The 71787-nt window shown below is 40.1% G+C and overlaps 3 protein-coding genes across 10 annotated transcripts; 2 read left to right on the forward strand and 1 right to left on the reverse strand.

Annotated features, from left to right (window-relative positions):
- Window positions 1-3807: 3807 nt before the first annotated feature.
- On the forward strand, window positions 3808-9874 carry Lamtor5 (late endosomal/lysosomal adaptor, MAPK and MTOR activator 5). Its single transcript, XM_006979510.3, has 4 exons — window positions 3808-4019; window positions 4856-4917; window positions 7543-7660; window positions 9421-9874. Exons 1-4 carry the CDS (start codon window positions 3823-3825, stop codon window positions 9479-9481), a joined length of 438 nt encoding a protein of 145 aa, XP_006979572.1. The 5' UTR covers window positions 3808-3822; the 3' UTR covers window positions 9482-9874.
- A 6089-nt stretch (window positions 9875-15963) lies between these two features.
- Slc16a4 (solute carrier family 16 member 4) lies at window positions 15964-37442 on the forward strand. 3 transcript variants are annotated; one of them, XM_006979507.4, is made up of 9 exons: window positions 15964-16161; window positions 17225-17342; window positions 22264-22396; window positions 22976-23119; window positions 23259-23420; window positions 25198-25716; window positions 27424-27635; window positions 28499-28592; window positions 36394-37442. In XM_006979507.4, the coding sequence occupies exons 2-9, from the start codon at window positions 17256-17258 to the stop codon at window positions 36543-36545; spliced, it is 1503 nt and encodes a 500-aa protein (XP_006979569.1). In that variant the 5' UTR covers window positions 15964-16161; window positions 17225-17255; the 3' UTR covers window positions 36546-37442. The 3 variants fall into 3 exon arrangements, with proteins under 3 accessions (XP_006979569.1, XP_015853647.1, XP_042135616.1); XM_015998161.3 differs by having other exon boundaries at window positions 17248-17342; XM_042279682.2 differs by lacking the exon at window positions 25198-25716 and having other exon boundaries at window positions 17248-17342.
- Rbm15 (RNA binding motif protein 15) lies at window positions 32058-58601 on the reverse strand. Of its 6 annotated transcripts, none has more exons than XR_013052298.1 (4): window positions 53853-58601; window positions 48366-49931; window positions 42334-42487; window positions 32058-41164 (listed from the first exon to the last, which is right to left on the reverse strand). XR_013052298.1 is itself a non-coding variant. In XM_006979506.4 (2 exons), exons 1-2 carry the CDS (start codon window positions 56707-56709, stop codon window positions 49909-49911), a joined length of 2880 nt encoding a protein of 959 aa, XP_006979568.1. In that variant the 5' UTR covers window positions 56710-58601; the 3' UTR covers window positions 32058-49908. The 6 variants fall into 6 exon arrangements, 2 of the variants coding, with proteins under 2 accessions (XP_006979568.1, XP_042135617.1); XR_013052297.1 differs by having other exon boundaries at window positions 32058-41882; XR_013052295.1 differs by having other exon boundaries at window positions 32058-42487.
- Between the last annotated feature and the right edge of the window lie 13186 nt (window positions 58602-71787).

The following is a 71787-nucleotide window of genomic DNA, read 5'->3' on the forward strand; positions in this document are numbered from 1 at the left end:
AAAGGATGCCATCTAGAATCTCCTCTACCAAGGAGATCATGGGGATGGAGGGGATACGTTTGAAGGAACAACGTTTGAAGGGAGGGTGATAGACATATACGACATAAGAGCAGACTCTACATAAGAGCAGACTCTGGCATCTTGAGAGTGGAATGGTACAAAACGTCAGAGCAGGGAGGTGGGGAGAGAGTGTTGTAACGATGCCACAGGAAACCTGTTGCTGTGTGCGAACATAGACATTAAAAATAAAAAGTCTTGCTGGGTGGCTGGGGCACACGCCTTTAATCCCAGCACTCTGGAGGCAGAGGCGGAGGCAGATGGATCTCTGTGAGTTCGAGACCAGCCTGGTTTACAAAATGAATTCCAGCACAGCCAGGGCTGCTACACAGAGAAACCCTGGAGGGGTTGGGGAGGGGGGTCTCCCCAGGAAGCGATTAGCCAGCTTCTGTTTCTCTGTGAGCCTTGTGTGCAAAGATGGAGAAGGCATTCTTTCCACGTCTGCAAAGTAAACACACGAAAAACTCCCACCCAGTGAGGCCAGGGCTCTGATATGGGTATTTAGGATTTTCCCCATCATTCTAGAAATGGCTTCCAGCATTCAAAACTGAGAAACGTCATCAAGTACCCGGAATGCTACGGAAAGTAGACAGCAATCCACAGACACCCTCTGTAAGCACCACCCCAGTTCCCAGCCTCTCCCCTCACCCCACAGCTTTTCTTTTCCTCCACCCACCTGTGCAGGGCCAAAGGGAAACAAAACAGAGGAGACTAGAGCCTGTCCCTTGTCACCGCCCACATACCAAAGACCCTCCCCTTCCTGTTTTCTTCTTTCCCCTTGAAAGGCCTACCTAAAACCTTAAGAAGTGGCTTAATCTGTAGCCTTTCTGAAAATCCGTTAATCATTTATCTGTCTTTGAGATCATCTGAGATACCCTGGAGATACATTCACCAATACCGGAGCCAGTGTTCACTCAAGGCTACTGACTACTTGAAATGTGGTCAGTCTGAACTGCAATGTGGCCAAGTGCAAAATACACTTCATATCTTAAAGATTTAAGACAGGAAAAAAACTATATCTTTTTTAAAAAAAATCAATTAGACGTTGAAATGACTTTTTAGATACACAAAACTGTGTCAAAATTAATTTCTTCTGTTTTCTTTATGTGGATCCCAGGCTATTTAAAACTACAAATGTGACTCACATTATATGTGTTTGGACAGTGATGTGGAGGTTTAGAAAGCCAGAACTGGGCCCAGGGTAGAACTTAGTGGTAGAGTAATTTACCCTAACATCAACAAGGTCTTGGGTAGGCTCCTCAGCACCACAAAACAAAACAGAAAGGCCAAGCTGAGGAATCTCGACCCAGTAACATTTTTAACCCCTTGGGACCGCAGGGAGGCAGAACTGATACTGTTTCCACAGGCATAGAGTTGGCAAGCAGCAGGTTCTCTCATGACCAGGGCAAACTTTGCTTGGAATCATATCACTTACCCTTTTGGTTTTGTTGTTGTTGTTTGGTTAGTTGGCTTTTTGAGACAGGGTTTCTCTGTGTAACAGCCCTGGCTGTCCTGGATCTCACTCTGTAGCCAAGGCTGGCCTCAAACTCACAGAGATCCGCCTGCCTCTGCCTCCCGAGTGCTGGGATTAAAGTCGTGCATCGCCACCACCGGACAATACTTACGTTTTTTTTTTAAACACAAAGTCTTAATGTGAATCTCAGGTGAGCCTGGAACTTAGACCCTTCCTGCCTCAGCCTTGCAAGTGCTGGGCTTACTGGAATACCCTATGGGGTGCAACTCTAACACTATCTTTTAAGGGTATCTTTAAACTGCTCTTCTAAAATTTGGATACCCCACACTGTATTACCCCATAACTCAGGTAATTTCTCCAAAGTATGCACCCCCAAAGTCCAAATTACAACATAAAATTGGAATCCTAAGAAGGTTAAAATTCTAGAAGCAGGAGCTGGGGAGATGGCTCTATTAGCATTCTTACCTTGCAAACACGAAGACCTGGATTTAGTTTCCAGAGCTCATGGATAACTGCCTGGGCATTGTGGCACACACTTGTATTGAGGCAGGTAGACACCAGAAGACCCCTGGGGCTAGCTGGCCAGCTAGGCTAGCCTAATCAAAGTCCCAGACTAGTGATAGACACTGTCTCAAAACACAAGGTTAATGGCACCTGAGGAACAAGACTTGAGGGCTGACCTCTGACCTCTGCCTGCACAGGCACACTACATAGCTGTAAACACATTGATCCCCAACATACACACGCATCAGGACACACAGGAGCATACATACAAACACATAATTCTGGAAGCATATCCAAACATGGTGGCTCACACCTTCATAACAGCATTCTAGCATCAGGAAGACAGAGGCAGAAGAATCACATGTTAGAGGTAAGCCTGACCTGCATTGTTTTGTTTTGTTTTTTCTTCTTCTTTAAATAGAATCAATTGGGCTTCTATTGTGGGTACCAGATTAGAAAAGGGACTGAGTAAATGCCCGAGGTCAGATTTCTGGAGGAAACTTAGTGCCAGGCATACTGCACAGAAGGAGGTAGAGATGAACGGAGAGTGGGGAGCCGTGGATACTCTCTCATATTCAAAGCTTCTGAGTGGAAATCGGCACTATTTTTCTGGAGAATAATATGCATACATATTCTTTAAAATGACCATACCTTTTGACCCAATATTTCTATTTCCAGTAACTAACCGTAAGGAAAAAATGTAAAGGCACCATATCTGGATATAAGAATACTCAACCATCACTGCAATGGCGCTGCGGGGGCGGGATGGGGTTGGGGGACACAATGATGACCCCAGAGCAACTGAACTGGTCACTAATGAACAGTAAATTCACTTTAGGTGTAGCTATAACAACAACTATTACAAACAAAGTAAATGAATACTTACTGTCATGAAAAGGTATTTATAATAAATTCTGTGAAGAAGCCCGGCTACAGAATTCAGAATTGTATATACAGTATGTATGCTGATTTTGCTTTTAAAAAATATTAGAAATAATACATTTGCAAAGACAGTCATATGGAAAAGATATTCTCCAATATATCCGTACGGAACTGCATCTCTGGACAGTAGGGCTGTGGGTGGTTAGTTTATTCTAAAGTTTTTAAACCAGGCACGTTGGCATAATCCCAGTATTTGAGAGCTGAAGGCACAGGGATCAATAGTTCAAGGCCAGCCTCAGATACATTGCAAATTTGAGGGCAATGGTGCTATATGAGATGCTGTCTCCAAAACAACGAAAAGGAAATATAAATTTAAAAAATTAAAGTTACTTTAAAGTAATAATATTTGGTCTTCATTATCACCTAAAACTGAAACCTGCTTTCTCCTAAGACTTTCTAAGCCCTAGTTAGTAGAAGTATTAACGCAAACTAAGTGTAGTGGAGCACGGCAGTAAATTCGAGGACCCAGAATTCCAGTCCAGCCCAGGTGAGCAAAAAAGCTACCAACGTCTTAACATGTTAAGATTCTGACACTTCCCCAGCACCCACTTTGGGGTTTCAACCTGTGCCATCTCTTCCTTTAGAGCCGCGTGTGCACCCCTTCCCAAGGGTCCTGTGTCTTCTTGGTGATTGCCTTACTGCCCAGGTGAGACCCTGTCAAACCTGCGGGGTTACTTTTAAAAAGTCCAACTTTGGCTAGGGCTGGGAGTCCTTGGAACTGAAATCCAAAGGTTAAAAATCACTAAGACCAAGTGCTAGGGCAGGAACAGAGGCCCTGAGGCCCGACTGAAGACCTCCCTGAGGGTGGAGAATAATCTGGAAGCCCGGGTCACGTTGCAGCAGCTATGTCTTTCCGTAAAGAGCGCGGACGCAGCACCGCGCTGAATTTGGTCCCTCTGGAGACGCCGTCCGGGCGCCCGCCTCGCTCACATCACGTGACCGAGTCTTTCCGTGAAGCAGGAAGCGTTTTGCTGCGGGGTCTAGGACTGGGGCCGATAGCGGGCGGGATGGAAGCGACTTTGGAGCAGCATTTGGAGGACACGTGAGTAGTGCGTGCGGCTGGTCCTGCGCTCCGGACCGGGAAGCTGGAGCGGGACCAGCGGCATGGACTGCGAGTGTCCGGGGAAACGTTTGGGGCGCTCGGGGCGGCCAGCGGGGGGCGGCCAGCGGGTGACTTCTGCAGACGTCCGGGCTGCGGGTGACTCCAAATAAAGTTTCCCAGGCTCTGTATGCTTCCTTATGGAGCAAGAGTCTTGCGGGCCCCAGCAAGAGACCCGAATCACCTGTCGCCTCGAAATCGTCCGTAGGGTCCGAGTAGCTCTTCAGAAGTTTGGGAAAGGATGTACCAGATGTGCTAAATTGAGCCCTGCAATGCAAATGCACACGCATATCTTCCCGCGTGTATAACTCATCAATTACTCAGCGCTTATGAAGTAAAGACATCCGTTAAATTTTTCGGCTATCTCTGTAACATTTAAAATTGGCAAGTGTAAAGTGGCTTACAAGGAGGCACCTCCCCCTTTAGGTTCATAATCCCCTCCAGGAGCAATTCCTGTTACTTAAGACTTTTAACAGTTGTTTGAAATGAGTTGCTATCCTAGAGCATGCTTCTACACCAAGGACAAAACCCTATAGACAACTGCAGAGTTTGTGGCACTCTGAAGCCCAGAGGTACCTGGCACAGTCCGTTGTGAGAAAATGATTTCTTAACAGTTCAGTTTTTCTTTTGGAAGGGGGCGATAGTTTTTTTTTTGTTTGTTTTTTAAAGTCAGATTTGAAGCGCTTAATACTTAATGCATAGAAAGCTTATTTGTACTACAATAATTTAAGTATTTCTTCACATCATCTGGCTCGTCTTTCTTGTGTTCCTAAAATTAGAATGAAGAATCCATCCATTGTTGGAGTCCTGTGCACAGATTCACAAGGACTTAATCTGGGCTGTAAGTGTCTCATACCAGCCTCCCTTTGAGGTTCACTGGGAGTTTTACTTTGCTACTATTTTCTAGCTTTATTCCGGTTACCTTTTAAGCATAGAGAATATCTCCAAGTAAGACTAGAAAATTGAAGCCTTTCAGTTTTTTTTTTAAAGGCAGAAATGTTCCTCCCAGTTCTGCAACTGTCCCTACTAAAGTGGTTTTGAGTAATTTTCAAGTGGTCTAGAAAAGGGCTTTAGATAAGAGTAATCATTAATGAATGCATTCCATATGCAGGGACTGTCTGTCGGGCCTTATTATTTCCTTAATTGCTTCAATAACTGAAAAATGGATGAGGCTAGCTGTTAATACAGCCACTCTTAGAGTCAGTAAAGTAGGGACTTCACAGAGTTAGACACATCTGACTTTAACCCCATTCTCCTATTCTGTCTGCTAGCAACATGAGCCCAGAACAGAAAGTTCTGGGGGGGGGGGCTTCACATTTTTCATTGGGTTATTTGATGATGCAACAAATTAAGAATTAAATGTGTTGGGCTCTTAAGTGTCAGACACCATTCTTTTTTCTTACTCTACTTGGCCCTGGCTGTCCTGGAACTCACTATATAGACCAGGCTGGCCTATAACTCACAAATATCCTGCCTCTGTCCCCGAAGTCCTAGGAATAAAAGTGTGCACCACCACACCTGGCTAGACACAGTTCTTAGTATTTTACATTGTACAAATGTGAATATTCCTCAGAAAAGACCTTTGTGGTAGAGAAATTAAAATATAGAGCTTAATTAAGTACTTTGCCCAAGGTTTTACAACTAATGAATGGTTGAGATAGGATTTCTTAGCTGCCTCCAAAGCTTAAATCACTCAGTGTAGAACCAAGATGTGATGTTCAATAAACTGTAGCAATTACAAATAAGAAACAAAGTCCAGAAAGGTAAATAGTACCAGGTGGGGGTGGCGCATGCCTTTAATCTCAGCACTTGAGAGGCAGGTGGATCTCTGAGTTCAAGGCCAGCCTGGTCTGCAAAGCGAGTTCCAGGACAGCCAGGGCTACACAGAGAAATCTTGTCTTGAAAAGCAAAATAAATAAATAAATAAATGAAGAGCTGTAGATGAATTTCTAAATGGTCTTATTAAGTAAAAAACATGGAGCCAGATATATGGGTGAAAGCCTGGAAGAGATCAGGAAAATAGGGAAAGCCACAGCTAACCTCACCTCACCAGCTCTGCAGCTTCCAAATGCGGTGACTTCCTGTTTACCCACACCTATATGCCTTGCTGTTCTGCCATCTGATTTGCTCTCTCCACCCAGCTACAACATTTCCTCTTTCTGCCCAGCTCTGTCACTTCCTGTCTGTCTGTCTGTACAGTCCTCAAGACCTCCATGGATAACTAGTTTTGGAATTTAAGGCGTGTGCCACCACACCTGGCTCTGTTTCCAGTGTGGCCTTGAACACACAGAGATCCTGCCTGCCAAGTGATAGGATTAAAGGCGTATGCTACTGCTGCCTGATTTCTTTGTTTACTTATAATGGCCTTTTTCCTCTGATCTCCATGCAAGCTTTATCTATTAAAGCACAAATAAAATATCACCACAAATAGCTAAAGACTGAAGTTAATTAATGTCAGAAACTAGTAAACCTAGGAATTAGTTTAACTAATGCAGGCCTTTTTAGAGCTCTGAACTTTGCTGGTACAGTAACAGACAGAGGTAATAAGGTTATGTCATCTACAAAAACCAGTCATTTGGAACAAAGGTAAATTGTTTGAAACATTTGCCAGGTCACTAATGGACAATTTTTAAATTCACGTGTGAAAATCTAAAACTGAGTAAGTAAAACCTTCAAGGTATGAGGTTACTATTTGCTGTAGACCTTTAGGCTGCACTTTGACCTGTGGATTTTTTTTATGTAATAATAGTGAATCCAGATTTTCTGCCAGGATGGTTTATTGTCTACTACCTTAGTTTCAGATGTAAGCAACCTCCTGTTGCCTTTATTTCAGGGATCTGTTGTAAGCTTGGTGGTTACACTTAGTATCTAGGACATGATTTAGTTAATAACACAAGCCAAAGCAATAGTCAAGAATCCTTGAGACATTTGAATATAGCCCAGCTAGCTTATGCTGGCAGAAATAATTGCTTACACATCTTCACATATGCTGGCAAGGTGATCTTACAGCAGAACTTTCTGAGTAACAACTTGTTCTTTGAAGTTGAGCTTAGAAAATCAGATTTCCCATAAGGAATTAGTTTCAACAAGTCCCTTATCCACATTGAGACACTCTCACCTTTAAATTTCTTGGTTTCAGCATAATTCCTATAAAATAAATTTATGATCATCAGATTGATTTGAATTCCAGCTTCCTTATATGCTTGAGGTGTTTAGAGATAGTATGGTGATAGGAATAACTGAAAACTGATTTACAACTTTACTGATTTAAGAACAATTGCCAGACTTCCTCGCTGATGTTATCAGCTGAATACCAGGTGGAGAAAATCATTTCATGGCCGTATTTAACCTAAAAGGCCATGAGCTAAGTTTTTTTTTTTTTTCTGAATAATTCAGTAGGAGATACTACACTATAGGTTTATATTCATTTTTAGACACTTAGGTAACAATTTCATCTCTTTTCTAGGTCGTGGTACCCTGTCAGATGAGCATGCTGGAGTGATATCTGTTCTAGCCCAGCAAGCAGCTAAGCTAACCTCTGACCCCACTGATATTCCTGTGGTCTGTTTAGAATCAGATAATGGGTGAGTATATATCACAGCACATCCCTTTCTTTTTGTTTAGAAAAACTTGACTGGGCTTTCCCGTGTCCATCCGTAGTTCCTTAATCAGTGTACTGCGGGGCCAGTGGGCATTCAGGCCCCATGACAGGCCTTCATTAAAATGAGCAATAAGAACTGTCAAGAACTGCCAATTTGCCAAAAACAAATTGGGAAACAGTAGAAACACAAAAAATTATTAGTTGAATAGAATTCTCTAAAATAATATAAATGTTAAAGATATTCCAAGATAAAGGTCTTTATAAAAATGTTAAATGAAGAAAGTTAAGAATCTAAAACTATATGGGCTAGAGAGATGTCAGTGTTTAAGATGAGTGCTTGATCCACAGTCCTGAGTTTAAATTCTAGCACCTCAGCACCATGTAGCAAGCTGGGCATCCCCACAAATACCTTAACCTCAGCTCCAAGTTGAGAGATGGAGGGGCAGAGACAGGAAGATTGCTGAGGCTTACTGACTTCCAGTCTAGCAGAGAAAAGGAGTCCCAGGGTTAGGGACAAGACCCTGCATCAAAGGACTAGGTACATGGTGAGAGAGGACAACACCTTTTGACCTCCATACATGTATAGAGGTATGTGCACACTCACACAGATACAGATAAAATTAACCTTAAAAAATGCATACTATGGCTGGAGAGATGGCTCAGTGGTTAGGAATACTGGCTGCTCTTCCAGAGGACCTGGATTCAATTCCCGGTACACACATGGCAGCTCACAACTGGCTATAATTCCAGTTCCAGGGGATCTAACACCCTTATACAGATGCACCAATGCAAATAAATAAATCATTTTTAAAGATGCATACTCTAATCAGTTTGGGGGATTGGAATGAAGAGGATATTAATATATATAATATTAATATTATATGTGTATATAACCAGGTTAAAATTAGAACTAGGAGCCAGCAAGATGGCTCAGCAAGCAGAGGTGCTTGTAAACAGCCTGAGTTTTTATAAGTAAAAAACCCGAGTTCACTCCCTACAACCCACATGGTCAAAGGAGAACAGACCCCTGAAGTCGGCCTCTGACCTCCATATGCAGTGGTACACATACATACACCAAAAAATAGGTAACATAATAATAAAAATTAGGGCAGATTAAGAGCATATACCGCTCTTCCAGAGGACCTGCATCAGTTTCCACCACCCACATTTGGTGGCTCACAACCACTTGTAACTCTGACTCCAGAGGATCCGATACCTCCTTCTGGCCTTCTCAGGCACCCATGCACATATGGCGCGCGCACACACAAACATACATAAAAAAGAATTGTTTTTAATCTAAAAATAGAACCAGGAGGCTAGACTAATGATTCAAGGCCCTGGATTCTAACTCCAACAATACCAACAAAAACCTCCAGAGAAAAATCAGAACCATGTTGAGTAGTAAGGATAAGGATTAATTTCACTTTTATGTTACCGACTTACCCATAATTCTCAACGGTTTCATGCCCATATATGCTTCTTATTTCTTTTTTTTTTTTTTTTTTTTTTTTTTTTTTGCTTACAGGAAGATTTGTCTCCTAGTTTGAGAGTGTAGTCCCCTTTATGGATGGGAAAAGCATGGCAGAGGTTATGGAAGTACGGATTTGTGGCTGGCATTTCTCAACAGCAGCTGTTCATACTTGCTTTCAGATTATATATATGCTATTGTTTTATATCTTAAACCAAATATCATAAGTCCCATCTATTAGGAATTTGCTGATTATTTTCCTTTTTGCTTTTCAGGAACATTATGATCCAGAAACACGATGGCATCACAGTGGCGGTGCACAAAATGGCCTCTTGACACATCTCGTCAGTTCTCCAGCAGCCTGCCGTAGGGATTCAGTCCTCCCTGTGTTAGTTCACTTGTGAGACTATGAAAGTTCCAGAAGTTAGGCCATTCACCTAATGTCCACTGTGGACTTTGTTATTTATGTGACAGCCAGTTACAAGATGTTAGTTGGAAAGGATTGTGGGTGTTTTGTTTGGGCTTTTGTCATTTTGCTCTTTGGAGACAGTCACTGCAGTCCAGTTTTGCAGCCCATCATTGCCTAGAACTGTGGAGCCCAGGCTGATCTCAAACTCATGGTCTTCCTGCTTCCAACTCCTGCATCCTGTATAGGCATTTGTCACCAAGGTCCAGGTCACTTTGTATATATAGAACTTCGTTGTGGTCAATAAATCCATTTAGAAGAAAGTTTTCTTTTCTGGTTCTTTAAGCGCTTAATGCTCATTTTTCTTTTTTCAGTTATTGAATTGTGATTTTTTTTTCCCCAAAAAGACCGTTATCCCAAACTACCTTTTTCAGAAGTTCCTTGAAATGTCTGTTTTTATACAAGATGCATGGACCAAACATTTCCCTTAACCTAAGTGACATAGCTAATATGTCCTTAATGAGATAATAAACTACTTCTCATTATTATATAATACAGTAGGTACTCTTACCCTCTTTCTGTTTTAAATCATCTTTTAGTGAACACAAAAATGGATTTCCTAATAACACTGTTCTACATGTAATGTGCCCTGTTTTACATTTGTGTAACTAAAGCTGAGGGACTGGCATAGTCACTGTCTGAACAAGGGCCTACATTCTTTTTTGAGGGTGTTCTCTGGAGAACTCGGCTTGGTCTACCATCCAACATCAGGCTTACCAGGAACCAAGAGAGCCTGCACATCTTAAGGGCTCCCATCTCCGCCCCACCTCAGGGGCAGGCCATAGGTAGGCATGTCAGTTACCGGAAGCCTCAATGGGGGTAGTACTTCCAGGTCAAAGCTGGAACAGCTATCCACTGCATGCCCCAGTTTATTTATTTAAATAGTTCCTACTACTCTTTGGCGATTTAATATTTCCCAGTATAAAAATATTCTACAATATTAAAGTGCTGTTTACAGAATAAGGATTTTGGGTAAGACACTTGCAGCCCTTGTGTTAAGTAGAAGGTATATAATTATGTATGTAACATGTATGTAATGTCCTATCTTAGGCAAACAATCTATGTGTTTATCTGCACCACTGCCAAATCTGTTGTGAGAGCATGACCTTTGTCTTACATTCTAATCACCTAGAACAGTTCTTAGTGCACAGTAGGCACTAAATAAGCTCTTGCAGAATACAAGACTATAGGATTTTGTGGTATAAAGTAGGCCTCCAAGAATAGAATGGATGTAATGAGTAAGGGTTTACAGCAAGATGAAAGCAGTAAGAGGCAAGCCAGAAGGAATACTTAGATAACAACAAATGCTTTAGTCTGTTAGGCAGGAGGTAAAAAGTCTAGAAGGCAGCTAACTCAAGAAAATGCCCTAAGAATCCTAGACCTAGCTGCGTGGTGGTGGCTCACACCTGTAATCCCAGCACTTTGCAGGCAGATCTCTGTGAGTTCAAGGCCAGCTTGGTCTACAGAATGAGTTCAAGGACAGCCAGGGATACATAGAGAAACCCTGTCTCAAAAAACAAAAACAAAAAACACCACACAAAACAAAACAAAAAAACAAAACATAATCCTAGACCTAGCAGACATGGGAGGCAAAGACATGACTGCTCTGACTTTAAGGCTAGTCTGGGCTACATGGTTCCAGACTAGCCTGTCTCAAAAAAAAAAAAAAAGAAAAAAGAAAAATCCTGGGGTTCCAAGTTTGTTTGTTTCCAATGAGAAAAACTGTTCTGCTCATTAATCTCCAATTCTAGCCTAAATGTAATGAGCCATTAAAACAATACACACCAGGGTCTTGTATCTCAGGCTAGCTTTAAACACTATTCAGACAAAGATGACCCTGAATTTCTTCCTGCATTACTTCAAAAGTGCTGATATTATAGGTGTGTGCACACAATGCCTGGTTTTTACAATTCAGTCTTTAATGAGGTTTTTGCATACTAGACATAAACTGAGCAATTTATATACATTTAGTTCATTTAATCTTCTGTATTATCCCAGTTTAGAAAAGAATGGGTTCTGTAAAATAATCAATGTGGTACTAAATAAAGGTAGGGGGCGGCAACAGAGCAAACAGAATAGGAACAAGGATTTAATTTTCTAGTCAACATCACAGAACAGAAGATGACTGATTTCAATTTTAGCCACATTAAATTTGACAGGGCACGCTGGTGATAATAATGCTCAGTAACAATGTAAGTACCTCCCATCCACTGCATTTTGAACAAAATTCAAAGTTGATAACATGGCCTGCAAGGTCTAGCTCCTGCTCATAGCTTATGCCATGTATCATGCTACACCTGCTTATCTCATAACTCCTTTCTTTAGCAGTGTCTGTGAAGCAAGCATTTTCTCATTTACTAGTAACCATTTGAGGTAGGAAAAAGTATACCCAATTTATTAATAAAGCAAGACTTGTGTTGGAAGACCTGAAGACTAGATGTCTTGTTACTTTTCTTTCTTTTTTTTTTTTTAAGATTTATTATTTATTATGTATACAGCATGTATGACTGCAGGGCAGAAGAGGGCACCAGATCTCGTTGCAGATGGTTGTGAGCCACCATGTGGTTGCTGGGAATTGAACTCAGGACCTCTGGAAGAGCAGTCAGTGCTCTTAACCTCTGAGCCATCTCTCCAGCCCCATCTTGTTACTTTTCTGTTGCTGAGACAAAACACCATGACCAAAGCAACTTAGAAAAGAAAGCTTTTAATTAAGTTTACAGTTTCAGATCATTAAAAAGAGTCCATGATGGTAGAGCAAAGGCATGGTGGTAGGAACACCTGAGAGATCACATTTTGATCCAAAACAGGAGGCTGAGAAAGGCACACTAGGAATGCCAAGAGTCTTCAAATGTCAAAACTATTCTCAGAGCACATCTTCAGGCAAGCTATGCCTCCTAATCCTTTGCAAACATCTCCACTGACTGGGAGCCACAAACGTATGAGCCTGTGAGGTCATCCATTCTCATTCAAACCACCACACTGGAGATAGGTAATTTTCTACTTTGTTCAGAACTAAAGCCGAAGTATAGTTGCATGGGGTTTCCCAAGCCCATCCCCTATGATGGTTAATTTTGTGTATTAAAACTTGACTATGATATTCAAGATACTTGAGTGTGTCTGCACAAGGCCATTTGAATATGTGTTTGTGGGTCTCCTGTAACCCAGCGAAGCCCTGAACAGACTAAAAATTTTCCATCCTTTCTCTCCATTTGATTCTTTGACTTGGGGCACTGGCCCTTCATCCCCAGACTGTGGAATTTACACCTTAATTCTGTTGTCCTTGTTTGAAATGGAATCCTACCACGACATTTGCTGAGTACAGATGCTGGGCTTCTTAGTCTCTATAGTTATGCGAACTAATTACTTATAGTAAACCGTACTGTTCCCACTTCTATTGCCAACTGTTTCTGGCTCTGGAGAACATCATTTCTTGGGAGATGCCAGGCAAATACAATTCCTCAGTGAGCTGGACAGTGCTATGTCAACTTGGCACAAACTGGGGTCAACTGAGAGGAGGGAACCTCAATTAAGAAAATGCCTTCATAAGGCCAGGTTGTCGGCAGACCTATAAGGCATTTCTTAATTAGTGATTGAGGGGGAGGGCCCAGCCCATTGTGGGTGGTATTATCCCTAAGGTGGTCCTGGGTTCTATAAGAAAGCAGACTGAGTAAGCCATGGGGAGCAAATTAGGGTAAGCAGCACCCTCCATGGCTTTTGCATCAGCTCCTGCCTCCAGGTTCCTGCCCTGTTTGAGTTCCTGTCCTGACTTCCTTTGATAATAAACAGAGATCTGGAAGTGTAAGCCAAATAAACCCTAACTTGTTCCCTAACTTGCTTTTTGATCACTGTGTTTCATTGCAGTAACAGAAACCCTAAGACACTTAGTTCTGCTGACTAACTAGGACTCAAAGGATTCAACATTTCCCTGTAATCATGTTTATTATATTAAAAGGAGAATTTACAAAAGGAAATGATATTTGGGAGAAAATGAAAAAGAAACAAGGCACACTAAGAATTCTCCTTCAGTCGAGTCATATAGAATGAATTTAATTCCTACAGCACAGAATGTGATATTTATGAAACATCTTCAGCCAGAGAAGTTCACTAGACAGTGCCCAGAGGAGGCTGATCACATGAGTATTTTCTATTAACAAATGTCAAACTTCCCGGTTCCCAGGAGTGAAGCATAAGTCTTGATTGTTCCCTATGGGAACAGTGATCCACTCATGCTTTATGAAATAGTAGGAATTCTCCTGAAATCCTAAGTTCCCAAATGCCAGCCAGAGGCCAGCTCTGTAAGCCAACTTAATTTTTTCTTTTAATTATTTTTTTTTTAAGACAGGGTTTCTCTGCATAGCCCTGGTTGTCCTGGAACTCACTCTGTAGACCAGATTGGCCTAGGACTCAGAGATCTGCCTGCCTCTGCCTCCTGATTGCTGTGAGCAATAGCATCTGCCACTATGTCTGGCTTTGTCAAGCCAACTTTTTAAAGGCAAGGACTGAACAAGGACAAGGGAATGTTCAGCTGGATCATTTTCTTAATTTGGTAATGTACTAAATTAAGTCCCAAGGACTGAACACTACTCATAAGTTACCTGACAGTAGAACAATAGTAATAAGAAATTATGGTAAATTCTTACCAAATAACGTGATCACTAAGAGTTAAAAGGTTAGAAGCTGAGAAATTAATCATATGTTTAAAGACTCTGTAAGCTTCATTAAGTCCATGGGTATGGGTGCTGACATGTTAACTAATATCCCAGATACCTTAACAATTCTTTCTTCTGATTAACAAAAATGATTCATGAGTTTTTATTTTGCTTTTCTTTCTTTGGTGGGGGGAGGCAGGGTCTGACTTTAACCTAGGTCTGTTCAAATTCACAGCAGTCCTTGCTTCAGCATCTGAGATTCTAAGTGTGAGCTGCCACACACAGCAGTAAGAAGTATTCTTAATCCTTAACAACAATCTTGCAAAACGGCATTAGCCACATTTTATAGTTTCAGAAACAAATTCAAAGAGGTTAACTTGCTCAGAATTTCAGGACTTACAATGCAGAGTTGAGATTCTAAGCAGACCAGCATAACTCACTGTCTCACTGTCCCTCAACGGTTTCTACTAATGTGTTTATATAAAAGGTATGTCTGAAGGGGCTCATCTCTGAGGACTTCAAAGTCCTCTTGGTCTATAGATGACTGTCCCACTCCATTTCAAATCTGGTCCAGGGCTCCAGAAAGAGCTATCAGTATCAAGCTCAACTTCATCTCTTGTGACTAAATCATAGCTTTGCTTTAAAAGAGTAGCTAGCATGCCACCAAAGACCTTGAAACCAGTTCCATGAATAGTCACTAAAAACATTTTCTTGGGTACATAATTATCACAGAGCTCCCTGAAAATTATTCCTTTTCCTCTGGGTTTTGCCTTCTGAATGTTTATTTGATCTTTACCACCAACACCACATAAATGCATCATCTTTCCATGGTTGCATTTACTGAGCATCCTCCCAAATGAAGCCGTCCTACTCCAAGCACTTTAATTTAAAAAAAAAAAAAAAAAGTATGAGCTGGGCTTTAAGAGGATGAGAAACACCTTGTTTAAAAAACAAAAAGTACAGATTTCCAGATCAAACAACTCATACTTTGGCTTAAAATACACTCTGGTTTAAAAATCTGGAATGTTGGTGTAAGGAGATCAAAGGCACTTTCTTGGTGACTTACTTTTTTTTGTTGTTGTTGTTGAAGGTGGAGCAAAGGAAGGAAATTGGACTGGAATGTTGAATTATTTAGGTAATTTACTAGGACTAAGCCTTAATCATTTCCAAAATGCAGTAAGAAAAAAGTTTCATTTAAATTACTATAAGTACGCATTTTTCATGGAAAGTATCTGAAATTAATCAAGTTCAAAAAAGCAATTAAAATGGGATCTGAAATCCCAAATTAGTAATCATACTATTTAGTCAGTGGGTACAATAGAGCACACAGCAGGCTAAATTTACTAAAGGTTTTTGTGTGTTTGCCACTAGGGACGAAACCCAGGTATCCAAGCTAAGCATGCACTCTATCAGAGAGCAACATCTCCAGCTCCAACATTGCCATCTGTGGCCCAATAAAAAACTCCCCCACTTCTGGAATTTCGTTCCTTTAGAAAGCAGTCTTGAGACTCCCTGGCGAACTTTGGACAAGTGTTTCAAAAATCTGAAGTCTCATCCCCACCCCCACCCCCTCAGGCTTGAGATGTCACTAGCAGGATTTTCTCCTTGGTTTACTCCACTGCTTTTGACCTAGGTGGAAAAGTCTACTTTGTGGGCTGGCTGGAAGGCTGGCCTGAGCTGTTCTCAAGTTACAGCCTTTCCTCCTCCCTCAGGAAGTAAAGTCCACTGGCCAGAGTGCCTAAACCACTCTGCCTGCTGCTGGACTACAATGCCTGCTTGTTTTCACCAAGCAGCGGAATGAAATTCCTTAGGAAAAAAAGTAACATTTTAGGAAAAGTAACTATTTTTCCTCCAAATTTCCTTGTCTATAGAGGATTCATTTGCTGAACACATCCTTAAAGGTAAGGTGAAAATGGAACTGGGCCTTGGGATGGTCTTTTCAGGGGCCTTGGAATAACTGCAATCTCTGTCTAGCCTAATCATCTAACAGATGTCACGCACATGCATGATACACACACACACACATTCCCTGGCATTTTTCTGTCCAGCCTAATCGTCTAACATGTTACATACAAGCGTGAGTGAGAGAGCGCACACACACACACACACACACACACCAGCCTGCTCTAACAATTGGAGATGAGGGTAATACCCATTCCTCAGAACGCATACATTCTCTTTATCAATATATAGGTATTTACTTACTCAACTCTGTTTGAAGGTAGCAGTATGACATTCCAATCTTGAATACCTAGCATCTCTCTCCTAAGGTGGAGACTAGTCTCCTGCAGAATCATAAGTCCACTATCACATGCAAAATATTTAACCTCTAGACAGTACCCTCTATTTCAGTTCATTCATATTTCCCAATTGGGCTTCCCAATTTCTTTTCCTGATGTAGTATCAAGTTAAGAAACATATAATGTACTTTGTTGGGGTATCTAGTTCTTTAAAAAACCTAAATGCCATACAAAGGGGCTGTGTAAACCAAAGGTCCCCGTCCCATTTATTTTTCTTTAGAGTCAAGGGCTGGTTCCCAGAACTGGAAAGGGAACACATGGCTTCCTCTAGAATTGGCTTACAGGTGGTGGAGATTCTGAGCACAAGTGGAGTAGCCATTCCTGTCAAGGGAGTGAGGTTGAGCCCTTCTTTACACCAGGCAGAATTCATATGTAACTAAGTGGGAAAGAAAAAGTAAAATCACAGAACAATTGCTTTTATACCATGGGAGAAAAAATAGAATTTAAAATTTAGCCATGCACACCTATAATCCCAGCTTTCAGGAGAAGGCAGGACTGTCTTGAGTTCTAGGCTAGCCAGAGCTACATAGCATGACCAGGTCTTAAACACACACACACACACACACACACACACACACACACACACACACACACACACACACACCACATAAGTTTCAATCACTTCCTTGGCTACTGAAGCAACTATGTTTTGGCTCTGTCACAGTGATCTTCTGTACTAACATACAGGAAGCCTCATGATGAAGAGGGAAGAAAAGGCCCCCCCTTACACTAAAACCCTGGATGGAGGATGGGGATGGATGATCGTGTTGCATTTCTTCCTGGTAAGTTTCTCTCCCCTTTCAGACTACTAAACTGTCTAGAGAAAAACTTGAAACAACCTAATAAAATCACTTCAGAAATAATGGGATTTGAATAGACAGGCAGCCAGGAACTTCCCCAAACTGCTAAGATCAGAGGCAAACCCAGCTAAACCCAGCTGAGCTGTTTCCCTTGAGACAAAGAAATATTCTCATCCAGTCCTCTTCTCTGCCTCTCTGATCTCTTAATCAGAGAATGCTCCAGGCTTGATGGGCAGTTCTACTTTGGCAGCATGGCAATTGGGATTTGGGACGTTGCATTTTTTACTATACTAGGGATAGCATTGGGCATTTCTCAAAGTACTCAGCCCTGTCAGGTGAGACTATTCTTGTAATTCCAGCACTCAGAGGCCAAGGCAAGATGATTGCTGAATGTTCAAGGCCAGCCAGTCATACATGGCAAGACCCTATCTCAAAATAACTGCCCACTCAGCCTAACATGTACACAGTACTTCTTACAGTAGTCCCTGTGCTGGTGTTTGTCTACTTGACACAAACCTACACGTCTGGAAAGAAGGAACGGCAATTGAGCAATTGCTTCTATCAGACTGGCCTGTAAGCAAGTCGGGGTGGGGGGAGGGGGGTTTTCTTGATTAATGATTGATGTGGGAGAGCCCAGCTCACTGCCTCCTCAGGACAGGTGGTCCTGTGTTTAGGAAAACAAACTGAGCAAGCCTGGAAAACAAGATAGGAAGCAGTATTCCTTCATAGCTTCTGCTTCAGTTCCTGCCCTGACTTCATGGTAGTCTATAAACTGTAAGCTGAAATAAACCTTTTTCTCCCCAAGTATTTTATCGTATCAATAGAAAGCCAAGTGAGACAGCCCCCTTCACTGATAGGGTTGGGAACATTTCAGCCTGCTGTCCACATCCCTGCTTCCCCATAACTTCAACTAGAATTAAACATTGTAGATCTGGCATGTAAAGCTAAGACTTCTTGCCCTCACCTCCAAGAACTGTTGGGGTTACTTTGTAAAAAAAAAAAAAAAAAAAAAAAAAGTGGTCATGTGCATTATCAGGATGCCCATTCTAAACACTGATGGATCCCATCATGGCTGTGCCTCAAATAACCCTGCATTTCTATTAACTTGGAGACACACTCATAAAAACACCTTTTTCTTGACTCTCCTCCCCTGCTTAGATTTACAATAAGAGGCCACGATGGGCGAACAAGTCCTGCTGAATAACAGACATCTGTATGAAATTGGAGGTGGGAACACATAATGCATTACTCCTCCATTAATGATAGAAAGGGAGAAGGCAGAGCTTCTCAGTTAAGATTTGTGTATTATAAAACTTAATAAAGCACAATTTGTTAAATTCTGGCTTCATTACCAAAGAATAGAATTTTGTCTCTCCTTCCATAGAAACATTACTAACAGGGAAACTAAAGATGCCTTAACCCTGAGAGCCCTGCCTGGTTGGGCCTCCTCTCAAATAATGGTGTATGGTGTTAGTATTGTTGGATAGTCTGGTTCTCCCACTTTTTCTACATTTTTCTGAATGGCTGGCAAGTCATTTGATTAGTTACTGCTAAGAAAAAGTACCTCATAATCAGGGTAGTAATGTCTTACTTGGGTAATATGATGGTACTTTTTGAAGCACAAAAAAAACATATACCAAACTATTAACAATGAACTCAAGCTAACTCACTGCTCATAGTAATAATGTGCATCCTTAGGGCAATACATTTATTTCTGTGTGAATTACAAGCATGCTTTTCTTTAAGATTTAAACTCCTGAAAAAGTGAAAAAAAACAAAGGCAGAGGGAGGTTACATTGTAACTTACCATACTTTCATATATAACTGTTTCTGTGTTTAGTATGTCTTACCAGACATATATGCCTACTCTGAATACACAGTAGCCACTAATTAAATACCCGCTCAGCCACTAATTAAATACCTGCTCATAGGGGGTGAATAATCTGATAGACAGACATATTTATAATTAACAAGAGGACAGATGAAGTCAGAGGTGCAGAGAGACTACAGAAAACACATTAAAAGCCAGGTGTGGTGGTGCACACCTGTAATCTCCGCACTATTAGGCAGTGGCAGGAGGATCATGGGTCCAAAGCTAGCCTGGGCAGTACAGTGAGATAATGTCAGAAAAATAACATATTGACCGGGAATATTGGTTGCTCTGAGGTTATAAAGTTTTAATGAGGCAAATTAATTGGGAAAGCATTTTAAAATTACATCTGTGGTTGCTATGCCAATAATGGACTAGTGAGGATTGTACCTAGACACCAGAGTATTCATTGGACAAGCTGCAATACAGGCAAGAAAACAGTTAAGGTCCAAAATTTAAGGAAGATACCAGGAATAACTGAAAATACAGATCTGATCACATTGAGAGGGCAGACTAAGATGTGGAGAGGAACCTGCCCAGCAGGGAATATAGAGTCCAGAGTTGTTAGCTGAAGAATTTTGGTGGGTGATGAATGCTCACTAGAGTTAGGAATAGGAAGAAACACTATGAACAGTTTGAATGGCTTAATCTTGGACAGAGTCCAAGGGACTTGTAAGCAAGAATGTGTTTGTATAGTCTACATGCATCTGGAGTAACCTGTGTCTCTAATATATACTGTTTGAACTTTAAGGCAAAGTGAATAAAATCACCAGAGAAAAGAGGAATAAGACAAATCTTGAGGGTAATCAATGTGGGAATAAATGGAATCATTCAGAGAGGGGGGAAAAGTGAAGCAGGCAGATGTCTAGAAATTATCAGGGATAAAATGATATGTGGACACTGCTGAGGTCACATAATAGAAATAGCAACAATCTCCTGACTTAGCAACAAGCAAGTTATAATCTTGGTCAGAGCCCTTACATGATGGGCACTAAGCTAGTGAACTTCAGTTTTCAGTGGAATATTATGATAAGAGGAAGTAGACAAAATAGACTGAAGAAACTTGTCTGTGGAGGTCAAGACAAGCTAGGATAATACTACAGAAGGGCCTGGGAGAAAAAGAAGCTGCCATTAAATAAAAGTAACCCTAACAATTGGCACTGATTTCAAAATGAGTCAAGGCTGATCTCCCCACCCCCACCACATGGGGGGGGGCACTTAGTATTTCTTTTTTTTTGTTTCCAAGACAGGGTTTCTCTGTGTAGTTTTGGTTCCTGTCCTGGAACTCCCTCTGTAGCCCAGTCTGGCCTCGAACTCACAGAGATCTGCCTAGCTCTGCCTCCCAAGTGCTGGGATTAAAGGCATTCGCCACCACCGCCCAGCCTAGGCACACTTATTCTTATGGGTCCAATACAACTAACTGCTTTTGCCAGGTGGTGTTTGCCCTCGCCTTTAATCCCTGCACTCAGGAGAGTTCAAGGACAGCCAGGGATACACAGAAAAGAAACTGTCTTGAAAAACCAAAACCAAAACAACAAACACTGCTTTTAAGTTGGAAAATAGGGGTTGAACCATTCCTAGGATTTTGCTTGACTTGGAGGTAAGACAATTACAATGGCTGATGAAAACTCTGAAGTAGGACTGAAACCTACCAAACTTGATTCAAGGCATGGGATCAAGACTAATATTGTAGTCTACTTGGTTAATGAAGGGAAAATACACTGGGAGAAGTCTTTAGAATCTTCTAAAGAAATGAATTAGGAAGTTAAAAGTTAAAGAGCTGGCTGGGTAAATGCAAGAGCCTCTGTCTTTCCTTTTCTGGTACTCAGTGAATACACAACACAGCCTGTTATTGGACAGGTCACACTCAATTCATGGCTGTCATACCCAGACATTAGAATTAGAAAGAATAAGAAACAACCTGAACAAAGAAGAAAAGTCCTTACTGAAGACCAATAGCTAGCCAAATTCAGATGATTAAGAACAGAGGTAAGCCAGGAGTTGTAGCACATGTATTTAATCCCAGTTTTGGGAGGCAGAGAGAGGAGGATCTTTATGAGTTCAAGATCAACCTGGTCTGCACAGTTCTAGGACAGCCAAAACTTTTGAGACTTTCTCTCAAAAAAACAAAACAAACAAAAACCAGGTAAGCAGTCTGTGGACACCACCACATAGCTCATACACAAAGAAAAAAAGGCTTACAGAATGACACCTCACATTGGTGGTCCTTGCTCTTAAGAAGTACACTCTATTTTGAACTGAGACAGGTCTAGTGCATTGATATTTACACAATTTGCTAGTTTGATTTTTTTTTTTTTGAGAAAAATAATAGATTGCCAGATAGTGGGTGCTAGAGACTGAACCTGGGTCCTCTGGGGTGCAGTAAGTGCTCTTAACTGCTAGGCCATCTTTCCAGTCCCAAGTTTTGTTTTGTACTTTCAAAATCAGAATGAGAAAACTGTTTAGGACTCCTTTCTGAACTTTGGAAGCCTCCTAAACACTGCCAATTCTTGGTCTCTTGCCTCCAGGTAAGAAATACTATTCTGAAAAAAAGACTAGAAATGATGATTAAAGAAGGATGGGTGCTGGTCATGATTCTTTAGGAGTTGAAGAATGGTGGTATCCAAACGGAAATAGTTGTGTTCCTCCCCACTCCCCCAAAGCATGTGGAATAAACAACCTCCTGAAATGCTATGCAATAAGGAAACAAAATAGTGGTGAGTCTGGAGTCAGTCTAGGATATAAACTTCACTGCCTGTAACATCACTGGCATTTTTTTTCTCTCTAAACTTTAACTTCTCACCTACAAATCAATAGTGACACATCCTTTTCATAAGACTTGAAATGGGGATTTCAAGTCTATATTTTCATGACTATGTCTCACCACTTTAAAGAGGAATGAACTGCTTCTCTCACCCCTATTACGTAACCAGAAAGCACCAATAAGAAAAATGGGTAAGGACTGATAGAACCTCTGGTAACAGCACTAGCCTACTTCTCACCTAACGAGGACCCTGATGTGCTTTGGTTTAGGTAAATGTGTTTGTGATGGGGATGACCAAGACATTTGCAATTTTCTTTGTGGTCTTTCAAGAAGAGTTTGAAGGCACTTCAGAGCAAATTGGTTGGATTGGATCCATCATGTCATCACTCCGTTTTTGTGCAGGTATGAAACTGGCAACAAGCTTACTGTCTATGGAGAAAGACCACAAAGGTCTTTGACAACACTGTCATGACTTTAAGGTACTGTTACATCCAAGTTTACCTATTAATATGCATTAATATCAATATGCAATATTGAAAGAGACATCATGGTGTTTAAGCACTACTTAACTTGGTAATTAGGTTGGGAAAATGAGGGTTAAAAAGGAATTAAAAATCCAAAATTCATGACTGGAATTTTTCATGCCTTGTTTCTTTCTAGTCTGATAAGGCTTTCAGTCCAGTGAGCCAAGACTGAAAGTGAAACCTTTCAGTTTTAATTATGTGACCATATTCAAAACAAACATTAAACCAATTTCTCCTCTGGTTCTAGTTAGTGCTTAGTAATACGGTAATATGGAGATTAGTGGTTCATCTTTGCACAAAACAAAGGTCACTAGTACAAATACAATTTTATTTTCTTGAATATACAATATTTTAAAGTAGTCATCTTGCTTTCTTCTAATCATTCATTCAAATCACACACAGGGATTAAGGGATGCCAGAACACATTAACTTAGCACTTTCTCTTTCTTCTCTTAAGGTCCCCTGGCTGCTATTATTTGTGACATACTTGGAGAAAAAACTACTTCCATTCTCGGGACTTTCCTTGTTTCTGGTGGCTATCTGGTCAGCAATTGGGCCACAGGCATTCCTTTTCTTTGTGTGACTATGGGACTGTTACCAGGTGAGTCTACTGTAAATAGACTATATATAAAAGATGAAACAGGAAACCTTCCTATTGCCCAAGGTTCCTAAATAGATGATCTAATCTGGTTAACTAATAACCTAATAAGAAAGGAATTTCAAACTTGTTTTTCTTTTAGGATTGGGGTCTGCTTTCTTGTACCAAGTAGCTGCTGTGGTAATTACCAAATACTTCAAAAAACGATTGGGTCTTTCAACAGCAATTGCCCGTTCTGGAATGGGACTGACGTTTCTATTGGCACCCTTTACAAAATTCCTGATAGATCTTTATGACTGGACAGGTGAGTCAGTCTAAGTTTCTAAACTATTAACCCCAAAAGGTTAATGTTTAGCCCTCCCTTTGATGACTACAGGTGAAGTTTCAAGACTAATAAATTCCTCTTCCTCGATCCAAGGTCACTGTGAGACCCTAGTGACTCTAGATCTTGCTATGTAGACCAGGCTGGCCTCAAACTTGTGGTAATGCTGGGATTACAGGAATGAAGCAACACACCACTTAAGTGCAAACACTTGTAGAATGTATTGCTATAATATGCACAAGGTTCTGGGTTTAATCCCTAGTACTGAAGATGAGAGGAGAAATAAGGATGATACTTAATAGAAGCACATCTCCTTTATTAGAAAATATGAAAAAAAGAATCATCCATGACCTAGAGGCTTTGCTAGCCTACTCAGAATTCTCTTTGGAATTCAACACACGAGATCCAACTGGAAACAGTGTACAGTAACACCCTTAGAAAAACAATGCTCTTCTCTTTTTCCTCCAAACCTTCACTAAAAATTGTAACTAAAATAGATTAAATAGAAAAAGTATTTGTAAAAAAATTATGTTCCTATTGGACATACATGTGTGTGTGTCTATGTGTATGTATGTATGTATGTATATATGTGTATGTATGTATATATATATATATATAATTTGTATATATATAATCAACTAGAAATTTCATAAAACCATTTCAGTTTTCTAAAATATTTTAGTTAAAATGTTTGTCTATTTCTATCTTTATAGTAGTTTCATTAATTCTTTCCTATGTAGTCTCATGGTGAATGGGAATCTCCAGCTGACAAACTTTAAGAAAGCCTACATAGTTTGTTCTCTCCAGAAACACAAGTCATAACTTTGTTCAGGACACACTGAAACCAAGTACTCAGTATCAAAGGCAAGACTAGCATGTCTTCTTTCAAGGGAATTTACAAAAGTATCAGGCTGATGGCTGTTCCCTTTTCTAATGTGTTTTTCCCCATGATTCCTGTCAACTAATTCTGTATTTCCTACAACAAAATCCAGTCACCGTAATATATTTAAAATACCCATTAAGCCAGTATGTGGATGTGCACAACTTTAATCTCAGCACTCACCTGGGAGACAGAGGCAAGTGGATCTGAGAGTTCAAGGCCAGCCTGGTCTACAGAGCAAGTTCCCGGACAACCAGGACTATTATACAGAGAAACCCTGCCTGGAAAAACAAAACCCATTAAAATGTATTATAACTTTGTGCCATTCAGATTAGCAACTTGCCTCCCCACCTTTCCTTTAGCAAAAATAACCCCTTTTCATATGTCTTCTTGGTCCAACTTCCTGGTTTTCTATCTCCAAAGTATTCTATTTTTCTGTAGCATGTATATTGTCAATAGATTTAAACGCTTTCAGTTGAATTTGGGAGGCAAGAAAGGAGAGATGGCTCAGCAGTTAAGGCATTTTGTTATTCTTCCAGATGACTAGAATTCCATTCCCAGCACCTACATCAGACATCTCACAACTGCCTAGAATTTTAGCTCCAGGGGATCTGATTCTCTTCTGGCTTCAGTGGGCCACACACATGCATGAATATTGAGTACATAATGCATGCACATGGAGACACTTACATACACATAAAATACACTTTTTTTTTTTTTTGGTTTTTCGAGACAGGGTTTCTCTGTGTATAAAATACACTTTTAAGTAAACATGGAGGCAAAGTAGTGTTTTCAAGAATTAGTGGACTTTTCTGAGTCTATAAACAGAAAGTACCATGAACCAAAGAGTATTCTTCTCAATTTCTTTCTTCTACTTAGGTGCTCTTATATTATTTGGAGCTATTGCATTGAATTTGGTGCCTTCCAGCATGCTCTTAAGACCCATCCACATCCAAACAGAGAACAATTCTGATATTAAAAGCAAAGGGAGCAGTTTGTCTGTAACTGGACCAGAGGTATCAGACAGGACTGAAACATCATACTGCAATGAGACACAAGAGTCTTCCATCCAAGGCATTTCTACAAAGAAATCTGGACCATCTACAAAAAATTTAACTGTCTTAGAAGATCAAAGTGAAGAGTTCAGCAATAGGCCTCACAAGAACAGACTGTTACTTATGAGCAATGACAAAAGTTACCAGAAAAAGTTGGTTTCATGGAACTGTAAACAAAATCTTTTAGATATTTCTCTCTTTAGAAATCCTTTCTTCTACATATTTACCTGGTCTTTTCTCCTCAGTCAATTAGCATATTTCATTCCTACTTTTCACCTAGTAGCCAGAGCCAAAACACTTGGAATTGACATAATGGATGCCTCCTACCTTGTATCTGTAGCTGGTAAGAAAACCTATTTCAAGCTTCCTACCTAGAAGGAAAAATTAACTTTGCTTGTTAAAAGTTTATTAAATTTTATTTTAAAACTGAAGCAAGGAGAGAAAGGAGGGAAAAAGCAAGAGTGATCATGAGTGGGCTGTGGACGGCTAGGGAAAGCACATTTTCTGAGGCTAAGCAGAATACCTTGCATTTCCTCATGCAGATCTATAAACTGCTATATTGCCGATTCAAGCGGACCCAACTCACTTTATTCATTTTCAGGTGTCTAACACACTAGACATCAATTACTCCTTGGGTAGAAGCTTAATTTCAGAAAGCTGGTGCTAAGTGTCAATAACTAGTCTGGGAAGAAGGAAATCTCAGCCAGAAAACATAGTGTAGTAAGTGGAAAGATTGATTCTGAAGCTTAACTTCTCAGGTCAGGCTCTTGCTCTGAATTTCCTTGCTGTGTGACCTTGGGCAAGGCATCCTCCTCTGTGTCAGGATTTCCTTTCCTATCTATAGGATAGGCATAGCACGCTGCTTTACCTCACAGCTGTATTATGAATGTAATGTATGTAATTCAGTGTAGTGCCAGGCCCACAGTTAGCATAATGTTCTACTGGTATTTGATGCTAAATATATTTCTTCTTGAAATAATTGTGAGATAAACATGACCCTTGGATTAGTCACTAATCCACAGGTTCATGTTTAAAATAAATTAGAATGTAAGTTTTTAAAAAGTTCTTTTATGTAATTATAAAATATTTTAAGACCAAATGCTTAAGCTGTAGATTCTCTCACCTGACAAAACAGAAAGTCTGAAACAAATGAAAATGGGTAAGATTGAATCTCTTTTGCTGTAAGCCAGGAATTCTCAGTAGTCAACTTACCTACCTTTTCTTCTACATATCTCTTACCTACCAAGCCCTTGCAAAGCTCAAGACACCTAGTTTCAAATGTTCTCACTGCAAAGATGCTGTGCTTCAGTGAAAAAATGCTGTTACATTATGTAGACTAGGCTAGCCTTGAATTCAGAGATCTGCACACACCACACACCCCGCTGGGACTAAAAGCATGTGCCACAGGCTCCATGTTATTCTTGATGAAAACAGCTTTTGGTATTTTTAACTGCTATGTCTTGTAACAGGATAAACAGTAAGAATGCTGAGTGAAAAAACAGGTTCTTAAATTTTACTGATTACACCATGCCACCTATGTCCCAAATGACATTTTTAGACTTCTCACATATTTCCAAATTTACTATAACAACCTTTGGAGGTCTTAAATTCCAAAGCTTCATAAACAAATATAAGTCCCAGTGTCTATGTTTTTTAATGTAAGATTTTTTTAAATGTTTTCTCAGTTTTACCATATGACTCCTCAGGACACTTAAGTTTCTTATCTTCACGTGCAGACCTTTTAAGAGACTGTAAGACCTCTTCAATCCATGGTCTTTCTAGCAAGGATTCCACACACAATTAGAAAAAACACATGGCAACTTGATGGTTTCATGTTCTGCTGGAGGCAGCATTTCGCTATTTTATTAACGTGTTTAGAAAAGGAAAGTAACTTATATATCCTGTTTTGGTACAAAATCATTTTTCCTTCATATATTCTGACAACAAAATGGAGTCCTACTACTTGGGGAAAGATGTGCTTATACACTGACATTTTTACAAAAGGTGTTACAAAACACATAGATTGCCAACTTCGTTTTCGCTGTTCCAGGTATCACTGAGACTGTCAGTCAGCTCATTTCTGGATGGATTGCTGATCAAAACTGGATCAAGAAGTATCAATACCACAAGCTTTACCTCATTCTGTGTGGTGTGACTAACCTGCTTGCTCCTTTGGCCACCACATTCCCACTTCTTATGGCCTACACCATCTTTTTTGCCATTTTTGCTGGTGGCTACCTGGCACTAATACTCCCAGTACTGGTGAGTAGACTCATTCATTAATCTTAAACCACTCAATACAAAGATCAGTAACAGCTTTCCCAAGAGCGAATTCAAATTCCGTATTATTTTTGATTTAAAAAACGACATAAGAGACCTCGGAAATCCTACAGCTAGCTATATCCATCCTGTCATTATCTTACTGTGTAAAGAAAAGAAGCTGAGAAGACTACCCACATAGAACAGGAAAGGGAGGAACAGATCAGCACCAAGATTCCAACTATCTTCTATTCACTCCTCTCCTTCAGGCTCTAGGGGTCTCTGTCTCTTGCTAGAACAAAGGCATGTAGGTCTTCTTACATATGGCTTCTGTGTACTTTAAAAACATTGTTTTGACAAGTTCTCTGTTTTTATTGCAAAGTGACTTATATCCTGAATTCAAATGGAACTGAACTGTTTTTTTAAGTTTTATAGGACAGTGTATGAGGCTTAGGCAAAATTCCAGGTTCCTAAGGCTGAAATCAGCTCCTTGTGTTACCAGATTTCTTATAAACCTGTGGCTGGTAGTCAGTCATAGGTGGACTTAATATTACTCTAAGCACAGACTGCCAAAATACTATTTCCTAATGGAGAAGGAAAATCATTAATGTTTGGGGGGTAAACACACTCCTCAACCACATAAAAGGTTAACCTACCAAATTCAAACCAATGTCCCCCACTAAGAAACTGAAAAGACCACCTTGCCTAGCCAAACCACTGTTTCCTAGTTGACGTCTATTTGCTTTCCTAACACTGGGGGCAAAGGACCATCCAAATCATCCCAGGAGTAAATTCATTAAGATTAAAAAAAAAAAAAAAAAAAAATGGTAATCCATAAAATGGCTAATACTGATTTCTAATTGCAGGTTGATCTATCTAAGAATTCTAGAGTACACAAGTTTTTGGGATATGCCAGTTTCTTTGCTGGAATGGCTGTCCTTTCTGGACCACCGATAGCAGGTAACAACTGAACCACACTCTAAGCAAATTTCAATGAAGAAAATAGTCTAGGATCTATGGCAATAGTACCAGGTATAAGTGCTGTATTTGACTTTCCCATATTTCCTCTATCCTGATCACCAATACAGGAAAATCTGAGAGTTAATTCTGTAGATGTGCTATTCTACTTTACTAGAAATAACCAGTTTAACCTAAATGGTATTTTCTGCTTGCCAATTTAATGAAAAAATTGACTACTTGCACACACAAAAAAAATTATTCCTAGGGAACAGGCTTAAATGTTAGATTCTCACAGAGCAACGGTTCAATATATTTGATCTTACTGACTGCTACCATATTTGCACTGTCCACAAAAAGGAACTTACCTTAAAATTCACTCTATTTTTAAATGGTTTGTTTTGTTTTTGAGACAAGGACTCATTTGCTGAAGCAGGCTTCATACTGCCCATTCACCCAGGAAACCTTAAGAACTTCCTGATCCTCCTTTCCCCACCTGTGATTACAAGTGTGAAATCAATTACTTGGGTTATGCAGAGGTGGGAAATGAAATCAAACTCAGGGCATCCATGCTAGACAAATAATCTGCCAACTGAGCCAGCCCTCACTTTTGCTACTTTTAGACCATAACTGAAACTGTGATTCTGCCCTATCATTAAAAAACAAAATCCAGGGGCTGGAGAGATGGTTCAGAGGTTAAGAGCACTGGCTGCTCTTCCAGAGGTCCTGAGTTCAATTCCCAGCAACCACATGGTGGCTCACAACCATCTGTAATTAGATCTGGTGCCTTCTTCTGGCCTTCAGGCAGACATATATAATAAATAAATAAATCTTTACAAAAAAAAAAACATTTATAATGATGTTAAGTTTGTACTTTTTTTAAATATATATATTATTTTTGAGGCAGGGTCTCATGTAGCTCAGGCTAACCTTAAACTCACTACCTCGAGGGTGCTTGCTAGCTTTGAACTCTTGATCCTCCCTCCTGCCTCCATCTCCCAATTGCAGGAACTACAGGCATGTGCCACCATTCTTGGCTTCTATTTAATTTTTTTATTTTTTTAAATTTACTTTTATTATATTTGCATTGGTGTTTTGCCTGCATGTATGTGTGAGGATGTCAGATCTTGGAGTTATAGACAATTGTGAGCTGCCATGTGGATGCTGGGAATTGAACCTGGTCCTCTGGAAGAGCAGTCAGTGCTGTTAACTGCTGAGCCATCTCTCCAGCCCCCTATTTTTTTTTTTAAATGAAAAAGAACAGACTACAACAGAGCAAATTAGAAAATAGAATCACTTTATTGTGAAACTTGTATTTCATGCACACACCTAATGCATTATAAAATTTATTTGTTTTCAATCAATCAGAAAAAAATGTTTATAGCTTTTTCTTACCCAAAATGTAGACTACTTAGAGCTCCTGATAGATACTTGTATCCACTAATCCTAAGAATTGGGCAGTTCTAACAAGTCAAGGGTAGTTATAAGGCTACTGCTAAAAGCTCACATGGATTTTTTTTTCTCTTGGAGTTGCTCACAGTATCTCAAGTAAGATTAAGATAAGACACTAAACTAAGGACATCTCATTGACAGTGATGTTACATGGCTAAGCATCTTGTTAAAGGAAAAGGTTTCAAGGAAGCCCTTGTTTCTGTAAGTCATTCCTCTATAAAACGACAGAGGACTTTATAAAGACCATTAGATCTCTTCCCAAGTTCTGACTTCAGCAGCAACTACCAAAAGCACTACAAATTATTTGTTTTCAGATTAACTCAATTCTTTGGAATGGAGCTGTAGGTCAGTGGTGGACCACTTGCCTAAAATGTGTGAGACCCTAGGTTCAATTACTAGCACTTGAAAACCAAAATAAAAACAGTATTTTATTAAGAGGTATGGGAAATTACATGATTGTATTCACCTTTAACTCTAAATGTTTACTGGTAATCTTCAGAGCTGTAAGAGATTCTCGTTTTTTACTTACCCATATCTATTACCAAATGAAAAGCTGAAATTCCTATAAAAGAGTATAGGCATGTTTAAGTAGGAATCTGGCAAAGAGCATATCCTCAGTCAAACTGTTTAAAATGGTAACAGTGAATATATAAACAATATACTTCTCCTTCCTGTATGGGAATGAAAAAGAAAAGAAAAGTTAGTTCTATACAAAACTTTAATAACTCTAGGAAAGAAAAAAAACAACATAGGAAGCCTATAGAAACCATTAATTTAAAAAAATACACCATTGAAAATCTATAAACAGAGCACATGGGAAATAAAATCATTTACATACCTTTATCATCATGAATATGACTAAAAATATAACAGCAACACAATTCCTTAACATAGGTCAAAAAGCCAAAACCTTCCTCTCCTGTACTCTTCCATGGAATATCACTTCTGCCTACTGCAACCAGGTTCTTTCTATCCTTTCCCAGGAACTAGTAACAAACCCAATTTTATTTAAGAATATGGCCCAAATCACACTCAGTTCCCTGGCTGAGGGTGGTTAGCAAACTAAGTGTACATTAAATGTCACTGAGTACCCAAACCTGCCAGGTTTTTGCTGGTAGAAAGCCTCCAGAATTCCACCTGAGCACCAAGATTGCAGCTTTGAAAGGTTGTGGAGAAATAGAAGAATTAATATTTGAAACTTTGTTATATTTCTAGCAGACCCTTGCTAAAAAAAATAAAAGATACATATCAATATTATAGATGATAACTTGGGCAGAAAAATATAATCATATTCTCCATCATATAATTCAGACATAAACCACATTACATAAAATTCCTAATCTTGACAAGGCATTTGACATGAGCTCAAAATAAAAAGGCTATTTCATTTCAAATTAGAAGGCCCATACTAGCTACCTGCAAAATAATAAAACTAAATATACTTCTCCCTTATCCCACTTCTCCCCATTCCCAATAAACAAATACATTATGCACATACATATACTTAAATCAAGCACAAATAAGCTTTCCTAACTTTTTAAGTTAGTTTGATTTTATCTCTATACTCACGCAATAACCACCAAACAACTTTAGCTTGCTGCAACTCGGTACACAAGAATCTTCACTCTCAAGGCCCTCTAAGAAAACTTCAACTTTTTTGATTTTCTAAGACAGGGTTTCACTCTGTAGTACAGGCTGCCTAGAACTTTCTATGTAGTACAGAGTAACCTTGAACTTAAGATTCTCCTGCCTTTCAAGTGCTGAGATTACAGGCATGTGCACCATGCCCCGCTAAGAAAAAGTTCTAATCCTAAATGGATGTAAATTGCCTGGGTTCCAGAAGAGGTTAAAGTTCTAAAGAAAATTTCCCTAAGTATCCAAACACTTACATATCCTTTCCCTCCCTTCCTCTCTCCCTGTCCCCTCTCAGGTATTTCAACCTTGTAAGTCAGAAATAACAGGAAAACTGGTTATCTTTACTTTCTTTCTTTCTTTTTTTTTTTTAAAAAAAAAAAAAAACTTTATTTTATGTGCATTGGTGTGAAAGTGTCAGATCCCCTGGAACTGGAATTATCGACAGTTGTGAGCTGCCATGTGGGTGCTGGGAATTGAACCTGGGTTCTCTGGAAAAGCAGCCAGTGCTCTTAACCACTGAGCCATCTCTCCAGCCCCCTATCTTTTCTAGCTCTGTGTATTACAGGGAAAGATAATGGATAAAATGTAAAGTCATTCATCCCAGGAGATCTGTAGCTCTAACAAATAAGCTATGTCATCAGCTGACAGGTCATTCCCTATTTCCAGTCTATCATCAGTTCAAAAACAATAATGGACAAAACTTCTGTCTGATCCTTGCTCCACCATTTACCAAATTAACCTTTAAAGTTTTATCAGTTATGCAGGCTTATTAATGAAGAATCTCTCTGTGGCCTAAGAATTTATTAGAAGAAAACAAAATAGCTCAATCTTCTGGTCTGTTATAGGTCCACTGTGAAGATTAGGGTAAGTGGGAGACAAGAGAGAAAACACCAAAGTTCTGTCTGTATAAACAACCCTGAAGACAGAATGCAAACTGTTCATTATCAGGTGGTTAGTTACTGTCAAACCAACCCCCACCCAGCTTTACTCTGACTCAACGTTCCTAAGATTGATGAGTATCTATGAAAACATCAGAAATAAATTCAAATATCTCTACTGTGGTTTAAGAGGTGGAGATTACCATTCTGCCTTTGTAAAGGCTAAAACTGAGTGTCCAAATGCTAATCCTCTAATAAAACAGAGCACAGAACCAATGCTTAAGTGCTCCTAGTAAATCTTACTGCAAATTTGTATCCTGGGGCCTTTAGTGAGTTTGTATCTTAAAAGGCCCTAAGATTTTAATTTGCTAAACCATGTTTCCCAAGATTTATTCATACCATGGCACATATGGAGCACATAAATATTTTACAACACAACCAAGGTAAGACATAAAACTGCAGTACCCAACCAGTGGCCCTGAGAAGCAAAAAGGTCAGGGTCTAACCAGCCATGGTGGCACACACCTTTAATTCCAGCACTTGAAAGGCAGAAGCAGACAGATCTCAGTCTGAGGGCACCCTGGTCTACACAGCCAGTCTAGGCCATCCACGGTTACCTGGTGAGACCCATATCTCAACATAAAGAAATAAAATCAGTGTGTCTATACACCTTGAAGTTTGTCACTATACCTCCTACCCAACAGAGGAAGTTCTCATTAAACAGGCCAGTCTCAGAATTATCAACCTCATAGATGAAAGTACTATCAGGGAACTTTGGGATCAAGGATTTCCTGGGTATACTTCAAGTTCTAACATGATGATAAATGGAAACATAATAGCAAGCCTATAGATACTTTTTTCTTTCCTTTTTTTTTTAACATTTATTTACTGTATGACTTTATGTGTATAGACATGCACATGCCACAATGTATATGTGGAAGGCAGAGGACAACCTGTGGGAGTCAATTCTCTTCTTCCATCATGAGTCCCAGGGATGGAATTCAGGCTGCCAGGCTTTGCACCAAGAACCATTTCACTAACCTACTAAGCCATCTCAGCAGCCCCCCAATAAGATTTTTTTTTCCTTTCTTTTCTTTTTCTTTTTCTTTTTCTTTTCTTTTTTTTTTTTTTTAAGACAGGGTTTCTCTGTGTTAAGTCCTGGCTGTTCTGGAACTTGCTTTGTAGACTAGGCTGGCTTTGAACTCTTAATAGGATTCTTAATTCAGCTCAACAACAAATTCTCAAACATATGGTAATATTTCTTAGCACAATAAATTCCCTTTTCTATAACTCAGAAAACCATATACACAGTGTGTTGGTTAAGCATCTTTAAACTCAAAATAATAAATATTTGACAGTAGTGACATAATGTCACAACGGTAAAATTTCTTACCATAAGTTTGTTTCATGTACAAAAATAGTAAAAGTATTATATAAAATTATCTTCAGAGGGATAGAGACACAGCTCAGTAGTTAAGGCCAAGGTTCAGTTCCCAGCATCCATATGGTGGTTCACAACCATCCATAACTCAGTTCCATGGGATCCAATGTCCTTTTTTGATCTCAAAGACACCAAGCACATATACAGTACAAAATACATACATACATACAGACAGACAAAATACACATATATAAAATGAGTAAATTTTAAAAATTATCTTCAGGCTATACATATAAAGTATACATAAAACAAATGAATTTTCTGTTGACACTTGGGTCCCATGCCTAAGATACCTTATTATGCATATGTTAAAATACTTCCAATACTAGGTATCCTGGATAAGATCAACCCTTTCACCATAGTAAACAAGCTTAGATTTAAATGGCTATGTTAAAAATTCAAGCTTAATTGGTATTAAAACATCTACTTGGAGTAGTAAACCTTTGTCCACCATTAAAAATTAAAGATTATACATTTGGCTCTGGATCTCAATTAGAATTTTAAAGATACTGGTATCTCAATTACCAAGTATAAATAGGTAGAACATTCAAAACAAATTATTTCATCCAACTTGAAATATGCCAAATGATCCCCTTCTTTGTTAAAAATGTTAAATATTTTAAACCTTAATGTTACAGATATAACATTCTCTTTAAAAGGTGTGTGTGTAAAACAAAAAGCTTATAAACAATTTTCTCTTGAACCCATTTTCACCTGTACCCTCCTGATATTTCCTACTACAATCTACATCACTATCAAGAAACCCTCATCTTTTCCTACAATGCTAACATTTGATACCCATTCAGAAATTCACAGTACATATACATATACACATAAGAGGTGTTGCTGCTCCATTTTTCCTCCTTTCTAGAAAATTCCATAGCTCAGATTAGTTATTTATTTTTTAGAAAGTGATAGGTCAGTCACATCCACAGAATACAAAGACTCATCCTAGCTGACCTCACTCTACTCCCTCAACTTACCCCCAAGAAACATTTAACTGAGAGGTCACTAATCAATCAAGGAATCAATAAACAAATTCCTTAAAGTCAGCTGAATTTAAAAGGATATAAAACATTCCATTCATGCATTACATTAAAAATAGGAAACATAAAATTATCAAAACAAAAGGGGCTGGGAGTGTAGCTCAGCAGTAGAGCACATGTTTAGTATGTATATACATGAAACCTTGGGTTCAATCCCCAGAACCAAATAACAAAAACCCCAAACCCTGGAAGTTAGAGCTAAAATAAGAGAATGAAGAAAAAGCAATAAACATTATACCAAATGAGTTGGGGGTAGGTAGAAAAACCAAAAAAAACGTAAGCACAGAGTATTCCTACTTCTCTCTTCATCAATATGTCATCTCTAAACCCAGAACCATATAGGCATATAACACAAAGATGTTTCCAGAGTACAGACTTTTTTTTTTATTTTTTTAAAGACAGGGTTTCTCTGTAGCCCTGGCTGTCCTGGAACTCACTCTAGAGCAGGCTGCCCCCAACTTACAAAGATCTGCCTACCTCCACCACCTTCTGAGTGCTGGGATTTAAAGGGTGTGTGCCACCACTGCCATTATAGTATAGACTTTTATATAGACATTATAAAACATTGACTTCTTGCTATCACACAATGAAACAAACTTTTTTAAGTAGATGTTTACTTAAGTTCTACTATATGCCATTGACTAGAAGACTGCAAAGCTTCTTCCATTCTTATTTTAAAGAGCATTCAGTTAAGAATGCAGCTCAATGGCGTAGGGCTTGACTACCACTGCACCAGGGCCTTGATCCAATGTCTGCACGTATGTGTGCTCACACACCCACTATTTAGATTTCAGAAGAATTCCTTTAAAACATTTATCCAACAGTTCCTTCTCATGTAATCTCATAGCCCCAAGCTTTCCCTTCACAGAATTTACCAAATATGTAATTTAAATTGTTAATATCTATTTTCTCACTAAACTGTAAACTTTATGAGGGCAGGAACTATGTTTATTTGGCTCAGCACTATTCTTGACACATAGCATATTTTCAGAAATACTCAAATGTTAGCTCAGTAAATGAAAGAAGGTTCAGTCTCCTTTTTCTTTGAAAAAAAGTTATGATTACTTTCCTTGTAAGAAAACTGTAGTCTTCTTGTAAGAGTATCATAAAATGAAGTGCTATTTTTCTCCAATCTCCACCATAAGACATGTTTCTGAGTCCACAATAACTTTTTTAATGATGCGCGTTTCTACTCAGATGAAAATGATTCAGTTTCAGGTAAGTCAGGTGAGAAGCTGTTATTAGTTCTAGTGGCTCACAATACAGACACCTTCCTTTAAAGTTGAAGACTTGCTTGAGAATTACAAACAGAAAGGTTCATTTCATTCACAGAAATCATTCCTTCCTCCTAGGCTGGATATATGACTATACACAGACATACACAGGCTCTTTCTACTTCTCTGGCACCTGCTATCTCCTCTCTTCCGTCTCCCTGTTCTTTGTACCACTGGCTGAAAGATGGAAAAGCAAACAGTCTGACCATCAAAGGACTACAATCAAGTAAGAGCTTAACAAAAGAAAATCTAAACAAGCCACTGGAAACAAAAGCTTAGAAGAAAAGTCTTTGTAAAAATGAGAAAGTAAGCCACATAATTAAGATTCCTTCTTGCTTTATTAGCACTGTCAGGAATGTCCAACTGGTGGGAAGAGTAATAGCAACTTAAATTGTTGGTACTTAATCAAACAGGCTAAAAATTGAATCTGTTGAAGCAGCTACCTTACCTACTGAATGAAAATCAGAATGTACTATAATAAATCCAAACTTTCATTTGTGCTATGGTAATATGTGACAACTGTAAACTATTTTTTATTTGAATATAGTAATCGGTTGACTAGAGCTCTAGAATCTGAATAAAGCCTTACTTAGTGACAAGAATGGTATATCCCCTCCAAAACAAGGTTATTGATGTTTATAGACTATAAGCAATCTTCAATTATTTGTCTCTTAAATTTCCAGTGAACTAACAAAAATAATACTTGATAAAATCTTTATTTGATGATCATTTGAATGGTATTACTGTCCACTTAAACAGTATTACTTTTTCACTACATTTAATTATCTAAAATATTTTTTTTTTTTTTTTTTTTTTGGTTTTTCGAGACAGGGTTTCTCTGTGTAGCTTTGCGCCTTTCCTGGAACTCACTTGGTAGCCCAGGCTGGCCTCGAACTCACAGAGATCCGCCTGCCTCTGCCTCCCGAGTGCTGGGATTAAAGGCGTGCGCCACCACCGCCCGGCTATCTAAAATATTTTTATTAAGCATCTAGATGATCCTTCAGAGCTGTAAGTTCCATATGGAAGTTGAAGAGGTGGTTTAGGAGGAAATATGTTTAAATCAAAAGGTGGGTGCCATATATGGTTAATAAATGGTTCTTGCACTAAGCATTTGCCTGAATAATGAACTCTTGGCTGTTTGGGTGATCTTTTTTTTTTTTTTTCCCCGAGACAGGGTTTCTCTGTTTAGCTTTGCGCCTTTCCTGGAACTCACTTGGTAGCCCAGGCTGGCCTCGAACTCACAGAGATCCGCCTGGCTCTGCCTCCCGAGTGCTGGGATTAAAGGCATGTGCCACCACCGCCTGGCTTGTTTGGGTGATCTTTAAGAGGATAAAAAGGGTTTTCTAAGCAGGGAATGGTGGCATATACCAGAAGACTATAAAGCAAGTTTGGAGTTTAGTGTGGGCTAGTACAGTATGAACTATGTCCAAAATAAAAACCATTTTCTCCAATATAACCTCCCTTAAAATCTTTCAGAATGTTCCAACTATTATTATTCTACCCTTCACTCTTCTCTACTTTCAAACATCTACTGATTCCTTAATAAAGAAAAACCCTAAACTGAAAGCTTCAATTTGGTTCCAAGATGCACACCTTGATACTTTCCAAATAAGCCTTTGTGCAAACTTTGCCAACTGCTATAATTCCAGCAGTGTGCCTTCTCTGACCAGGTCTACTTACCATTTACAATCTGACTCATTCAATACTCAATGGAACAACTTTCCCAAGTTGTGAAAGGAATTTCATCTAACTTCCTTTACAATGCTGGAGACTGAGCCCTTGGCAGCACAGGCAATCACACTACCACTAAGCTACTTCTCCAGCTCCCTGTCTAGTTTTAAACTGAGCACTCTAGGAGCTCACATTTCAATTTTCTCTAGTTTGAAAGATCAAATGACAGTATGTTACAGAACTACTTTCCAGGAATCTATAACATAGGACTATATCACCCCAAATACATACCAAGTTTAAGAAAAGCACAATATTCATTGAATATTTTCCCTTTTCCTCAATAGAGTCCTATGAGACAAAAAAATACATAAATAAATAATAGTGTGTATGGGTACAGGAGAAACTCAGTATGTCAACATCTAATAACGTAACTGTCACCACAATGTGTATTTAATTTTTTCTTTTAAATTTTCAGACAGGTTCAAATGAAATTGCCCGCCTTGGTCAATTTCATGAATTACGGAATTTGAATTCTGTACGTAGCCCATGCAACCCTCAATTTTGCCTCAGCCTCCTGAGTAGGTGGAATTAGACACACACCAGTTTTCAGATAGCTGTGCACTTTTTGTATAAAGTATCTAATTCATATATTTATAAGTAAATTCATATATTTATTTATACGGTCTTTTGTGACAGGGTCTCATGTATAGCTCAGGCTAGCCTGAAACACTCTAGTAGCTAAGGATGACCCTGAACTTCTGAACCTCCTACTTCTATCTCCCTGGTGCTGGGTCTACAGGCATGTGCCACCATGCCTGGCCTAATATTTTTTAGGGAGGTGGGCTGGGATGGGGGAGAGGACAGTGTTTCTCTGTATAGCCCTGGCTATCATGGAACTTAACTCTATAGACCAGGCTGACCTTGAACTCAGAGATCCACCTGCTGGGATTAAAGGCCCAGTTGTCTAGCCTAATCTAATCTTAATCTTCACACAACCTTTAGAAGCTTTATCTGTAGTGCCCGTTTTTCCAAATGAGTATTAAAAATCAAAGAAATACAATATTCAGTAAATAGTAAAGTTACAGCTCAAACAATCAACACAAAACCTCCCATTCTTTATATTACCTTTACTTCTTGGCAAGTACCAACAAAATATAAAAACTAACTTCACTGAAATAGCTATAATTTTGTTTTAGCTCAAAGTTGACCAAAAAATGTACTAAGAATAAACCCGCTTCCTAAAATTAAAACCACAACCATTATCAGATATCACCTGCTACAGTGTAACAACAATACAGCTTCCAGAAGATGACGAAGTGAATAAATAAATAGCTTTAATAATTTTCTAGTCTCCCAGTGGCAAATTCCCTTGAGCCATAGACTAAATCCATTTTGTCACAAATATTCACTCATGTTGACTCACATTTAACACTTGTGTTCTTAAAAACAACAACGAAAAATTACCAAGTTACATGGGCTCAGCTTTTAGAATGTTTAATGTTTTATTACTAGGGGAAAAACTAGCATTGCCTAGAATCACTAAGGAATACAGGACAAGTCGTTTTTTAAAAAGATGAACCTCTCAGGGCTGGAGGTTAAGACCGCTGGCTGCTCTTTCAGAGGACTGAAGTTCAATTCCCAGCACCCACATGGAAGTTTATAACCATCTATTTGTAACTCCAGTCACAGGAGATCTGATTCATCTTTCTGGCTTCCTTAGGCATCAGATACACATATGGTAAACAGAAATAAATGAAGACAAAAAACAACAGCAAAAACAAACAAACAAAGCTAAACACGAATCCCTACAAAACAAAAAACAAACAAACAAAACCCAGAAGGACAAACCTATGGTAATACCTGAAATTCCTATACGCTGACCCAGGAGGATCATCCTGAGTTCCAGGCCAGCCTGAGACTCCCATACACTGATCCACTCCAGCAGAAGCTATTGTCCTATAAAATCTTTCAGTACAAAACCATCAGCAATGAGAACTTAGTAGCCGGGTGTGGTGATACATTGCCTACAACCTCTGCATTCAGAAGGACAAGGCAGGACTGTTAATGGCTTGAGACTAGCCTTGATTTTATAGCAAGACCTTGTCTAGAAAACAAAACAAAGACAAGACTACACTACAAAACCCTAAACTTTAGTGAGAACTCTTTAGGGATGGATGTCGAGAGTGAACTAGGATCAGAGTGACTGTCTGGGCTGCTCAGAAGGGGGTTTCCTAGATTTTTAAAGATTTATTTTCATGTCTACGAGTGTTCTACCTACATCTGTCTGGTGATATTTTATTTGTACTGAAATGTTATTTTAGTTTTATGTTAATAAATAAAGTTGCCCTGGGGTCAGAGCTATTAGAGCCATAGTAAGAGCGTGGTGGTTAGAAGAGCTAGGTAGATTTCTGTGTGTTCAGGGATACAGCCAGTATTGGAGACATACGCCTTTAAGACCTGGAGGGCGGTACTTACAGGCAGTGATGAGGCAGTCATGTGGTTGGGTTTACAATCAATGAGAAGGCAGAACAGAAAGATTATTTAAACAGGGACACAGGAAGTACCTCCCTCTCTCGGGGAAGCTAGGAGCACTGCAGGAGGTAAGATTTTATCTCTGAGCTCTGACCTCTCGGCTTTTCTCTTTTACCTTGGCTCTGTGTTTCTTATTTTAATAATACGATTGGTTACATCTACATCTGTCTGTTCACCATGTATACACAGTGCCCATGGAGGCCAGAAGAGGGCAACGGATCCCTTGGGACTGGGTTGTGAGCTACGATGTGGGTGTTGAGAATGGAACTTGGATCCTTTGGAAGAACAGCAAATGTTCTTAACCACTGAACCATCTTTCCAGCCTGATGAGATCTTGGATTTTTCATTTTAAAACCAGGACAAACTGACTATTCTTTTTTTTTTTTTTTTTTTTTTTTTTTGGTTTTTCGAGACAGGGTTTCTCTGTGTAGCTTTGCGCCTTTCCTGGAACTCACTTGGTAGCCCAGGCTGGCCTCGAACTCACAGAGATCCACCTGGCTCTGCCTCCCGAGTGCTGGGATTAAAGGCGTGCGCCACCACCGCCCGGCCAAACTGACTGACTATTCTTAAGGAATAGATGCACCTGGATGCTTGACAGCAAGCAGTTCGCCAAACTTTCTAGCCATCTTCCTGCTCTTGCTTCCCCCTAAAAAAAAATAAATCACAAATTCAGTTGTTTCTACCTTATACAAGCCCCAGCTAGCATAATAAAAACTAATGAGTCATATAATATTTTTAATAATAACCCAATTTCAGGCATGAACTAAGGACACTTTAATAAGGGTTTATTTTTCCCACTAACAAACTTCCTTTTCCAGACAGGATCTCACTATGTAGACCAGGCTGGCTTGAATCTCATAATCCTCCAACCTTATCCTCCAAGTGTTGGAATTATAGTCACGTGCACCATACTTAACCAACTTTTACAGCATACTATTTTTTACAACTGACAAATCTACAAATCTAGACAGAAACAAAGCCAAAGTGTGCTTCTCTTTGGTCTATACAACTAACACATGTTCTTTTAGTGGGGAAAAGATCAGTTTTTTTTCCTCTAATAGTATGTAATCATATATCCTTTAATATCGTTTTTAAAAGTGAAAGCTCAGAATGTCTTTCTTTCCATCTCAAAGCTAGTCAGATTTTAATGTTATTTAAACACACCAAGCTATAAATTGTAGGAGTTTGCATTATCAAGTATACCAACTTCATGCCTAAATTCTACAGCTGTCTAGTAAAGTCCTCTGAAGCCACAGCAATAGGATGACTCACCAATTGGTAGGTGTCTTAAAATCTACAAACAATACGTCCGAGCCTAGATGAGAACATATGCATATATCCCAAGAGAGGTACTCATCCTTTAGCTAAAAGAGAAAAAGAGGCTAAGAACTGGTCAGTAGAATAGAACTTGTTTTACAATGGAAAAAAGAACTGGACCTCTACAAAGAGACATAATCCATGCAGATTTTTACAATGCACCCATACATACTCTATATTTCACTTTTCACTTACCAGGAAGGGGTTAACAGAATAGGATTAAAAAAAATCAATATTGTGACCCCATCTTGAGTAAAAACTGACAGTGATAATTCTACTGAGTTCATTCCTTAAAGAAATGTGAAGTCAGAGTCACTAGAAAAATAAATCCATATTTAAACCCTCATTATGTTTAATGACTTGATGTCAGTTTCCTTTCAAGAGAAAACTAGTAGTTCCTATTTGAGAATACTTTACCACTCACTCTTATGTGGAAACTGATACCAGGCCATAGTTGGTAAGATATGGGTTTATAATATGGAATTAAAAGAAACTTACCCTTTCCCTCTGTGCAGCTCTGACTTTCAACCCAGTTTCTATAGAAACAGGAGGACAATGCCAGTGCCAGAAGTCTGGCACTTAGAACTCATCTTTTAGTTGCTGAGTAATAAAGCCATATCCAAAAGTCAGCTATAGGTTTTGTCAGTAGTTCCTAAAAAGAAACCCAGGAAGAAAAAAAAAGATGTTTAACCAATTACTGTACTTTAAAGGCTACCTTTAAACTTGGCAACTAAAAAAGTAAGGAGAGGGATTCAATATTGTTTTTTAAAAAAAGTTTATGTATGTATGCACTTCAGTCATCCCTAAAGAAAAGCAAACAAAACAAGGGTGTCTCAAAACAACAAACAACCTACAACAAAATCCCTGATCTACTTAATTCTCCACTAAAAACCAATCTCTAAGGGTAAATCAACCTCTCATACCATAAATGTATCTAGATCAAAAGCAGTTTCTTAAACTTTTGCATGCTTGTACATGGTGTCAGGGCTCAAACCCAGTGCCTCCCACATGCTAGGCAAGCATCAGCCAAATTTTAATGTACCCATGAGTTACCTGCAGATCTCCACCAGGTCTGAGGTGAAGCGCTACAATTCTATATTTCTAACATTCTTCTAAAGGATACTAATGTAATGCTATTAGGCTGTGACCACACTTTTGGCAGTTAGAGATCCTAAAAGTTAAACAATATACATACTGTACTGAACCATAATTATACTGATTTTTTTTATTTTTGTTTTCTAACAATTCTTAAAAGGTTTGTATTTCTGAGTATGTATAAACTTTGTCTTTAGAGCAGTGGTTCTCTAGAGATGATGATGATGGCAGCACAGTAGAATCACCCACACACTTACAACAAAGGAGGCTTTGCAGAGTCATTCTATCTACCCCAATTCAAATCAATCTGAGAAAGAACCTTAGCTGTTGGAATTAAAATTCCCAAAGTTCCTGAGGGGTTCTTACATATAATCAGGGTAAAGAACTCTGCTACAGAATGAAAAAAAAAAAAATTAAGAAGTACAGTTTACTGGTGTGTTTCTATAAACAAAGATATGATGGCAGCATATCCCAGCACTTGGGAGGTAAAGACACGAAGAGAGAAGTTCCAAGCCACCCTTGGCTACATGGAGAGTTCTAGGCCAGCCTGGGCTACAAGGGACTTTGCCTAAAACAAACAAAAAATTTTACACTGAACTGTAAGATACTCATTTTGGGAGACAAGTAAAACTATTAATATTCAATTTCTACATACTAAAATACAATTATATGGGATAATACTGATTTTTCAATATGTACTAAAATATGTAATAAAAATACATAGCACCTCATTGTTAACAGTAGAACTATCATAAGCAAAATTTAACATAGGTGCACTAACAGGCTCATCTATAAAAAAAATCATTAAGTCCTTTTCCTGGGTAAAAAGAAAATCCACTGGTTACCTGAGAAATCATATTTACACAGTTTATACAATTAAAAAAAATCTGTTTTGCATAGATGACACCCATTTAATAGAAAGACTCTTGAGGTTTTTTTTTTTTCTTTTTTGTTTTAGAGATAGTCTCATTACGTATTCCTGGAAGGCCTGGAACTTGCTATGTAGACCAGGCTGGCGTCAAACTTAAGAGATCCACCTGTCTCTGCCTCTGGAGTGCAAGGACTAAAGGTGTTTACTACCATGTCCAACTAGACCCTTTAAATTTTAGGATGAAAATTTAGTTTGATACCACTAAAAAATTTCAAGTTATGAAATACAGAAAGCACATTTCAGAAACTATGTATGAATACAATGAAAATTGCGATGACAATTTAATAAAACAGAAACACTATCAAGCAGCAAATGATGATGATGCACCAGGGGGAAAACCATTCTAAAAGCACAGGGTGGTCAGCAGTTAAAAGCCATAAGAAATAAAACCTTTAAAAAAAGGAAGAAAACCTGTATGACTATAAAGAAAATTAAGTGAAACTTCAATGGTATAGCACATACTTAAGCATGGGAGAAGCCTTGGTCTGATTTCCACAAAATAAAGGCACTTGCTATGAAAGTCCAGCAACCTAAGTTCAGTCATAAGATTCCACATGAAGGTAGACAAAGAAAAACACCCCCACAAAATTGTCCTCTCACCTTCACATGTATGCCTACACACATACCACACACACACACACACACACACACACACACAAATTTTTATGTGATGGATGTTCTGTGCTTATGTCTGTGCCTGGTGCAGGAGGCCAGAAGAGGGCAGCAGATCCCCTGGAACTGGAGTTACAGATAGCTGTGAGCTATGTGGGTGCTGGGAATGGAAGCTGTGTCCTCTGGAAGATCAACCAGTGCTCTTAACCATTGAGCTTTCTCTTCAGCTCCGATTTTAAAAACAAACAAACAACAACCAAAAAAAAAAAAAAAAACAGTAAACAAACCCTATAATCATAATCTCTAGAGAATCTGAAATGCTAATTTTCCTTTGCGTGCGGGCACATGCGCACGGGCACACACACACACAGAACTGCTTTCAATTCTTAGACTTCAGTCATATTACTTTCATATTAATATCTGGTAACTCAAGGATCCCTCAATAAGCTTGTTATGTTTTACTTAACCAAGACATATAACTTTTCTTGTGTCACTTTAGCATTTCGTGTGTGTGTGTGTGTGTGTGTGTGTGTGTGTGTGTGTGTGTGTGTGTTGGGTTTAGTGTCTGGGGACCAAACCCAGGGCCTTATGCACTCTATGGCAAGTGCTCAGCCACTGGACTACATCACCAATCCTTGTTGATGAGGCAAAATTAAATACTAAGCAAGAATGAGTACCTTGAAGAAATAAGAGATTATAAACTGCTACTTTATGATAATTTTCTTCTGCTGTTTCATTTTGAAACAGGGTTCTGCCACGTAATATTGCAGAAAGGCCTTGAACTCTATCCTGCCTCCCAAGAGCTGAGATTAGAGGCATGTGCCACAGTATCTAGGACTTAGGTAGTAATTTTAAGTTATTTAGTTCTGTTTTGTTTACTCCAACAATTGCTTATCTTCTAGAAGCTCCTCTTCTCCACTCTGAAACAGAACCTTTTTTTAATCTCCTACCTACACTTTTTTTCAAGTACCATCTTCTTTTCTCATTCATCAAGCATATAACCCTTGGTTTATACCTCAGCACTCTACGCTCTCAGTACAGTGTTATTCAACATATAGCCCATTGACCAGAGAACAAAATACAGCGAAATTATCTGAGAAACATGTAAAGGAACAAACTTCCAGACCATGCTAGTCCCAACAAATCTCAAAGTAGAATAAATAGAGGAGGAGCAAAGAGCCTATTTCACAGACAATATAAATATTAGTACAGTATCATTTGTAATTAATTGCCCACACATTTTTCTCAAATTTCAGCTTTAATCCTATCCATGGCCTCTAGAGGAAAAAAGTAGCAAGGCAAAATTAATTACCTTGAGAGCCCTAGACAGGACAGAGACCTGGTTAGAACCCTGGGTCCACAGTATCAAATTAGAATGTAGAAAACTTAAATGAGGCAATGTGTACACAGCACTCTGCAGAATGCTTGTTGTAAAGTATTTATATTTAGTAATTGGCTGCTGTCAATAAGCTGCAACTGAAGATCCATCTCCACTCCCCACCTCCTCAAATTTGTTTGCTCTTTGGAATTTCCTATTTCTGCTGACCCAATCATCATACTACTTTTCCTGTATTCTTATTCATGCGTGTCTGCCTGACCTGTCCATCACAAACTCCCTCTACCATTCCACATCCTCTTTTAACTCTTTTGTTAAGCTTTTCTTAACCATCCCAACTTCAGAAACCTATTCATATTGTCATATCCATTACCACCTGCAAAAAAAAAAAATCCTCAGCAACTGATCTGTTACATCTTTCCTATTATCTTAAACACTACTAAACTTTTCCCTGGTGGCTATTTATCTCTTTATACCTCATTCCTTAATTACTGAATAAACTGTTACAGTGGTAGAAACTACCTGATACTTTCTCATTCTCTACTCTCAGAATCTTGGTTCCTAATATATAGCCAATATTCATATTCAAACTATTAAAAACTTCAGCTGGAAAATGATTATAGTCACTTGAGCTGAAGCATAGCAAGTACTTTAAGTTCAGAACCTTTCTCTCCTGCCAAGACTGAGCTTGTCTGAGGTTTGAAGATACTGTCATTCAATACATTTCTGTTAAGAATTTAAAAGTAGGAGGCTGTTAAGAGCACCGACCTCTTCCAGAGGACTGCGTTTCATCTCCCAGCACCACACAGCAGCTCACAACTGTCCATAACTTTAGTTCTAGGGGACCCAACACCCTAATACAGACATACATGCAGGCAAAAACACCAATGGACATAAAATAAAAAGGAATTAAAAAAGCAATTTAAACTAGATCCAAGTTATTAATTAGATGCTGTGAAGCCAGATATGGTGTCACATGCCTGTAATCTTAACACTAGAGAAGCAGAGGCAGGAAGACCTTGAGTTTAGACCAGTCTGGGCTTCAGAAGCAAGAAGACTATCTCAAAAAGGCCCAAGTAAATATAAAGCTTGTAACCAACCGATTCAAGCTATGGAAATAGCAATTTATAAAATCTAGGTTGTTTTACTTAAGGCAATACTTATTTTCAATTTTAATCATCACTGCTAAGCTTTTAATAATGAACTCAAATTAATTCAGAGATGTCTCAGAGCAATATGCTATATCTAAATTATCCTAAAGATACTGGGAAACCACACAAATAAATTCAAAGAGCAGTTTCTACATTTTAAAATCAAAACATTTTATCAGTTAATTGTCCTTCAGTATAGATAAGAATAATTTCATGAATACCATAGTTTCAAAACAGTGTTGTTATACTGTGTATCTTCCCATTTTGCATACGGTTTTATATAATACATTAAATGCTGACTTGAAACACTCTTCCCTCATTATTGAGATGAAGTCTGAAACTTCAGAAAGTTAAATATGTATAAATGCATAAGCAATGCAATATAATCTTCCTAAATAGCCAGTTATTTAAAATATTTGACTACTGATTGATAAACTACTTAAAAGACTAGCAAAAGAGAAAATACAACAAAAACTGGCATTCCAACAGGTATAAACTGTTTAGATATGCAAGGTGAGCTCAATTAGTAAAGCCTAAAGTAAAGCACCTCACAAGCAAACTTGGGTTAAAAACACTTATAAATAATACACCAAGAACCTGAAAAGGCCTGGTTTTCTTCATTTTGTCCTCACTGTATCAGTGTTTTAAGCAGCGTTTTGGTTTTTTTAAATCCAGTATTTAAGCTGTGCAGGTAAACCATCCATGGAGCCCAAACCAACCATGGGGGAAAAAGTAAGCCAGTACAGACAAGCTACTATAGTTACCAGATTCCCTAAATCTTATGGAAGAAGTTATGAACAATTCCATTCAAAATTTCTGATCTCATTTAAAGCAAAGTGAGGAAGTTGTATGACATACAAAGAAAGATTAATGTGCACAGAGGACCCTCAGGCTACTAGGATAACTGGACAATAAAAATGGCTAAGACTTTTTAACACTGCCTATTCATTTCCCTCAAGGTGCGGTTGCCTCAATTTCATAATCTCTTTGAGGAACAAGAAAAAAACCATTTGGATAAAATATCTATAATTCTCAATTAAAAAAAAAATCCTTGAGTGTTTTGATAGCCATAAGTCCTCTTGCACCATTAATCACAATAAAAGGTGAACAGCAAGGTTAATGGCAAATGTCAAAAATGTAAGACACCAAGGCTCAAGTCCATAATCAAAATGTTAACACTTAGGTCCCACATTAAAATATTTTTCAGATGATAAAATAGACTCAAAAATAAAATACAAAATAATTATCAAGAACAAAGTTGCAGTATTTTGTAAACACCTAAGTGAGAGGAAGATGTTTGTTAACAGCAACAGTGTCTAGAGACTTCCAAGCAGAGAAACATAACCAAAACATTAAATGCCCTCACCCTAGGAATTGTATTTTTGACTTCTAAAAACCCTCTTACCTGTTTACAAGTTTAAACAGCTGTTTACCACTGGAACACCACCTTGCAGAGTATAACCGTGGCATCCTTGGTTGATAATCACCTGTTGCCTAGCAATCATCATCCCGCATGGAGACAAGACAGCACTAGGGCTCTTCCATCCGAGGTTAAAATTCAAAACAAGCCCAAACAAGCCTGCATGTCAAGGTGGTCTTCGTCTGCAACTAGTTAAGTTTAAAACTGGCAAACAACCATGGTATCTGAAGCCAAAGGTGCAGAATTGCTGGCTTCCTCTTGAACTCCAGCGTTGTCACTGTGCACTGAAGTATTCTGCTGCAAACTGGAGTTTTTCTCCTGTACTGGGAACAGGCTTCCAAAGCTCAAGAGCCCCTGTACAGGATAATGCAGGAACTAAAGGCAAACACTTTCTCCTCCTTAAGGATGCCTCCATTTTTTTTCCTCACAATCTGTACTACCAACCGAAGTGACTGGGCCTGAGTGTGCGTTCGTACCTATGAAACCGTCACGATGCATGCACATCCAAGGCATGTGGAACCACAGGTCAAATAAGGCACAGATACCAAGTAACGGTTCTAATTACAAACGCTAGCTCTCAGGAACTCTTCATCCATTCAGAACTAAACCCATCACTGCATAACTCTGGTAAGAAGCCCCTGGAGACGGAGGAGCTCCTCAAATGTGTCAGGAAAGGCTTTATTAACATCATCATTAATATTTAAAAAGCAACCGGAGCATTTCTCCTTCTTTTGGCAATTTGGTGCAAATGTTAAAAGTGCAAGATAATGCAATTTCAAACTTTTCTTCAAATTAAAAAATGAAACTAAAGCCAAACGTGATGGGTGAACAAAATAAATCAAAACTTAAATTTCAGGAACTCCGGCTCTTCAAACCAGCAAAGCCCCAGACTCGTGCACTGTGGTGAGACTTAGGGTGCTTGCCCCGGCTTCTTGCACGCCAGCAAACAGCACCCTCATCGTGTTGAGGACCGAGAAGCAAAGGATCCCCTTCGCTGCAAACAAAGGGGGTCACTGTAACACTATGATCCTTCAGAATTGACACACCGTGATAGTCAAAATGAAATTGATGGTCTCCCTGCTTCTTGCTCAAAACATACAAGATCTGAGCAGCAGTAAGTACCCCCTCCGCTGCAAACAAAGGGGTCAAGGTTTGCCGTCAATTCACTTCCAGGCAGAAAAACATTTTCCTCAAAAGAAACAATTTATTTAGAATAAAACAAAAGCAGCTCAACTGTGAGCCCATGTTTGAGTGACAGCTACTTTTAAGCTGTGTGAGCCATAAAAAGGGTTTTCCTTTACTTTTCCAGAAATCTTGTGTACACAGCACAAAGCAAAGAGGTCATTTTTCCACTTAAAACACCGGCATTGGCATCACAATAGCAGATACACAATGTTAAGCTGCCATTTTAGTAAAATGCACAAAATACTAAACAGATTAGCTTTCTTCCATCAGAGGCCCATGTAAACTCCACATAAGCCACAACTTCTCTTCAAAAAGGTCCATTAGAGCTTTGAATTCCGTATCTTCATCCGCTGTTCACCAGTTTTGCTTGCGGGAGGGGGAAAAAAAGGTTATTCAGTACAAACGTTTACAGTATTAAAAATATATATATTTCCCCTATGCCATTATAGATGAACATAGTATTAACAAGACCTTCCTGGATAGTCCACTTTAACTTCAAAAAGCACCAATAATATCCACTGGCACAATCCTTGAAATGAATTCACTACATGAATACACAAATAACAAGTAGAACAATAAAATCTGATTTGTATTTTTTTTAAGACTGTCATCAAGGATTATAGGACTGAAAATATCCTTTATCCTCAAAAAACTGACTAAACGCATGGCCAAATGTTCAGGAAAAAGCAAATTTATGACCAATTTATAATTAACCAACATCTCCTAAATATAACTAAAAAAGTGTAACAATAGAAAGATGGAGTTTAGACAAACTTTCAATCCCTCTATGCTTATTTTGTAATTTAAATGGAGACAAAGACTCCTTGGCTGTAGAAAGGGGTCAAAGCTACAAAGCCATTTACAAACCACCTTTATCTATGTCACCAAAGACAGGTGTTACTTTCTGTTAAGAATACACATATCCAATGTGCTAAACAGTCAGAAAACACTTCAGTACTCATACTTTTCATTTCTATTCAAATTATACACATAAGAACTCTTCATCAAACTTAACATTTTATTGTTGTTACCTGAAATCATTTCCCACTGTTAAGGATATCATTCTAACTAGAAAGTTAACAGGGCTTAATCTGGTTTTTGTTCTCATACCTTTCTCTTATTTCAAAAATCAGACAAACACGGGGAAAAAAATCCAGAAATTGTCCCCATTTTTGCCCCTGACATAAGTCATTAAGGCCCTCTTCCATAGGAGATCTCATAATTCTGTTACTACTGAAGTTTTAGTAAATGGTTCTTATATGGACACAAACTACAGTTCAAGCTGTGCCTGCAAAATGAGCAATTTTACCAGCAAAAAACAAAAACAACAAAAAATACCTTAATTAAAAAAAAAAAAGAAAAAGTAGTCAGTGAACATAGTTTTTAAATAAATCTGGAAATGTCTGACTCTGAAAAACCTTTTACTACTTTGTAGCAAATGATCTAAGTGAGTCAGTCACAAAGAAAGAATATAACCTTCAAAATATAACAAAAGCTTATGTAAGCCAGAGGATGTACATTTTAAGGTTAATTCTAAAAAAAAAATTATCTTCAGTTTGATAGTGTACAAGTACACATTAAAAATTTAGGTTTCTGTATGAAAAATTCTTTACAGGAGGAATCCCTATTACAACCAGCAAAATACTACTCCACAATTAAATAGAACCATTTGCTAGAAGCTGAGTGATTGCTTAACTTTCCATAAACTTTGAAGCTGTGATCATAAAGTCTTAATCTTATTTTTACCAGTATATTTAATACATAAATAGCATACTTAAGAAATTTTCTTTCCATTCATTTTAGCAGTTTCTGGAAGAAAAAAAAGTTAAAGTACTAAAGTTATTAAAGAAAAAAAAAAAAGGGGGGGGGGAATGGGCTGTTAAAATGAGTATCCAGAGAGGCCAAAAGAGGGTGTTGGGGTCCCCTGGGACTAGGTGCTGGGAACCAAACCTGAGTCCTCTGGAAGAGCAGCCTGCATGTGGTACACAGACATACATGCAGGCAAAACACCCATATGTATAAAATGTTTTAAAATTTTTTAAAGAATATGCAGTATGGGATTCTGATACAGCTAATGAGATTTAGAAACAGTTTTAGACTGCTTTCAATCAAATTCTGAAGGTTTAAGTGGCTAATTGACAGATATTATGAACCTGCATAAGAGTGGGCAACACAAATATGATGGCACTTTGTAGGTAAGCACCAAACTAATTTACATAATACATATATTTGGAAATGGCATCAAGCCATTGTTTAAAAAACACTGAAATACTAAATGATCAGATCTAACAAAAGGTAGCAGTGTCAGTTAAGGGTTCAAACATGGAGCAAAAATCAGTACTTTTCAATAAGCTGTTAACAACACTGTTCTTACAAAAGGAAAACCATCACACCCCATTTGATTAATAGTGAAATTAGATGTCACAGACTTCACTCTCTAACAGCAAAATCATTTGCCCAACTATCTTACAAAAAACCTAAAAGATTAATGGCTATAAAATGATTTCAACTGGAAAAATCTATCTACCTAACTAAAAACTTTTACTTAAACCCATGTACACAGACTACACTTGCATCAGCTTCTGACTAGATGTCTAGTTCATGCCAACTACTGTTTTTGGAAACAAAAGACACCCAAAGTCTTAGTTGTAGATTTCAGGTATTTTTCCTATAGGCACACCAAGAACCTTTGTGCTCATAAGCCTAGTACATTCTTTTTCTCAAAAGCCTCCAGATTAAAATAAAAATTATAAATACACAGTGAAAAAACAAAAGTATGATGCAGTAGATGATGCGGCTCTCGGACTGACATGAATTACACACCTGTCACAATGAAAAATTAAAATTATGTAACATTTCTCTGGGTTATTATTGATGCTATTTCAAATCTACCAGCTTTGATAACAGAAAGAAAACAGTTGGGCTCTGCAAGGCTTTGAGTAAGTCACTTTCACAGAATAGAAAAGTAACCATGATCCAAAAACTCAAGTTCTTAATCATAACTAAATACTGGGCCCTACTTGAAGTCCTCAGTACTTATATTGAGGAAGAAAATCATACTTAATAATGGCCTTAGAAATCACAAGTAGTGGCAGAAGAGCACATAAAACAAACAAAAAATACCACTATAAAGTAACCAAAGCCCTTATTAAGGATCAGATGTCATATCCTCCTCAGCTTTTTATTTTGGGTGAGGGGGTGTGGGTTCTGTGCAGGTAAGTTAAATTATTTTAAATACAGGCACCTGGGAAATAAAAAAAAAAGACTTTCTAACACTGACATTTTAAACCTCTACAGCCAGACAGCAGTCAAAATATTAAACACTAAATTTCAAAGATATTCAAAACACTGTGGACAATGTAATACCACTACTCCTGTTTGAATATGAAAATAAAAATTGAAAGAATTTTCTTCAAATATATCAAGGGCATTTTACAGTAGCCTTAAAAAAAAATCTGTAATTTAGATGTTTGATTAATGTCTACTAAGGGGGGAAAAAAAGGAATATATACAAGCCTGCAGACAACTCTTCTTTCTATTACTGAAACCAGAAGTTTCTTAAATGGATACAAAAAACTTCATTTTGCTTTTGAAGTATACACAATTAGAAATGTATTTGCTACACCTCTCAAAGTCAAGAAAAACACCACTGTGCACCTTACCAAAAAAATTCTCATTTTAAAAGCACTTACTCATTTCTTGCAGACCAGCTTAAGATATAAATGGTTTGTAACCAAGCCTCAATTTTTACCAATTACTGCTACAAACACAGGATACAAAACTCAAAAACTAATGATATGTTAAAGAAAACTTTCCAGGAATAAACTATTTAAAGAAAAATACTCAATACCTGATTAAAATAATTGAACTTTGCAATAGTTGATCAATGCTTCTAGTATAGAAATTATGCACCAATCAAACTATTTTTTCAGTACAGAAGGCTCTTTTCTCCAAATTATGATTCTAAAAATTGTGGGTTTTATTATTTTGAGGATTTTTTAAACTGAAGACTGAAAAAGAAAAAAAAAACCTGAAGGAAAAAAAAAAGTAACTCCTAATTAAAGCAAATCCATCTTCTTGCTACTTTCAGGGAATCCCTTTCACTTAAAATAATAGCTAAATTGCCCCAATATCTATTTTAAGGAGATTTACAAAAATATAGATATAAAAAAATCAACTAAACTAATTGAAAGAAATTTATCTGATGCTGTATCCCATTACATATCACAAAACAAGGAACCATGTCAAAGTAGTAAATACAAGTTACACATGGACTTTAGGACGCACCACGGACAATGATCATGACCAGGTAATCTTCTTCAGATTTGGCCAGTGCCTTGGCAGGGGAATCCAGGAACTGCTGAGAGAACTCACAAGGTGGGAAGGCATGAAGAACCCCGGTGTTTTCCTTGTCTTTGTTGCCTCCCACAGGGAGGCTGATCACCCCAGCTGCCTGCTTTTGCTTTAAATAGGACACAAGGTTCCTAAGTGGCCTCTGAGTAGAGGTGGCAGTGTCTGATGTGGCTGAGGAAGAGGAGGATCGGCTGTCAGAACTTCCAGGTACAGCCAGAAGTATAGCATAGCCATTGGGCCCTGCCACTTTGATGCGACGAGTTACTTCATCCAACTTGGGCTGGTCCAAACGGAGACGCTGAGTGATCTTGAGCTGGGCTACTTTGCCTCCAGTTGAACCCTCTACAAGTAGACTGCTAGCAACTTGGAGGTCACCCTGCAATAGATGCATGTTGGAAGGGAAGTTGCTGTTCTTCAGTAGAAGCATGCCCTGCCAAGCCAAACAGAGTTTGGGAGAGGATGCCGCCACAGGAGCTGTCCCTCCATCCTGCTTCTGGGAAGGAGGTTTCTGCTTTGATGAAGAAGTGCTGGCACTGGGGGCATTGCCATCAGACCGTTCTTCCTTTTTCAGAGGGTTTTTTCCCTCTGTAGTAGCAGCTGTCCGGTGCTTCCTATCCCGTTCAGCTGATGCAGAGTTTTTACGGTCTCGCTTGTCACTCTGGCTCTTCTCCAAACTGCCCCGTCTATCTCTGATTGGAGAGGGCCTTTCCAAAAGAAGACGGGAGGATCGATCATTGTCACTGTTGTAGCGATCTCTGTTACTGCTCAGTTCTGGACTTCGGTCAGGAGTGGGAGTGCAGTGACGTTTTCGTGGCCGGTCACTCTCAGGTGATCTATCCAGATGCCGTCCTCCACTTTCCTCAGGCAGCCTTCGCTTCCTTGGCTGGTCCCTGCTGCTGGGCAAATCCCGATCACCTCTGTCCCTGTCCAATGACCAGCCATCCCTCCTTCGATCCAAGCTATCCAGTGGCTCATAAGCAGTCACAGCACTAGCTGCAGCACGAGCACTGCGTTCTCGAACTGGTGGTGGGGGTGGCACCCAATCGGAATCGGTGTAAAGGTCCCTATCTCGATCTCTGTATAATAAGGGCGGTGTCCTATCCCGAGCACTCCTCAAAGGGTCAGGTGCTCGATGTCCAAAAGTATCTGTCACTAGTTCATAATGAGTCAAGGGCAGAGGCTGAAGATATTGCTGCTGATAACGATGTTCTGTGTCTGCAAAGTCTACTCTAAGGCGACGATCTGGGCCACCAAGTGGGAATCCACGCATATGGGTCCAGGCAGCATGAGCTGCGTCCAAGCTTTCATACTGTATATATGCCCAACTATCACCTTTTCGGTAGTCTATGGTTCGTATGGTGCCAAATCGATCAAATTCTCGTGCCAGGGCAGCAAGAGGCACCCAAGGTCCCAGGCCACCTACCCAAAGTCGGGTAGTGGGTGTGGCTTTACCATAACCAATCTTGATTGGATTCCGAATTATAATTTTGCCAGACATTGCTAGCTTGGCCCTGTGAGACATGTCTAGATTCTCAAATTTGAGAAAACCATAGGTACTGGTCTGGCCACGAGAAGGCCTCTTAATGTCCACTTCTGTGATGACTCCGAAACGATCAAAAGCCCTCCTCAGATCATTTTCTGTCACAGTGATGTCTAAGTTGCCCAAGAAAAGTGTCCGGTTGGCACGCTGATCATCCTCGGGTGATATCTCATCCACTTCTCGGAAAGGAGCAGCACCTGCTCCAGCTCCCACCCTTGGCTCCAGACTATAAGCCGGGCGCACTCGGTCATAGAACGGATAGTCTCGCTCTCTCTCCAGCTCTCGGGGCAATGGGGGTGGGGGTGGAGGCGGCAGGCGGCCGAGAGCCAACTGCTGCAACCGGTAGTCTCTGTATCCCAAGGCAGCACCGCCGGGGGACAGTGATCTCTGACCTCCTCCTCCTGGGGCGTGCCTGTGGCTACCCACGGAGGTGCCGACCACGCTGGACGACGGAGGGTAAGTATCTTTGTCTAGCGGGGAGCGGCTGCGGCGCCGGCTCACATACACGGCTTCTATCTTCAGAGGCCGGTCATAGAGCACCAGGCGGCCCCGGGCATGCTTGGCCGCCCTCGCGTCCTCTGGCCTCCGGAAGTTCACAAAGGCTACCCGCTCGTCCCCGCTGCCAGAACCCGAGAGGTGACTGATTTTGACACTTACATCACCGAAGCGCTTGAACTCGTGGAACAGCCCGTCCTCCACCGCCTCGTCGCTCAGCTGGGACCCCAGTTCGCTGATCTTCAGGGTCTTGTACTCCACGCCGTCCCCGCCGCCAGGCGCGGAGGAGGCGGCCCCGGAGGAACGTGACTCCCCGCCTCCACCCCGGGAGCTGCTGCGCGACTCGCCCCCGCCTGAGGAATTTTTGGTGCTCGGGGAGCTGTAACTATGCAAGCGGCTACTGGAGCTGCCCCCACCGGTGTCATACTCGCGGCTGCCCCCGCGGCTGCTGGACTTGTCCAGGTGGAGGCTCCGCCGCGACCCGCCGCTGTCCGTCTTCCCGCTGCTGCTCCCATTGCTGCCGCCAGAGCCCCCTAACTTCTTGCTCCGTTCTCCGCGAGAGCCGGAGTCCTCGCCACCCCGGGAGCGTTTGGGCTTGACCGGCGAGCGCTCCTTGCCTTTCATGGTGGAGGGTCGCCGGAGGTCGTCTCTGCGGAGCTGACTAACCCGCCACCCCGCGCTCGTTTCACACAGCGGACTCGCACGCCGCCATCTTGGACTCCGCCGCGGCAAAGGCTCCCGCCCCGCAGACCTCATTGGTCCATTAATTCACTCTTCAGCCTTCTCATTGGAAAAAGTATTTGTCCGTCTTTACATCTCCCCGCGCTCCGGGAAGGCGCCCGCCTCGACGCTGTTATTGGGTTCCCAACGCCCGAATCGGAGTACCTCATTGGTTATATTCGTTGTCTGTCTTAACGGTTCCTCGCGCCAGGCCGTAGCTCCGCCCCTCGCACTTCATGGTCACCTGACCCAGAGCCCGGAGGCGTTGATTGGACAAAAAGTCTGCCCTGTAACGGTACTTCTCGCACGGCGAAAGCAGCGAGCCCACCTTCTCTTCCCGCTCATTGGTTTGCGACCACGTCCTGTAAACCACTACTCGGGAAGTCTGGACATCAGTGCTGGCGTTTTTCCTGGGCGCTTGGCTCTCCCCGATCTCGCGAGAGACGAAGAGCCCAACTCGCTCACTCTCCGGCTCTCTTTCGACCCCAGTCTTCCAACTTCTCCGGCGGCTGGAGGAAGTTTAAATCTGATTGGATGACGACCAGGAAGCCGATAGGGCAGAAGCGCTGTCCGTCACTTACTTAAAGGAGCAGGCCCACGAACTGCGGCGTCTGAAGGTGAAAGAGTGGAGACACGCGCTTGCTGCGCGACGTCGTCACTTAGCTGTCGCGAGATGGTGACAGTGGGTCCGGCCCGCCTCCCCGCGCTTTCGGCGTTCTCTCAAACATTTGTTAGCTCCGACGGCGTACTTGGCGGTGCTTCGGTCCTTCGAGTCTGGAACCTGCGGGCCCCCGCACGGTCCTGTCCGGGCGCGACACTGGGCTCGGTGGTCCCTCCGGCTGTCGGCCCTCGATCCCCCTTAGGCAGCCGTCCCGGGAAGTCCAGCCGACACCATCTTAGTTAGCAGCCCGAAAAGGCCCCACCCCCCGTGCGCGAGAAAGCGCCTGCCCCGGGGGTGTGCAGCTGGCTGGGGCGGTGAGTTCAGGGTTCACTGAGCCTCGGGTCACGCTGACGCCCTGGGCGGTACCGAGTCACTGCCCGCCCGCCCGCCCGCGGACACAGGAAACGGCGCCCGCCGGGGAGACCTGGCCGCTCGCTGTGGCCGCCCGAGGGCTCCCGGGGACCTGTGCTCCCCAGCCTCCAAGCCTCCTGGCTGGTCCGACCTGCAGGGCCACTGCAGCAGACCTTCCCTGGCGCCTGTTTTCGGTCGTGAACCCCTGCAGGGTTTGCATTTATAAAAAGAGCTGTGGAACGTAACGTAGCTGTGCTTATCTTTAATGTGTAATGCTTCTCACCGTGCGGGCACCTTACATTTTTTTCTGGTTTCTTCTACCTTAACACTCCAATTAATTCATATTGGGATCCAGTAACCTTGCTGCTTCCCTGGATCTACCTCCTTGAGTCCTTTAATCCTAATTGACTTCTAAACTGAACTCCCCCGACCCCATCCCTGTACCTTTATCGTGTTGGGTAAATGTGTGTAATACTGGTGATCATGAGATTAGACGGGTGGTCTGTACCACTGCCGTTTACCTTCTGGTGAAGGGAAATAGGCTTTATGCAGTCTCCCCAAGAATGTACCTAGGAGAGGTTGGGAAGATTTTGGTATTCACATCTTACAAGACTCCTGAGTAAAGGGTGTGTTTTAAAACAAGAAATTTTACAAGGTAACAATAATGCTCCCCTCCCTCCCCCCCAATCCAAACAAATCTAAACTTTTAAACCACTTGAAAATTAGATACAGCAACCTGGCTAGTCCTATTTCAACCGTTTTGATTTGTTGGCATGTAATGCTGAAATTGGTGAAATTCGGGCCAAAGTCTCTTGATCACGTCAAAGGGCTTGAAAGAAGCGCAACATAAAAATTATAAACCCCCAAATACTGTAATGCATAGACATACTTGTATTAAAAATAACTGTTGTGGGGCATTGTGAAATAGCTGTAATCCTGTTTTATTAGCCTGAGCAATGCAGTGAGATTCTGTCTCAAAACTACTCATACACAAAAGTCTGTAGACACAGCCCAGGACACTTGGGCACCATGTGTGAAGCTCTAGGTTCAAACCCCAGTGTAGCATGAATCTTAAAAGGTCTTATTAATAAAAACAAATCCGGGCTGGGTATTGGGGTGAATGCTGGAAGATCAGAGAAGCAGAATAAGCCACAGGTACCTCACCTTGCCAGTTCCTCGGCTGATCCTTTTTCCTCAGACTGGAAGCCTCTGTGTCCTCATCCAAATGTGTCTCAGCTGAACTGCTGCTAGAAGCCTAAAAACCAGCCAAAATGCTTCTAGTTTCTGGTCCTCACGCATTATATATCTTTCTGCTTTTCTGACATCACTTCCTGGGATTAAAGGCTCACTTTCTGGGATTAAAGGCGTGAGTCACCATGCCTGGCTGTTTCCAATGTGGCCTAGAACTCACAGAGATCTAGAGGGATTTCTGCCTCTGGAATGCTAGGGTTAAAGACGTGTACTACCACTGCCTATCCTCTGTTTAATATTTTTAATAAGTTTATTAGCATGCACAATATTTTGCCTTTCCTGGAACTCACTCTGTAGTCCAGACTGGCCTCGAACTGACAGAGATCCGCCTGGCTCTGCCTCCCGAGTGCTGGGATTAAAGGCGTGGGCCGCCGCTGCCGCCGCCGCCGCCGCCGCCGCCCGGCAAAATGCTTTTTAAAAGCCTTACTTTTAGCCGGGCGGTGGTGGCGCACGCCTTTAATCCCAGCACTCGGGAGGCGGAGGCAGGTGGGTCTCTGTAAGTTCGAGGCCAGCCTGGTCTCCAAAGTAAGTTCCAGGAAAGGCGCAAAGCTACACAGAGAAACCCTGTCTCGAAAAACCAAAAAAAAAAAAAGTCTTACTTTTGATGGTCAAGGTGGTAAGCCCAACACTCGTGAGGTAGAAGCAGGTGAGATCTCTGTGAGTATGAGGCCAGCCTGATCTACAAAGCAAGTTCCAGAACAGCTATGGCTGTTAAACAGAGAAACCCTGTCTTGAAAAACAAAAGACTAATTTTTAGCAGGGCATGGTGTACTCATTTAATCCCAGCACTTGAAAGACAGGAATAGGCAGATCTCTGAGTTCAAGACGAGTCTGGTTTACATAGTGAGCTCCAAGCCAACCAAGACTACATAATAAGACTCATGCTAGTGTTCTAATGCCCAGAGAAGCCAAAAGACAGTGACAGGTCCCCAGAAGCTGGAGTCACAGGGTTGTTAGTCACAACCTGGGCCCTGGGGGACAAACTGCAGTCCTCTGTAAGAGCAGGAAGTACTTTAAACCCCCGAGCCATCTCTTCAGGCCTGCAAAGATAATTTTTAAAAAGGCTGTTAACATAAAATACCATCAGTCAGAGAAAAATGTGTATAATAAACTACCAATTGTGGTTTTTAAAATTATATGTGTACTGTATACATATGCTTATATTTTTAATTGAAGACCATCCCATGTTCTGAGCACACAAGTCTCAACAAAACTGTAAGATCATGTCAATTGTTTCTCTTTCCGTCTACAATCCTATTCCCATTCTCCCCTGCTCCACTATTTTGTTCCAGGCATACCTGATAAATTTTCTGCCTCTGATGTGGAATCCATCATACCTACAAGAAGTTCTGGTTCTCTTTAGTGGAAAGCAATACTGAAAGATAAAAATTTGCATACTGGGAGATAAAGTATTCATACACATAATCTATAAAAAGCATAAAATAAAAGCTTTTCATAGGTGTTAATCTATCTCAAGATTCTATGAACACTACAAAAAGGGAATTGACGTTACGCCTTAGCCTAATTACTTGGTGTAATAGCCAATCCAGAAAGACTGGGAAGTGACTATGTTGATCCTAAATTGAGTAACGGAAATGACTCACTGATCCAAAGGGAAGATAAGGACCAATCGGTGTAGGGTTTGAGGAAGCACCAGAACTGGAAGAATGAACTAAAGGGGATGAAAAGGGACAATGTGTGGCAATGCTTGAGGAAAGCCAGGCTTGGTGGGTTGTCCTTTGGTAGAACTTTTCCCATATCTGATGGTGGGAAGGCGGCTCCCTGAGGGAGCCAGTAACCTGCCTGGAGCCATGAGGACTGGTAAGTTTAAAGCTAACAGTAAAAGGCCATCGCCAGTAAGAGTCAAAATACAGCCTGTTACATATGTTTGCCCATGACTGAGTAGAATAATGACCTATGAAGCACACAGTGCTTCTTAAAAGTATGATCTTTTTATTCTGCTCGTATTTGACTTTAAACAAAAGTTCACTGAAATAGAAAGCAATCATTTAGAAGCCAGGCTGTGATTAACTGATTTATTTCATTTTCATTTCCTTTGTGTTCTTTGAAGCATGGAGCTATTTAAGTGAGGTTTTAGCACCCTGTATTTACATTGAAGGGGTTAAGCTCTCCCACTTTTACAACTGAATTTAGGTTCCAGTCCTCTGAGAAGGACAGACAGGTGTCTTTTCCAACAAAGGGCCATTTATCTGCAAGGTCCTTACATTCAGGGTCAAGAGAAAGAACAAACACATAGGGCCTAAGTCAGCTGCACGGTATCTCAAGGACAAACCCAGCGGCCCCTTCTGAGTCACGTGTACACTTGTGCAGATGTTTCCAGGAATGGTAAGACTAAACCTCAGCCAATTAGAAATATACTAATGTAACTGTTGCCTGTTTAACCAATTACGTAGTTCACCCTGAAACACCCCTTAGGTGTGCTTAAAAGGAGTCTGTGCATCCCTCTTGGGGTCATCGCCATTGTGTACAGGTGAATGACCCCACATGCATGCTGGTCTAATAAAAGCTCTTTGTTCTTGCATACTATTTGAATCTGGGGTCTTCCTTCAGTGTTTCCTCGGACTTGACAACACATGTGCTTTGCAGAGGGCTGAGTAGGATAAAAGTGACCCATGGTTTAAAGGGCAAGGACTTGGACTCTTCTTTGGGTGTTATCAGTGGAGTTGCTGAGAGGCAATCCAAGCTTTCCTCTTGTCTCCAAGTGATCAGTGGCCAGATCCATGAGGGCAACTGCCCTGGATGAGGAGACTCTTTCAATATTCATGACAGAGTTGTGCAGGCAGCAGATTCCCCTAGCACCACAGCAGTACATCGGTCAATCTGTTCTTTTAGTGCTCTGCCAAAACCCAAGAAATAATGTGGAGGAAAAGCTGTCATAGTCCATTTCTGCCTCAGTGTTGGCTCATTGGAGTTATACTACTCAATGCCTTAAGGAAAAGTTCCTACTGCTTTTCTATATAAAGTGTTTTTCCCCCCACCTCCTTTAAAATCAGTTTTAAACATGAAAGGAAAAAGCAAAAATTTGTGCACAACTTAAAAAAAAATATCAATATAATTTCAATGTCCTTTCCATCTTTGTTCTCTCTAGGTTTTGTTGTTTGTGTATCCTCAATGCACACACAATTATGATTGCAATATGAACTTCCCTTAGAAGTTGAGAGCTGTGTTAATTTCCTAGGATGTGCAGGCAGAACTAAAGCTGAAGACTGAACATTTTTCCCTTCTGTAATAGTAGATGAAAATTTTCTGTCTCATCTCGTAAAGTAAAACGAGTGGTCTCTTGACAGTGAGGTATGCTTTATTTGACACATGAAAAATACATATTTTACCTATGAGCAATCAATCATGTTGAGACCTAGTTTGCATTAATTATATAATGATGAACTTACTTGTGATTTGTGGGGAATTTTAAAGACAGATTTCTATATGGGAGGAGGCTGAGGCAGAAGGATTACAAGTTTGAGGCCAGCCTAGGTTTGTGAGTTCAACGTCAGGCTGGGCTACAAAGAAGGATCTTGTCTCAAAATACATATGTAATTCAAAGCATAAAGTTCACCCACTTGAAGTATACAATTTAGTGAATCCTAGTATATTTATAGAGCTTTGCGTGAGTATTCTCTTACTATTGTTATAAAAATAAAAACACCATTCTGTAACTTCTTCATGACTAAGCCCTACATAATTGTGTCTTTTATTTATATACCTTATAAGGTAGTGATGAAGGGCATAAACCAACCAGTTTAGATAAATGTCAGCTGTTCTGTGGGCCTTGGAAGGGAGTTACTATTAACCCCTTCTGGACTTTGGTTTTATTATCTATCAAATAGGAATTATCAAGGAGTCTTCTCAATGAGATTAAATGGGTTAGAACAGTGGTTCTCAACCTTCCTAATGCTTCGACCCTTTGATAGAGTTCCTCATGTTGTGGTGACTCCCAACCATAAGATTATTTTTATTGCTACTTCATAACTGTAATTTTGCTACTGTTTTGAATTGCAATATAAATATCTGATATGCAACCTCCTGTGAAAGTGTTGTGCAACCCCCAGAGGGGTCACGACCCACAAGTTGAGAACCACTGGGTTAAACCATATAAAGAGTTTAGAAACAGCATTTGCCACATAGTAAGTGCTATATGAATGTGTTGTGTGACACTGTTACTAGGGAGACACGAAAAAAATGTCTACTTATTTCAGATAGGGAACCAATTACAAACCAAAGTACAGATACCACCCAAATCCAGTTTTGTGCATCAACAAGTTTTATTGGTGTTCCTTACAGAAATATGGGTAAGGATTAACTATAGGAGCAGAAATGACTCAAAGATAGCTGTGTCACCAAAAGCCTTAGCCTAGCATTCACACTACACAATGTGTAGGTAGCTCAGCAGGTTCAAGAGTATTTTTTCCAGGTAGCTAGGTTGGTTTGAGCCTCTTCTAGACAGTTCAATGGTCTCTTCTTCCAGGTATCTTGGATAATCAGCCACTTGCAGGCAGCTTGGCTCATCTGTGAGTGTCTCTCAATGGTCCTTATAGCTTATATATGCTTGGGAAGGGAGGACCTAGTATATTTGGTCAGTTTCAGGAAGTTCATGAAGTCTTTGAATTCTTTACTTCCTGTTTTAAGAGGCTTTTCTGTTGGGTGGAATGTTTTACCTCCTTTATAACATCCTGTATCTTAAGAAGCTTCCCTCCAAAATGGGAAGTTGTAATCCAGGAGGAAACTGCTACACAACAGAATGCTTGAAATTACCAGAATGTTCTCTCTTTAAACTTGGTTACCTAAAATTAGATTAGCCACAACCCTTATTTTATGGAACATACTTATCCATGGTACACAGGTGTTTATATTTTTTCATTATTTAGCCAGTAATATACTGAATACCCATGAACCCAGCACTCTATCAAGCACTCAAAGAAACAGAAAATTATCAATAATAATTCGTATCTACCTACATGCTCTTCCTCAGGTTGTATGTGTCTGTGTATACATACATACAGTGTGTGTGTGTGTGTGTGTGTGTGTGTGTGTGTGTGTGTGTGTGTGTGTGTGTGTATGGGGAATATAATTGGCAATCTTTACTTTTAAGGAATTTTAAATAAGTATGCACATATTTGTTTGTGTGTCTATGCTTGCAACATGTCCTTTAAAAATAAATGCTTTTAGTTTTGCTTATAGCTGATTTTTTTCCCTTGAGACAGGATCCCATATAATCCAGGCTGGCCCCAAACCTGCTGTGTAGACAAGGACAACACTGAAATTCTAGTCACCCTACTTCTACCTCCCTAGTGCTAGGATTACAAGCTTGTACCAGTAAGCTTAGTTTATGCGATGTCGGGAATTCATGCATGCCGGGCAAACACTCTACCACATGAGTTATCCCCAGCCCTTGTCTTTGACCTCAATAAGACTTCTTAAAGTAGCCCAAAAGACTGGAAGCTCCCTCTTCATCCTCCTCCTTTGACAGTGTGTGTGTGTGTGTGTGTGTGTGTGTGTGTGTGTGTGCACGTGTGTACGTGCATATGCAGGGCAACCTGTGGCTCTCTTCTTCCGCCCTGTGGTTTCCAGGTATCAAACTCAGGTCATCGGGCTCAGCCTACTCCCTGGGCCATCTAACTGACCATTCAGCAAAACTTTATTTCAGCATCTTACTGTGATTTTCCCACATTATCATACATAGCTATAGTTTATGTTCATTGCTGTAAAGTATTCCATTATGCTGAAAAAACAATGCAACTTATATATGTATTCTTTTGTTAGACATATGGATGATTTCCAGGGTTTTTGTTTTGTTTTCTATTATGAGCAGTGAAACTATGAAACTAATCTCTAGAGAGGACTGGGGAGTTGAAGGGTGGGAGGTACTCCATGGAATTACTGGATTAAAGAGTATATTGGGCCAAGTGTGGTGGCACATGACTAATCCCAGCACTCTGGAAGGAGAGGTGGGCAGACCTTTATGAGTTCAAGTCCAGCCTGTTGTACATAGTGAGTTCCAGGCTAGTCAGGCCTACATAATGAAACCTTGGGACCAGGGGAGACAGAGACAAACAGAGGATAGTGAATGTTCAGTTTCACAACACAATGTCAAATTGATTTTTTTTAATGATCTTAATCTTATTAATCCACACCACTGGCGTTGTAACTTTTAAGATGTTTTTTATTTTTGCTTTATGTGTGTGGGTATGTTATCTGCATGTATGCCTGTGCAGCACATTCATGCAGTGCCCATAGAGGCCAGAAAAAGGCATCAAATCCTCTAGAACTGGAATCACTGTCAGTTGTGTGCTGCCATATGGGTGCTAGGAACTGAACCCAGTTCCTCTGTAAGAGCAGTCAATACTTTAGTGCCTGAGCTTTCCCTCCAGCCTCTATATCTTTTGTTATAATTTCATTTTGTTATAATTTCATTTGCTCCACCAAAAAATGAGTATAAAATTATTCCTCTTTATAGTTTTGGAGTTTTATTTCCCTGACTACTACTAGATATACTGTCTATTGTCACATATCTCTATTAAGTTTACATCTGCATATATTTCTTTATCCACAAAATATGTATTTCATATCTTTTGCTCATCTGTTAAATTATATCTTATATGTATTGAAGTTTTCATATATCCTTGATGCTAATTCTTTGGAGAGTACATGTATAGCAATATGTTTTTCCTTCCTTCCTTCCTTCCTTTCTTCCTTCCTTCCTTCTTTTCTTCCTTTCTTTCTTTCTTTTTTTTTTTTGTTTGTTTTTCAAGAGAGGGTTTCTCTGTAGCTCTGACTCTCCTGGAACTCACTCTGTAGACCAGGGTGGCCCCCAAGTCATAGAGATAAGCCTGCCTCTGCATCCTGAGTGCTGGGATTAAAGGCATGCACTACCACCACCCAGCGCAATATGTTTCTATTTATAACTTATATTTTCATTTACTTTAAGCTTATATTTAATAAATTAATTCATGATTGAATTTATCAACCTTTTATAATTAGCACTTTCTATATCTTATTTTAAACATCCTCATCACTTCTCCAGTACTGTCACTGGTTTTTGCTTAAGTTCTGTTCTTATAAATTTTATAATCAATTCATGAAACCTTATGAACAGCTGTCTGTAATTGGGGTCCATTAAATTTATGAATTATTTCAGAAAAATATGACACAATATTTAAAAACTTCATTTCAGCAAACAGGACTATCTCTTCATTTAATTAGGTTTTATTTCATTTCCTTCATCAAATTTTTTTATTTTATGATTACTCGAGTGTCTTTTTCATCGTTGTTAATATTCAAGTTAAAATTCATTGACCTTGTGTAAAAGGAATGCAAAACTATGAAAAACTTAGGCTACAGCTAGGAGAGCCTTGTACATTTAATATTTCTTATAATTTATCACAGGAGTTACTTACCCCAAATGATAGTCATGCTGAGCTTAGAGTATCTGGGAAGCTTAGCAAGTGGTCTAGATACGCATACCACATTATTAGTCTACTGGAGACCCAAAGGAATTCACCTGCTTTTGTGTACTTTGCCATTGTTCTTAGGCACTAAGAACAATGGCAAAGCTATTGAAATCAGTCGTGAAGTCCGTTGCTCCTCATGTCAGTCAGAACAAGGAAAAGGAACAGCTCTGAAGGTAGAGGATGCCATGGATTTCGTTTATTTTTACATATAGATGAATTACCTGGGAAGACTGTCTTTGTTGTTGTTGTTGTTCTTGCAGGAACAAAAACTGAGCTATGATGGTGGTTACTGTTGTCTGTGACTTGTCCCCCATGACGTCTTCTACTATGGTTTGTTATATCATTAATGATGTTACTTCTTCACAGCTAGGATCCCCTGGAACTAGAGTTACAGTTGTGAGCTGCCACATGGTTGCTGGGAATTGAACTCAGGACCTCTGGAAGAGCAGCCAGTGTGCTTAACCTCTGAGCCATCTCTCCAGCCCTTAAAATTACACAAAATATTCTTTCATGGTTGTTTGAATTTCATTTTGAAATGAGAAACTCACAATGTTGTCCAGGCACCAGCAACTCTCTAGTAGAGTTTAAAATACCATTCTTTTTTTTTTTTTTTTTTTTTTGGTTTTTTGAGACAGGGTTTCTCTGTGTAGCTTTGTGCCTTTCCTGGAACTCGCTTTGGAGACCAGGCTGGCCTCAAACTCACAGAGATCCGCCTGGCTCTGCCTCTGGAGTGCTGGGATTAAAGGCATGTGCCACCAACGCCCAGCTTAAAGTACCATTCTTAAAATATTACACCTGGCTAGGTGGTGGTGGTGGTGGTGGTGGTGGCACACACCTTTGATCCCAGCCCTTGAAAGGCAGAGGCAGGTGGATCTCTGAGTGATCATTATTATTTAAATATGGAGATTCCAGAGTACTCACTTACTGGACAAAGTTCTAAAGTCACATGCAGTGAAGACTTGATGCACGGCTTCCTGTTGGATGTTAGGCAACATCCTCTGGCAGTTCCCAGTGTCTTTCCAGGAATCCAGTCCTGACAGTGTAACCTCTGTAGACTTGTTATCACTCACATCTCAAATGTCACCCACCTGTAAAAGTTGGTATAGTTATAAAGTTGATAAAATATGGTTGTGTTTGTTACAACCTATATTTCAATTAGACAAAACAGTAGACCAGATTTTTCCTGATACCAAAAATCTGACCAACTGAACTTGTGAGTTACAGTTAGCTGGAGCACAGACTCACCTTCCAGCTGCAGATTACCTAGAAGGACAGAAACACAGATATCTGCAAGTGTTTGTGTATGAGTGCCAATAATATTTCTATGATATTTTAAAACTGTGAGCTACTTCAGCCGACTAATTATTAATATGTTCTCTGTGACTACTCCAGTGAAAATACAGGAAGAAAATTGTACGACATGATCCCCATCCAGAATTTGCTTGGATAGGGCCAAAGCTCAGGTATATTTAATGTTAGTGAGAATTTAACCCTTTGTTGTTTATCTTTTCGAGGTGACCTCTAGCTCCCTACTCTAGGCTGGTCCCTAATTTGTGATCATCCTACCACCATCTCCCTAGTACTGAGATTATATAGGCATGTACTACCACCATTCCTGGTTCAAATTTAAACAAGCTCAGTGTAAATGTTTAGTGAAAGAAAACTTCAGTACAAACCAGGTAGCCAGAAGACTTACATATGTTTGTTCTAACAGTTCAGAATGCACCAAGTAGAATCCTGAGTAAATAAGTCATGTTTTGCTGAATGTGCTATCCCCAAATTTTTTCACTGTGTAACTCTGGCACTGAAGCTTTTGTGAGAGTATGTATACAATAAAAATGTGAGCAGTTGTTAGGGGTGAATCTGAGATGTGTTGGAAGATCCCAGAGGCTTGGAAACAAAATGAACTATTTAATAGTAGCTGGAGGCCTAATCATTACTGTAGTTGTGTATAGAGTTGACTCTTGTTCCAAATGGCTTCAGATATACAGAAGGAATTCTTCCATAGAGTTGAAGTTGATGGTACCTCTGTGATCCCTCCCAGCTTTGAAATTCCCAGACCCAGGAAACAAACTTGCAGTCACATGGGTAAAGGCTGGGCCCCAGAGAGCGTGGGTGTTCAAGATGGGCATTAGGCTAGAGAGTCCTGAAACTCTCTCTGGATGGAAATGGCAGATTCGCTAGGGTCTGGAGCAAGGGTTTTGTTTAGATGGACTGAGAGGGAGCAGGTCATCTTATTTCCAGTCTCCAGTCCTTCAAGAAGAGATTTCTGGTGAAGCAGGTGGGTATCTGTGAATTAGCACAAAGTTACTAGTTCTGTGTGGGCTTGGCTCATTTTTCAACAAAGGGACTTTATCTAAATACATGAGTGAGTCCTTTTTAGCATCTCCCCTAGTACAGTCCTTTTTTGTTCAACGAACCACTTCTATGACCTTCCAAATAGCTTACAGGGCCCTGAAGCCTTTGCTAATCAGTTCTTAATGTAGCAGTTTGAATGATCTTTCTAAAACACAAATCCAGAGACTTCCTTAGGTTTTCAGATAAAAACATGAAGTTTTCACTACAAGGTCCCTTTCCCACAAGCCCCTGTGCAGTGTGACCTCTGTAACTACTCTAGCTTCACGATGCTCTCCATCTACCCCAATGGCCTCCTTCCCATCACACTATGAAGTGTTCCCATTTCAGGGCATGTGTTCCCACCCTCACCATAAGGTGAACTCCTACTCATACTTCAGGTATCAGCTCCAGGTCACCTCCCCAGAGACGCCTGCTAATATAGGCTCCTATTTGGCTATGTGTCTCTCCACTGCAGCTGTCACAATATGTTTACTGTGATTATTTGCCTTACCATTTAGTGCATTTAATTCCTGTCTATCTCCTGGAGAGTTCCTGAGAACAGGCCTACACATCCAATTACCACTATATCCACAGCACACTACCTGGCACATCATTGGCACATGAATACTTTTGTTGAGTAAATGTGTGTGTGTATATATATATATATATATATATATATATATATATATATATATATATATACAGCCGATGACAATATTTCCCAATATCCTACAAGATAACCCAAGAAACAGTTAAATGAGTTTAGAAAATGTTTTAGACCATTTTCACCCAAATCTCTACCATAAGGAAACCCGGAACTCATTTGGCTACAGGGTGTAAACCAGGGTTCCAACTGTGCTGGACAACAGTTCTACTCCCAAGAGATAACCTGGATGCCTGTATTCATGCTGTATCTGGAAGTGGCAAGTGGTGGTGAGAGTTCCATGTGACTCCTAAAAGGAAGTTCCCAATTCAGCTGCCTAGGACTAAGATTTTTCTTTCCCCTGGAGCTGAGGACCCAGGGCCTTGCTCTTGCTAGGCAAGCGCTCTACCACTGAGCTAAATCCCCAACCCCAGGACTAAGATTCTTAAAAGCAAGCTTTATAAATGGATCGTGAAGTGCTGACTGAAGAATGGGCAGCACACTGTGCCACCCATTAAAGACTTGCTCAGTGAATGAATAGAAGGAGAAGGTAGCAAAGATGACAGTCCCTTAGCTCATGGTCCCAGTCTTTTCAGAAGAGGAAAATTGTGCAGGTAAACCTGGTATTAAGGTGTGGATGAGAAATCTTTAGGTCCTTTAAACTTTAGTAGTTGATGTGTAGGCATTTTAACTAGGTCATAAGGACTGTGGCATAACACATACAGGGTTCAAAGGCGTTTACCTAGTAACTAGATTTTATTACCTTTGCAAAGGTGTGTGTGTGTGTGTGTGTGTGTGTGTGGTATAGATGAGGGAACAGCTTGCAGGATTCAGTTCTCTTCTACCATTTGGGTCCTGGTGATCGAGTCAGGTTTTCGGCATGGCAGCAAGCACATTTACCAACCAAGCCATCTTGCCTTGCTCCCACAGTGCCAACCCAATAACCGGATTTGAAGAGTTAAGAGGCTGGAGAGATAGATCACTCAGTGGCTGAGAGCATTTAATGTTCTTGCAGAGGAGCCAGATTTGGTTCCTAACACCCACATGTCAGCTTACAACTGTTAGCAACTCCATTTCCAGGGGATCCAATGCCCTCTTCTGACCTCTGTGGGCACTAAATATACATGCGATGCACTTATATACATACATGTAGGCACATAAAATGAAATACACATAAAATAAATAAATGAAAAAAAAAAGGACTTTAAGAGTTGCCATGAACGCTTCAAGAGTAAGTGAATGCTGCTCTTGGTTTTGTGATAAACATTGTCAAGGGCCATTTATTCTAGATTTTTAACGTTAACTTCCTTTTTAAAAAGATTTATTTATTTTATCAGAAGAGGGCGGCAGGTCCCTTGTAACTGGAATTACAGATGGTTACGAGTACTGTGTAGATGCTAGGCAACAAATCCAGCTCCTCTGCAAGAGCCACAAGTGTTCTTCATGACTGCGCTGTCTCTCCAGGCCCCACTACCCTCCTTTTTATCAAAGCCAGTGTTTTCTCCCCGCCCCCCCCCCCCCCCCCCCAGTGCTCACTTTCTTCGATCTTTGGTATCTTTTTGACAGTGCTCAACAACGTCTCCTTCTCGCTTCTCTCTGTCCTTGTTTCTTGACCTGCGCTTTCAATTCAATTTCATTTCATCCACTATTTATTGGTCACTTCTGATGTTCCAGACACCAGGCTATCATCGTTCGTTTATTAACTCATTCATCAACGTTAATTGAGTTCCGACTGGCTTTTGGGCAGTGTGCCAGAGACCGGGATAAAGAGATGAACAAGCTGTAGTCTCTGGCAGAAGAAGCTGCTCCTCTTGGTGAGGGAGACTGCTAACTGTATCATGACGTGGTGAGGTGATGAGAGGGTGGCACTCAGAGCCTGGGGCCCTCAGAAAAGGAAGCAGTTACTTTCCACAGGGGACACAATTCTAAGCATTATGCTTGGCATGTGCCAAACTTTCAATAAATGCTTATTACAGGAACAGGAATCCTTCTAGGCAAAGAGAGTCGCACCAACAGTGTCATCAGGGAGACCTTGCTGGGTAAGCAGTGACTTCCAACCTGCGGGGCAGTGTATTAGGAGTGGAAGGGGGTGGAGATGAAGATAATGTTTGTCAGAAAGTTGCGTTATTCTGTTGTTACCACTTGGAGGTTCTGTGCAAATACATAGTTAAAGCTGTATTACAAATTAGTTTATAAATCCAAGTTAATAAGATTATTATTTTCATAATACAAGATACAGAAACTAAAACTCAAATAGGAAAGCTGATAAACATGCACACCACAGAGTCTTCAGCAAAGCCATTGTCCTCTTAAGGCTGCTGGTGAGATTTTTATATTTAACAAAACTGGGGATGAATCGCTGGGTTGTAAAGGAATGGATTTGGCAGGCGAAAGTGTGCCAC

The sequence above is a fragment of the Peromyscus maniculatus genome, chromosome 6 (assembly GCF_049852395.1).
Source record: "Peromyscus maniculatus bairdii isolate BWxNUB_F1_BW_parent chromosome 6, HU_Pman_BW_mat_3.1, whole genome shotgun sequence".
NCBI lineage: Eukaryota > Metazoa > Chordata > Mammalia > Rodentia > Cricetidae > Peromyscus > Peromyscus maniculatus.

What these genes read in the sequence shown, in the direction of transcription:
- Lamtor5 (XM_006979510.3), top strand. Translation starts at nt 3,823, where the DNA reads ATGTCTTTCCGTAAAGAGCGCGGACGCAGCACCGCGCTGAATTTGGTC. An exon ending in GAGCAGCATTTGGAGGACAC is followed by an intron (nt 4,020 to 4,855) that starts GTGAGTAGTGCG and finishes TCCTAAAATTAG; the next exon opens with AATGAAGAATCCATCCATTG. An exon ending in ACAAGGACTTAATCTGGGCT is followed by an intron (nt 4,918 to 7,542) that starts GTAAGTGTCTCA and finishes TCTCTTTTCTAG; the next exon opens with GTCGTGGTACCCTGTCAGAT.
- Slc16a4 (XM_006979507.4), top strand. Translation starts at nt 17,256, where the DNA reads ATGATGAAGAGGGAAGAAAAGGCCCCCCCTTACACTAAAACCCTGGAT. An exon ending in TCGTGTTGCATTTCTTCCTG is followed by an intron (nt 17,343 to 22,263) that starts GTAAGTTTCTCT and finishes GCTTTGGTTTAG; the next exon opens with GTAAATGTGTTTGTGATGGG. An exon ending in CTACCTTGTATCTGTAGCTG is followed by an intron (nt 25,717 to 27,423) that starts GTAAGAAAACCT and finishes TCGCTGTTCCAG; the next exon opens with GTATCACTGAGACTGTCAGT.
- Rbm15 (XM_006979506.4), bottom strand. Translation starts at nt 56,709, where the DNA reads ATGAGGTCTGCGGGGCGGGAGCCTTTGCCGCGGCGGAGTCCAAGATGG. An exon ending in GGTCATGATCATTGTCCGTG is followed by an intron (nt 49,932 to 53,852) that starts GTGCGTCCTAAA and finishes CCCTCCCGCAAG; the next exon opens with CAAAACTGGTGAACAGCGGA.